Here is a 65,128-nt window from a genome sequence, read left to right on the forward strand (position 1 = left end):
TTGGCCTTTGTTTCCTAGTAAGACATTGGCTTGATTTGACTTGATTTTATTAGATTTTTATCTTATTTTATTGTTTCTTTTATTGCACGGCTATTATTTGACCCATGTTATATGCCTGTTAGATTATTTTATCTGTTTTTATATTTGTAATTGTATGTTTTATGTAAGATGTTGTGTCTTTGTCTCTGGTACTTTTATTTATTATCCTGTACAGCACTTTAAAACATCCACAGAGGACCTAAGTGCTCAACAAATAAAGTTGGATTGGATTGGATAGATGCGTTTTCTCCTTCCTCTTCACTGATTGGCTGCTCAGAGACTAAACACCTGATGACATCACAGAGATATCAACCTCATAACGTCAGTGTAACACACATTAAAATGAACTATAGATGTAAAATAGCTGTATTTATTGTTGTCTTTTTTATATCTAGTATTAGATAGATAGATAGATAGAAAGATAGATAGATAGATAGATAGATAGATAGATAGATAGATAGATAGATAGATAGATAGATAGATAGATAGATAGATAGATAGATAGAAAGATAGATAGATAGATAGATAGATAGATAGATAGATAGATAGATAGATAGATAGATAGCCTACTTTATTTAGGTAGGTAGGAAATTCAGTATACAGCAAGACATAAAATAGTAAAAAGTAGTGCATTGAGAATAGAATAAATAAAAACAATAAATAGCCCATGATAATAAAAATGCAGGATTGCAGTGGAAAGTGGGACATCATTCCCCTCGTTGGTAATATGCATGTGCTGACTGGAGAAATGAACTGTCCTTTTGGGATTAATAAAATACTCTGAAAAAAATATTAAAGTGAATATCTGTTAGAGCTTCAGCTGACATGTCATGAACTGGTTTGTCCTGCAGAGAGCGACCTGCTGCTTTAATAGAATTAGGCCTACACCTTTTATTTTGAAAGTCCGGGACCGGATGTGGTGCGTGTCGGCTCGCTCTGGCTTGACGCGCTCGGTGATCCCTGGGATTCCCGTTAATATCCCGACTTTCCTCCTCCTCCTTCATCCTCCTGCTTCATCCTGCTGCTCGGCCGGTCTGCAGGTGCAGCAGGTGCAGCAGGTGCAGTCGGTGCAGCAGCTGGTCCTGGTCCCGGTCCCGGTCCCGGTCCTGGTTCTGGTTCTGGTTCTGGTTCTAAATTATAAGAGATAATCTCCGGATTGCAGCCGGAAACAGCGAGTAGCAGCAGACGGCGGCGGCGGCGGAGGGATTTCCTCTCCTCTCCTCTGCTGGTCTAGTCTGGTGTTGAGTTCTGTTGTGGATCAGTGGTTGTGTATCTGGATCTAACCCTCATGTCGGTACCGGACGGAGGAGACGCCGTTATTATTGGACCGAACCACTGAACGTTACAACGGACCGTAAACGTCTCACAGGGCTGAGAACGGACATAATATCCATATATGGAGGCTGAGCAGTGACGTCACAGATCGATATCTAGTGATAGGTTCTTCATATGTAATAGCCTATAGCCTATAGATAATTATAGTTTATTGATTATTTCATTGATTCTACACATTATTACATTATTACACAACATTATTATAATGTTATAAATATTTACATTTTGTTTGAATGATAGCCTAAATGTTCTACAGTGAAGTGTTAACGCCACGTGACCTGTGGGAGGAGCCTAAATCTGATTGGTCGTTACAGTCGGTGTCTATTTACTCCAAAGTGTTCACCAACATAAAACTTAATATAAAATAGACATTAACTTGTAATAACAATAAGAGCAAGATGTTAACTTAACGGCTCGGGGACTTTCTTGTAAATTATATTCCTTAAATTAAAGAGTTTCACCGCATTTTATCAGCTTGGTGCTTTTATTTTGAAGGAAAGGCCTGTGTCTTTCGCCTTGGATTTTGTTTCCTGCCAAAACAGCAGTCAGACTGGATCTAAACCTATAAACTTCCCGATCGGATGTATTGATTGGCCGACTGTGAGCAGCTGTGAACTCTGTGACCTCATCCTCCTCGGAGCAGCGGTGCATTATGGGAAGTGTAGTTGGATCGGCATCGGCGGCGGCGGCAGCGGTGGTAGTGATCGGCAGTTCGAGCCCCCGGCGGCGTTAAGACACCGACCGGCTGCGGGCGTGGAGTGGATGGACGGCGGTTTGACGGCAACATGTCGGACAAGACGGCGCCGCGGTGCCAGCTGCGGCTGGAGTGGATCCACGGTTACCGCGGACACCAGTGCCGTAACAACCTGTTCTACACGGCGGGGAAGGAGCTGGTGTACTTCGTGGCCGGGGTGGGGGTGGTCTACAACACCAGAGAACACACACAGAAGTTCTACCTGGGACACAACGATGACATCATCAGGTGAGGACCAGGACCGCCGCCGGTGTCATAGATATATACTGACTAGATGCTGCGTTCCCAGGCAGCTCTACTGAGTGGAATACGTCAACACGGCGGCCATCTTGGTCAGGGGGAAGTCGTGTCAACTTCCTGCACTAGAGGTCTATCAACCATTAAAGCAGATATCAGCTTCACGGCCGTTTCGGCTAATGCTGCGTTCAAGGCAGGCTTTTGAAACCGTAAGTTACAGCTTCAAGTCACAACTACGACTTGGTAGCGTTCCAGGTAACCCGTAGCTCGTGTTTTTACCATCCTGTTGTCTGTGAAAGTTCCCTATAACGGCCACTCGTAACTTCCGACCCGTGAACTCGTACCAGATCGAACTGGTATGACTTCACAGGAAGGAAAAACACAAAGTACGAGTTTCTTTGAACGCACCATGAGTTAGCAGCCCCCGCCCTTGTCAGGCATCAATTGGTCCTCGTGCTACGTCACCACATTCACGCGCATCCCTTGGCTGCACACACAGCCCTTCATGCCGTTCTCTCTCCTCATTGGATAACACTTGTATCCCACAAGGAAAATTTTCTCCTCGGGTTACAGCAGAGCAGAGTGACGGAGAGACTCGTGTTTAGGCTGAAATACTTCATGTAAGTGATTGCTGACGGAAAATAGGACTATTTAGGACTTATATTAACAAAAACATTCCACTGATATCTGCTTTAACATCACCACAACTCACTGAATATTCAACCGATTCAAGATGGCCGCCGTGTTGACGTACGCTGAGAAGCAGAACGCGGCATCTAGTCAGTATCTATGTGCCGATGTCTGTACCAGATGAGTCCGGGGCGGCGACTGGCGATGACGTGGCGCATCGTGATTGGTCGTGATGATTTATAAAAGTTGTAGGTAGACTAAAGTGAGCTATTTATATTTTCTTATGATAACATTAAACATTTACACAACTAACAGTGACGAAAATGATTAAAACACTGTAATTAGTGGGGGCGTTCACCAACGTTTGTTTAGCGTTGCCATGGAGATCTGAGCCAAAGTTGTTGAGCCAGAGACAGAGACAGGTCTGGAACTAAGTTCATTTTCTCCTGATGTGTCCGTCTGAAAGTTGACATTTTGGTGTCAAACTGTTCAGAAGAGATGTGGCTTGTGACAGATGAGTCCAGTATTTACTACGGGGCCAAGTGACTAACTTAGCTAACATCCGCGGTAGCATCCAAGTAACGCATTACGCCACCACGACCAATCACGATGTGCCACGTCATCGCCAGTCGCCGCCCCGGACACATCTGGTACCGACACCGGTCAACCGCCTCCACTGATCAATACACAAGTTTCTGAACGTCATCTATGGTCAAAACCGGTTAGAAGCCAGTTTTGCATTTCCGGTGGAATTGTGCGTTTACGTTTCCATGGTTTTCAGTCGTTGTCATAGTTGTGGTAAACACATGGATCTATTAACGCTGGCTTTTAACACGGATGTCAATCTGTGTGGTATCCACTGTTAAAAGCTGCTGTGATGATTAGGGTTGCAAAATTCCGGGAATTTTCAAAGTTGGAAACTTTCCATGGGAATTAACGGGAATATATGGGAATAAACGGGAATAAATGGGAATAAATCAGAAATTTACAAAATTGAAGGTTGGCCCTTAACAGGGAACTTAAACATAGTTGTGAAAAATACGTATATTGTAGCATAATCTTGGCTAAAACAACCAGATTTAAAGCAAGTAGCCTACACTTGAATACCTATGGAAAGCAAAGTGTTTTCACTACATTTCCCATGAGCCTCCGTGCTCACAGTAAAATTCTTGGACCAGCGCAAGACAGACAAAAGCGAAAACATTTGCCAGTCAGATACCATCGTATCGTACCCGCCGGGCAGCGTCCGCGAAACCGAAACTAGGAAACGCTGGGCGAGCTGAGCACTAAACAATAATGACAAAACTATATATTTAACAAGTGTGGGTAACGTAGATTCATCCACATTAATATCAGACTTTTTTATATATAACTTCCCATGGAAAGTTTCTGGAAATTTACTGGAAATTTTCCACCCCTTTGCAACCCTAGTGATGATCCATGCGTTTTACGGGTTTCCAATGAAATTCTTTTTAAAAAAATCCATGCATTTACCGCGACTACCGAAACCATGGAAACGTAAACATAAAATCCACCGGAACTAAGAGCAAAACCGGCATAACAGGCTACGTTTTTGACGTTGGGAAAAAGGTGGATAGGTGAAGTTGAGCCGTGCCCAGGTGCATCGTGGGAAATGTAGAAGGTGGAGGAGTTTGTTCTTCTGCACAGTCACTGGTTGGTCTGCTGGTTTCCATGTAAACAACAGATCAACCAGTTACAAACTGGTTCTCACAGCTCCAACGTCCTGAAACACGGCGGCCATCTTTACTTCCTGTCCTTTAACCAGGTCTTCCTCTTCCTGTTCACTGTACTGAAGTCATCACACCTGGTAACCACTCCATCCAATAGTGGTGGACATGAAGAAATAAAGATGGCCGCCGTGTTTCAGGACGTAGGAGCTGTGAGAACCGTCCTGTAGTTTGTAACTGGTGGACTGGGGGTCATTTAAAGGGACAACCAGGAGTTTTGGAAAGCAAAGTGTTTACATGCTAGGGATGGGCATTTTCGACGATGCTGTGTGTCAGTAATGCTGACGGTCTGACAGACAGAGCGCATTTATGCCCCGTCTGCGCTCTGTCGCATTACTGACACACAGCATCGTCAGACTAAATATCAGGTGGATAATAAGTAGAGACTGGGCATAAATGCACATAAATGCAGCATTTATGCCGCGGCTGCCTTGGAGGAGAAAACTTTTTTTTTTCTTTTTTTTAAAGTCATTAGCGGTGCTTATTGATTAGTCCACACCACATGTTGGTGCCTTCGCTCCTCTCTGCCTCGCATCGTCTCAGGAAATAACTGGGAAGGTTTCAGAATGTTTGTAAACTGAAAGCAGCAGATTCTCTAACAGACTTGATGACACCTGTCGTCGCCGAGGGAACCACCACAGATTTTGTAAAAGGTTTGAAAGTCCGAGGCTCGATCCAAAAACACTTTTACACAGCAGAAAATCACGTTGCTTGATCCGAAACTGTTTAACACGACAAAAGGTTAACCAAGGCATCATGATGTAGTTTGATCCGACACTAGACTGTTGCTCTAACGTGACGTTTAATCCTACGTTAACCGGGTAATAAATTCATAACCGAGTAGCAGATAGCCTACTCAGGTACTCGAGTACTCGGGTAACCGTGCACATCCCTATTACACACTACATTTCCCATGAGCCTCAGCGCGCACAGTTAAATAAAGAATGTTTTCATTCATCAAGAATGAAAGTCAGAGTTGGGGAAATGCTGGGTGAGTCGACCACTAGATAATAATATCACAATAACTATAAAGACAAAACCATATATTTATCTAAATGGTCCATTAACAAGTGGTAACGTAGATTCATCCACATTAATATGAGACTCTGTTAGAACCAGATACAAACTCCTGGTTGTCCCTTTAAAGGAACATTGTGTAGAATTCCTTCATCCAGCGTTGTGGTTGTATATTTTTCATGCTGCATTCAGGTGAAATTGGGCAGACGGCAGACGGAAGACAGCCGCTGCACGTAACGGCATAAACAAGCCTCTATGTAAACAAGTGGTCCGTCAGCACGAGGCAAAACAATACACGTGACAACATGTTGTCATGGCGATGTGGTATTGTTTTACCGTCTTTCTCTGGACTTCTGTGACTAAAATGACATCTGGTTTGTTAGCGACGGCCGTCTGCCCGACTGCAGGTGAATGCAGCATCAGTGTAACGCTCCATTCCTCCTCACTGCGTTACCGCGGTGACTTTTCACAGACGCCACCTTAAAGGGATAGTTCAACATTCTGGCAAAATTGGCCCATTGCCATAATCCCTATAGTCATAGCAGTAGGTTCGTTACCTTTAATTGTCGGTGCAAGCTGTTTTTAGAACGGCGGAGCAGAGCCGTGAGCTGCTCAGAGCTACGCTACGGAGGCTCATTATGGGATTTCTTGGTTTCCCTCATCAAACTCATCAAATACACAATCCAACAACTCCACAACGCTCTGGTGGACAAGTTGTGAGCTGCACATTCACCACGCTATGAGATAATAACACAACGTTACCACACAGAGTTGTTTTAGAGGTAAATTCATGCAAAACCGCTGATGCACGTTGCCTTCAGGGACAGTTTTTCATCAACAGTCTCTGTATTTCCCTCTAAAACAACTCTGTGTGGTAACGTTGTGTTATTATCTCATAGCGTGGTGAATGTGCAGCTCACAACTTGTCCACCAGAGCGTTGTGGAGTTGTTGGATTGTGTATTTGATGAGTTTGATGAGGGAAACCAATTTGACAAAATGTTGAACTATCCCTTTAAAATAATGGAATTTCCCTGTGAAAACGGGAAGGTTGACAGGTCTGGTCCTGGTCCAGACCACCAGACCAACACACACACACACACACATCCAACAGGAAACATTGTGTGTGTGTTTGTCGTTGAGCCTAAGGACAAACTCATGATGAAGCTGCTGACGCATCCTCTTCCCATGATGCTTTGCTGTGTCACAACGCTGTCATAAAGCCGAGGGGCGTGTGTGTGTGTGTGTGTGTGTGTGTGTGTGTGTGTGTGTGAGAGAGAGACTACCCAGCATGCATCTGTGTCCTTCATTGTCACAGTTCTGCTGAGGTGTTCATCACACACACACACACACACACACACACACACACACACAGTAAAAGCTTCGTCAGCCAATCAGAGCTCAGCATGCTGTGACAGTGAAGTGATGATGAGGTCGTTGTAGTGATGATGTCACTGTGTGATGATGTCACCAGCCTGGCGATGCATCCGGACCGTATCCAGGTGGCGACGGGCCAGGTGGGGAAGGAGCCGTTCATCTGCATCTGGGACACGTACGCCATGCAGACCGTGTCCATCCTGAGGGACACGCACACGCACGGCGTCGCCTGCCTCGCCTTCGACGCCGACGGGCAGGTCAGGACACGCCCCCTATCCTCCCTACAGTCAGGACACGCCCCCTAACCTCCTATCAGGACACGCCCCCTCTCATCAGGACACGCCCCGTAACCTCCCTACAGTCAGGACACGCCCCCTCTCATCAGACCACGCCCCCTAACCTCCTATCAGGACACGCCCCCTCTCATCAGGACACGCCCCGTAACCTCCCTACAGTCAGGACACGCCCCCTCTCATCAGACCACGCCCCCTAACCTCCTATCAGGACACGCCCCCTCTCATCAGGACACGCCCCGTAACCTCCCTACAGTCAGGACACGCCCCCTCTCATCAGACCACGCCCCCTAACCTCCTATCAGGACACGCCCCCTCTAATCAGACCACGCCCCCTAACCTCCCTACAGTCAGGACAAGCCCCCTAACCTCCCTACAGTCAGGACAAGCCCCCTAACCTCCCTACAGTCAGGACACGCCCCCTCTCATCAGGACACGCCCCCTAACCTCCCTACAGTCAGGACACGCCCCCTCTCATCAGGACACGCCCCCTAACCTCCCTACAGTCAGGACACGCCCCCTCTCATCAGGACACGCCCCCTAACCTCCCTACAGTCAGGACACGCCCCCTCTCATCAGGACACGCCCCCTAACCTCCCTACAGTCAGGACCAGTGTTGGGTATAGTTACTTTGGAAAGTAGTTAGTTAGGTTACAACGTTACCATCAATTAAAAGTAATCAGTTACGTTACTGCGTTACCTATGAATAAAAGTAACGCGTTAGAGTACTCATGCGTTGCACATGCTGCAACTTAACTGACAGACACACAGCCTCTTTTAAATGCACCGAGTCCTGACAATGAATAACATCAGTCATCCAACCAAATTAACTCTACAGGATAACAATAACAGGAAAGACAGTCAAATATGCCACGTAGCGGGGTTTTTTTTTTTTTTTGGATTCAGTAGTTGCCGTGAATCCCTCTCAGCGGCTTCACTGCTCGATCTGTTTGAACCTGAACGGGGGACTCACGTGTGGAGAGGAGGGAGGCTGGCGAGACTTGAACTCCCTGCCTTGTGTGTAATAAAAGTTAAAAATGCGATTAAATGTACTGGTATCTTACTGCTGCTACGGCAGCTATGGAGTAGACATCCGGGGCTCGACCGGGGGAGAACTGAGCTGCCGCTCCCCGAGAGGGCAGCAGGCACTGAGAGCCGGCCCGGTCCTTTTCGCTGGCGAATTGAAACACACACACGTAGGTCAGCAGGGCACAGCGCTGCACCTCGGCTGACACATCCGCAGGTTGCACAGTCTCGCCGTACTGTCTGACAAAAAGCAGCTGCAGTCGGGATTTTCCTTTCCTTATCCGGCGAAAAGTAACGGATTACTTTTTTTAAAAAATAACTAAGTTACTGATTGCTCATCGCACGAAACTAACGCGTTACGTTACGCGTTACACGAAAAAAGTAATTAGAGTACTCTAATTAACGCGTTACCCACAACACTGGTCAGGACACACCCCCTAACCTCCCTACAGTCAGGACACGCCCCCTAACCTCCCTACAGTCAGGACACGCCCCCTGACCTCCTATCAGGACACGCCCCCTAACCTCCCTACAGTCAGGACACGCCCCCTGACCTCCTATCAGGACACGCCCCCTAACCTCCCTACAGTCAGGACACGCCCCCTGACCTCCTATCAGGACACGCCCACTAACCTCCCTACAGTCAGGACACGCCCCCTAACCTCCCGTCAGGACACGCCCCCTGATCTCCCGTCAGGACACGCCCCCTAACCTCCCTACAGTCAGGACACGCCCCCTAACCTCCTGTTAGGACACGCCCCCTAACCTCCCTACAGTCAGGACACGCCCCCTAACCTCTAGTCAGGACACGCCCCCTAACCTCCCTACAGTCAGGACACGCCCCCTAACCTCCCTACAGTCAGGACACGCCCCCTAACCTCCCTACAGTCAGGACACGCCCCCTAACCTCTAGTCTGGACACGCCCCCTAACGTCCCTACAGCCAGGACACGCCCCCTAACCTCCCTACAGCCAGGACACGCCCCCTAACCTCTAGTCTGGACACGCCCCCTAACGTCCCTACAGTCAGGACACGCCCCCTAACCTCCCTACAGTCAGGACACGCCCCCTAACCTCTAGTCAGGACACGCCCCCTAACGTCCCTACAGCCAGGACACGCCCCCTAACCTCTAGTCAGGACACGCCCCCTAACCTCCCTACAGTCAGGACACGCCCCCTAACCTCTAGTCAGGACACGCCCCCTAACCTCCCTACAGTCAGGACACGCCCCCTAATCTCTAGTCAGGACACGCCCCCTAACCTCCCTACAGTCAGGACACGCCCCCTAACCTCTAGTCAGGACACGCCCTCTAACCTCCCTACAGTCAGGACACGCCCCCTAACCTCTAGTCAGGACACGCCCCCTAACCTCCCTACAGTCAGGACACGCCCCCTGACCTCCCTACAGTCAGGACACGGCCCCTAACCTCCCTACAGTCAGGACACGCCCCCTAACCTCCTGTTAGGACACGCCCCCTAACCTCCCTACAGTCAGGACACGCCCCCTAACCTCTAGTCAGGACACGCCCCCTAACCTCCCTACAGTCAGGACACGCCCCCTAACCTCTAGTCAGGACACGCCCCCTAACCTCCCTACAGTCAGGACACGCCCCCTAACCTCCCTACAGTCAGGACACGGCCCCTAACCTCCCTACAGTCAGGACACGCCCCCTAACCTCCCTACAGTCAGGACACGCCCCCTTACCTACAGTCACGACACGCCCCCTTACCTACAGTCAGGACACGCCCCCTAACCTCCCTACAGTCAGGACACGCCCCCTTACCTCCCTACAGTCAGGACACGCCCCCTAACCTCTAGTCAGGACACGCCCCCTAACCTCCCTACAGTCAGGACACGCCCCCTAACCTCTAGTCAGGACACGCCCCCTAACCTCCCTACAGTCAGGACACGCCCCCTAACCTCTAGTCAGGACACGCCCCCTAACCTCTAGTCAGGACACGCCCCCTAACCTCCCTACAGTCAGGACACGGCCCCTAACCTCCCTACAGTCAGGACACGCCCCCTAACCTCCCTACAGTCAGGACACGCCCCCTTACCTACAGTCAGGACACGCCCCCTAACCTCCCTACAGTCAGGACACGCCCCCTTACCTCCATACAGTCAGGACACGCCCCCTAACCTCCATACAGTCAGGACACGCCCCCTAACCTCCCTACAGTCAGGACACGCCCCCTAACCTCCATACAGTCAGGACACGCCCCCTAACCTCTAGTCAGGACATGCCCCCTAACCTCCCTACAGTCAGGACACGCCCCGTAACCTGCCTACAGTCAGGACACGCCCCCTAACCTCCCTACAATCAGGACACGCCCCCTAACCTCCCTACAATCAGGACACGCCCCGTAACCTGCCTACAGTCGGGACACGCCCCCTAACCTCCCTACAGTCAGGACACGCCCCCTAACCTCTAGTCAGGACACGCCCCCTAACCTCCCTACAGTCAGGACACGCCCCCTAACCTCCCTACAGTCAGGACACGCCCCCTAACCTCCCCACAGTCAGGACACGCCCCCTGACCTCCCTACAGTCAGGACACGCCCCCTAACCTCCCTACAGTCAGGACACGCCCCCTAACCTCCCCACAGTCAGGACACGCCCCCTAACCTCCCTACAGTCAGGACACGCCCCCTAACCTCCCCACAGTCAGGACACGGCCCCTAACCTCCCTACAGTCAGGACACGCCCCCTAACCTCCCTACAGTCACGACACGCCCCCTTACCTACAGTCAGGACACGCCCCCTAACCTCCCTACAGTCAGGACACGCCCCCTTACCTCCCTACAGTCAGGACACGCCCCCTAACCTCTAGTCAGGACACGCCCCCTAACCTCCCTACAGTCAGGACACGCCCCCTAACCTCTAGTCAGGACACGCCCCCTAACCTCCCTACAGTCAGGACACGCCCCCTAACCTCTAGTCAGGACACGCCCCCTAACCTCCCTACAGTCAGGACACGCCCCCTAACCTCCCTACAGTCAGGACACGCCCCCTTACCTACAGTCAGGACACGCCCCCTAACCTCCCTACAGTCAGGACACGCCCCCTTACCTCCATACAGTCAGGACACGCCCCCTAACCTCCATACAGTCAGGACACGCCCCCTAACCTCCCTACAGTCAGGACACGCCCCCTAACCTCCATACAGTCAGGACACGCCCCCTAACCTCTAGTCAGGACATGCCCCCTAACCTCCCTACAGTCAGGACACGCCCCGTAACCTGCCTACAGTCAGGACACGCCCCCTAACCTCCCTACAGTCAGGACACGCCCCCTAACCTCCCTACAATCAGGACACGCCCCCTAACCTCCCTACAATCAGGACACGCCCCGTAACCTGCCTACAGTCGGGACACGCCCCCTAACCTCCCATCAAGACACGCCCCCTAACCTCCCTACAGTCAGGACACGCCCCCTAACTTCCCTACCGTCAGGTTCCTGCTTCCTGTTTCCTTTCCCCTGTTTTGTATTTCCTGTTTCTTTCTTGTTTCCTTTTTCCTTCTTTTCTTCTTCCTGTTTCTTCCTTCCTTGTTTCCTACTTCCTATTTCCTATTTTCCCGCTTCCTGTTTCTTCCTTCCTTTTTTCCTCTTTCCTTCAATTTGTTTCTTCCTTCTTTATGTCCTTCTCCCTGTTTCCTGTTTCCTTCTTCCTATTTCCTATTTCCTACTTCCTGTTTCCTTTTTCCTTGTTTTCTTCTGTTTCTTGTTTCCTACTTCCTCTTTCCTTCTTCTTGTTTCTTCCTTCCTTGGTTCCTGCTTCCTGTTTCCTTTCCCCTGTTTCCTACTTCCTGTTTCTTTCTTGTTTCCTTCTTCCTACCTTACCGTTTTCTTTGTTCTGTCTGGTTGTGTGTTTATTGTGTGTGTGTGTTTCAGCGGCTGGTGTCCGTGGGTCTGGACGCCAAGAACACCGTGTGTGTGTGGGACTGGAGGAGGGGACGAGTCATCGCCACGGCAACCGGACACTCAGACAGAGTAAGAGTCCTCAGACAGACCATAATACTCAGTATTGATCCGGTTCAGGTCCAGTATTGATCGGTGCTGTGACCTCCTGCAGATCTTCGACGTGGCGTGGGACCCGTTCCAGTCCAGCCGGCTGGTCAGCTGCGGAGTCAAACACATCAAGGTGAGACAGGAAGTCAGGGAGTCGGCCGGGTGACCGTCGTCATGGAGACGCATTAAAGGAGCATTCCGGTCATTTTTGACCCCTAAATCGTTGTCCTGATGGTTTAGTCGCAAAAAACGCGACTAAAATTGATGCAGGCAAACCAGAGTTACCATGGCTACCCGGTGCTAGGGATAGCCACAACACTAACCTATGGGGGCAATTCTTTCAACCACAACAAACAGTCAGAAAACAATCAGATATCTCTGGTACATGACTGGAATCCTTAGAGACACCACTGAACTCATATAGTGTAGAGTAGAAACAGTAGAAACTTTGTGTTTCTGCATGTAGCCACTCACCTCAGATAGCCCAACTCTGAAACATCCCAGAAAGACATTACTATCCCATCACAGAGAGAAACTAACACTTTGTCCTTGTTGTGATGATTTCTTTACTAAAATAAACGGTCAGAGATATTTTGGACATCACCACTGCACTGCTTCACCGTTTATTATAGTAAATAAATCATCAGAACAAAGAAAAAGTGTTAGTTTCTGTGGCGGGGAGAGCAGGCGCTCTGTAATGTCTTTCTGGGATGTTTCAGAGTTGGGCTATCTGAGGTGAGTGGCTACCTGCAAAAACACAAAGTTTAGACTGTTTATACTCAGTATAACTGTACACTATATGAGTTCAGTGGTGTGTCATAAGGATTCCAGTCATGTACCACAGATATTTTAGTCACGTTTTTTGCTCCAACCAACACTGGGTGACCATCAGGACAACGATTTAGGGGTCAAAAATGACCGGAATGCTCCTTTAACAGCAACTGTGTGTGTGTGTGTGTGTGTGTGTGTGTGTAGTTCTGGACGCTGTGTGGGAACGCTCTGACTCCGAAGCGAGGGATCTTTGGGAAGACGGGCGACCTGCAGACCATCCTGTGTGTGGCGACCGCCAAAGACGAGCTGACGTACTCCGGAGCTCTGAACGGGGACGTGTACGTGTGGCGCGGAATCACGCTGGTCCGCACGGTGCAGGCCGCGCACGGGGTGAGACTTCCTGTTTCTACTTCCTGTTTCCTACTTCCTGTTTCTTCCTTCTGATCCGCACGGTGCAGGCCGCGCACGGGGTGAGACTCCTTCCTACTTCCTGGGCCGTAAAGTATACCCCCGCAACCCCCACGACCGCAACATATGGTTCACGTCATGATAACTTCTGTATTTTGGCCATTTAAGCTTCCACAGTCCGTAGTTCTCTTCTTTGTTTGATATTTCAAGAGACTTTAGGTTAAGTAACCATGGACAGCTCCTAGGCAGGATTGTTCTGCTGTGTTGTCGCTGCCGTCATCCGCGGCGGACGGCGTACTTCCTGTTTCCTCCTTCCTTGTTTCCTACTCCCTGTTTCTTCCTTCCTTGTTTCCTACTTCCTGTTTCCCATTTCCTGTTTCAGTTTTCCTTGTTTCCTACTTCCTGTTTCCCTTTCCCTTGTTTCCTACTTCCTTGTTTCCTTCTCCCTGTTTCCTCCTTCCTTGTTTCCTTCTTCCTGTTTATTCCTTCGTTCCTGCTTCCTGTTTCTTCCTTCCTTGTGTCCTATTTCCTGTTTCGTTTTTCCTGTGTCCTGTTACCTACTCTTTCCTTCTTCCTGTTTCTTCTTTCCTTGGTTCCTGCTTCCTGTTTTCTTTCCTTCTTCCTTCCTGTTTTCTTCTTTCTGTTTCTACCTTCCCTGTTTCCTGTTTCCTAATGGGAAATGTGTACACTTCATCTCTTGGCTGAAAACCAACCTTGCACCTGGAGGAGAGGAGGGTTAGAGACACCAGACCTGGAGAGAGTTCCTCTTTAACAAGAGTCTCCATAGATAACTGGAACTAGTCCGAGTGGCGGAGGGATACGAGCAGCAGGACTTTAACCTCTGTGACCTTTGACCCCTGTGACCTTTGACCCCTGTCTTCTCCTCAGGCCGGGATCTTCAGCATGCATGCGTGTGAGGAAGGCTTTGCCACCGGCGGCCGTGACGGCTGCATCCGCCTCTGGGACGTCGACTTCAAACCCATCACCAAGATCGACCTGCGGGAGGCCGAGCAGGGATACAAAGGTTTTTTTTTTTTTTTTTTTCAATGGAAGTTTTAAAAACATTTTTTATTGACGATTAAATTTACAGAAACACTTATATATAGTACAGTGCAAAGCTAAATAAACATAGGCTACAGGTAAGCATTACATATAGCTTCATTGGTACAAAAGATTTAAGTTTGCTTGTAAAAAAAAAAAAAAACGAGAGAAAGAGAGAGAAAAGATAGGAGATTAAAAAAAAGGAAAAAGGGGAGAGAGCTAGGGGAAGGTAGTGAGGTCAAGCTCCTCAACTAATTCATGAAGTTCACAGCATTCTTTTTTTCCCTTACATTTTAAAGAAGAGAAAAGGTGACACAGCTCCTTATGAAAGACATAGATTCGAGGTCTTGTCTTCATAACTTTGTTAGCAGGGATACAAAGGTGTCAGATCCTCTGCTTCTTCCTGTAGGTGTCGGTGTTGTTTTTTTTCAAACATCGATTTTTTTATTTTTTTATTTTCTAAAAAAATATTGTGCAATGTGCATTTGTTTGCCTAAAAATCGAGAAAATCTGCAATATCGTAGAATCGCAATTTAAATCGAATCGGTATCCAAAAAATCATAGAAGAATGGAATTTGGAGAAAAGCATATCGTCCCAGCCCTAGTGGTGTCTGTCCAGTCCGGTCCAGTCCGGTCCAGTCCGGTCCGGTCCGATCCAGTCCGGTCCGGTCACCTCTCTCTGTGTCCCGTTGCAGGTCTGTCCATCCGGAGCGTCTGCTGGAAGGCCGACCGGATCCTGGCGGGAACGCAGGACAGCGAGATCTTCGAGGTCATGGTCCGGGACCGGGACAAACCGGTTCTGCTGATGCAGGGCCACAGCGAGGGAGAGCTGTGGGCGCTCGACCTGCACCCCAAGCAGCCGGTCGCCGTTACCGGGAGCGACGACCGCTCCGTCAGGTGAGTCCGCAACACCCGTCTCCACCGGCAACACCTGTCTGTCTCACCTAGAGCAGTGTAACAGAGAGTAACGACAGCATCGGTCCAATGGCAGCGCCTCCTGGTGGAGGAATATGGGTTTTACAAAAGCGCCCAAGAACTGACATCTCTGCTTTGTTGGTGAATGAGCAGTGTGGTGTTTTCAATAATTTAAGGACATTTATAGATCACCCACGTTAATAGCATCATTGAGGATCCTTTACAGATAAATATTAACACATAGGCCCCCTAGCTCGCTGCAACATGGAGGAGTCTGTCTCTGTCTCACCTGTCTCACCTGTCTCACCTGTCTGTCTCACCTGTCTCACCTGTCCCCCCTCAGACTGTGGAGTCTACCTGACCACACCCTCCTAGCTCGCTGTAACATGGAGGAGTCAGTCCGCAGCGTCTCCTTCAACAACGACGGCTCTCAGCTGGCGCTGGGGATGAAGGACGGGTCCTTCACCGTGCTCAGAGTCAGGTGACCTCACACCTTTACACCTGTTAACACCTGTTAGACCCTGTGATGTCATACAGAGTCAGGTGACCTCATCTCTACACCTGTAATACACCTGGTAACCTCTACCTGTTAGACCCTGTGATGTCATATAGAGTCAGGTGACCTAATCTCTACCTGTTAACACCTGTAACACACATGTTAACACACCTGTGTATTTTGAACATCTCTGGTCCTATCCACCACTTTCCAGAGAATGACGCTGGGTGTCGCCATGACACCGGATTCCACCGGAAAGATTAGCTGGGCTAATTAGCAGTGTCTTAAATAACTCAATAAACGGCCCATGAAAAAATATTTTCTCCAGTGGATATCCTAGTTCCAACATGACTGAGCTAACTGGAGTAGTTTCATGTCGTGTCCGACAACGGGAGGGTTTTAACAGCTGATGTCCTGCTGTTAGCTTAGCTACCGCTGTTAGCTGTCAGCAGCAGCAAAGCTAACAGCTACGATAACCATGACTAATTACAAAAACGTGCACACAGAAATAGTAATGTTTGTTCAATAATTCGTTTTATAGACTTAACAAACATCAGATTTAGTCAAAATGGTTTTGGCAGCCCGGAGCCCCCACATTTGGTACCTACACCGGTGGCTAACGCTACCAGTTAGCCGCTAACGCTACCAGTTAGCCGCTCGCTAGAATGCTATTAAAACCCACTTCCGTTGTGGTGTGACGCAATGGATCATGGGAAAATAAAGTGGTGGATAGTATGATATAGATATCATATCTATACTATCCACCACTTTATTTTCCCATAAAGTGGGAAAGGAGAAAGGAGGGAAAGAAGGAAGGATGGAGGAAGGGAACAGATTGACCCAGAAGGAAAACAGGAGGGCTAGTATAGATCTATACTAGCCCTTCCTTCTTTCCACAATCCTTTTTTCCTTCCTTCCTTCCTTCCTTCCTTCCTTCCTTCCTTCCTTCCTTGACCCAGGAGGACAATGGGAGGGCTAGATATACTGTAGATATAATCTATATATATATCTATACTATAGAAATATAGATATAATCTATATATCTCTATAGTGTAGATGTATGTCTATGTATACGTATGTGTAACCTCGTTGTGACAGTGTGGATGTCCCGGTGGTCTCTAGTATAGATGTATAGATATGTACGTCTGTGTGTTACCTTGTGTAACCTCGGTGTGACTGTCCCGGTGGTCTCGTGCTGCAGGGACATGACGGAGGTGGTCCACATCAAGGACAGGAAGGAGGTGATCCATGAGCTGAAGTTCTCTCCGGACGGGTCCTTCCTGGCCGTGGGCTCCAACGACGGCCTGGTGGACGTCTACGCCGTCGCTCAGCGCTACAAGAAGGTGGGCGAGTGCAGCCGCTCCTCCTCCTTCATCACACACCTGGACTGGTCGGTGGACAGCCGCTTCCTGCAGACCAACGACGGCGCCGGGGAGAGGCTCTTCTACAGGATGCCCGGTAGGTAGCCAACGAGAGAGCGCCTCTTCTACAGGTAACCAATCAGAGAGGCTCTTCTACAGGATGCCCGGTAGGTAACCAATCAGAGAGACCCTCTTCTACAGGTAACCAATCAGAGAGGCTCTTCTACAGGATGCCCGGTAGGTAACCAATCAGAGAGGCTCTTCTACAGGATGCCCGGTAGGTAACCAATCAGAGAGACCCTCTTCTACAGGATGCCCGGTAGGTAACCAATCAGAGAGCGCCTCTTCTACAGGATGCCCGGTAGGTAACCAATCAGAGAGACCCTCTTCTACAGGTAACCAATCAGAGAGGCTCTTCTACAGGATGCCCGGTAGGTAACCAATCAGAGAGACCCTCTTCTACAGGATGCCCGGTAGGTAACCAATCAGAGAGACCCTCTTCTACAGGATGCCCGGTAGGTAACCAATCACAGAGACCCTCTTCTACAGGTAACCAATCAGAGAGTGCCTCTTCTACAGGATGCCAGGTACCTTTGATCACTGGAGGCAAAGCAGCTTGATTCTTATAGACTGTTCCTACAAACACCAGTGGTGTAGCCTAGTCTATAGGTGCGTTTCCATTTCCCCTTGAAATGTGCAAAACCTAAATATCAAAACGAAAAACTGGTAATGGAAACACCTAAATTTCAAAAAAAAAAAACTCTCAAATATCGCTAAAAAGTAAATGTCAATGGTTCTCAAAGTGGGAGGGTTGACAGGGTTCAAGGAGGTCCACAACCTTTTATTGACATTTCACCACTTTTTCCTAGAATTTTTTTGCGAAATTTTACCAGTTTCTTCTCAGTTTTTCTGTTCTACTTTTTTTACTATTTTTCAACAAATTTTACTCCTTTTTGTATTATTGTATCCCCCCTCCCCTTTTTTTGAGAAGTTTTACCCCTTTTTCTAGAATTCTTGAGTAATTTTACCAGTTTCTTCTCAATTTAAAAAAAAAAACTTTCTACTATTTACCATATACTATTTTTACTTTTACCACTTTTTTTTTTATTATTGTTTGACTTTTTATTTTTTTTTAATTTTCCCACTTTTCCTAAGAATTTCTTTGAGAAATTTTACCAGTTTCTTCTAAAAAAATTTGAACTTCTTTTCTTTCTTTTTTTTTTACCACTTTTTCTGATTAAAATGTTTTTATTGCAAAATTTTACCACTTTTTTCTAGAAAAGTTTCAACTTTTTTGGAGAAATTGTACCACTTTTTTTCCAGAAATTTCTCCATAATCTTTCAAATATGTACGCCTAATTTAAACGTACATTGAGATAAGAAAAGATAAAAGGATAAAAGAGTTAAAACAGAAGATGTAAAGTAAAACTAAGAGAGTTTGAGTAAAACAGTGGGATAAAATGACATGTTAACCCTTTCCCCTCCCCGTGTCCTGCAGCAGGGAAGCAGGTTGCTAAGGAGGAGGCCAAGGGGATCCACTGGATGACGTGGACCGGCGTCATGGGAACCGAGGTGAACGGCATCTGGCCGAAATACTCCACCATCACCAACGTCAACTCGGTGGACGCCAACTACAGCAGCGCCGTGCTGGTAACCGGGGACGACCTGGGCCTCGTCAAACTCTTCCGCTTCCCCTGCCTCAAGAAAGGTTGGTATTTTTTTTTTGTTTTTTTTTTGTGTCTTGCCTTACTCCCGAGTCCATGACCAGCAGATAGACACCATCCTTTCCACTGTGCGTAAAGTAACAAGGGAGATAGAGCCGTATCGCCGTAATTAGCTTAGCTCAAACACTGGAAGTGTATAGGTTAGTGGGGGTCATCCCTATGTTCCCTCAGCCCTATGTTCCCTCATTTCTAACTTTTGTTGTCACTGAAAATTAGGCCCTATTCCCACAGCCCTTTGGTCCCACCATTGGTTGGGTTTAGGCAATGAAGAAAAGAGTTGGTTAAGTTTAGTAAAAAGACCAGGTAGAGGCTAGACAGGCCAGATAGGTAGAGAGAGTCCAGAGGGAACATAGGGCTGTGGGGACATAGGGCTGAGGGAACATTGGCACGTGTTAGCCTGCCTCCACCTAAAGTCGCTAATTAGCTTAGCTCAAACACTGGAAGTGTATAGGTAGTGTTAGCCTGCCTCCACCTAAAGTCATCAGAGAAACTCTTCAGCAACTCTAAACGGAAACCGGCACTTCCACACTTCCAGTGTTTGAGCTAAGCTAATTAGCGACTTTAGGTGGAGGCAGGCTAACACTACCTATACACTTCCAGCGTTTGAGCTAAGCTAATTACGGGCGATACGGCTCTATCGCCATGGTTACTGCACGCACAGTGGAAAGGATGGTGTCTATCTGCTGGTCATGGACTCAGGAGTGAGGCAAGACACGAAAAAAAAAAAAAAATGTTGGCGTATCCCTTTAACTCTGTCTCATCTTCCTTTAAACAGGAGCCAAGTTCAAGAAGTACATCGGCCACTCGGCCCACGTGACCAACGTGCGCTGGTCCAACGACCTGCAGTGGGTGGTCAGCACGGGCGGCGCCGACCACGCCGTCTTCCAGTGGCGCTTCCTGCCCGAGGGCGTCATGAACGGCGTCTTGGAGCCGCTCCTCCAAGGTCAGACCAGCACCGATATTTATCCATAACTGTCAGTTGTCTTCTTCTTTAATCTACCTTAAAGGGATAGTTCAACATGTTGTCAAATCAGCCCATTGCCATAATCCCTATACATAGACTTGTGACTTCATTCTCGTAATGTTATGACTTTATTCTCGTAGGAAATGTACAACTTTATTCTCGAAGTCTGTGTTTGTTTGTTTTTTTCTCAATGTGGCCCTAATACTAAATAACGTATAAAGGGATAAATCATGGAGTAATAAAGGTTCTAAAGATGCTGGATTTTCCCGATTATTCAAATTTTTTTTTTGCAGTTTTAGATGTAATTAGTGAGATATGAGGTTTCCATGATCAACTCCCCAAGAAAACCAGTTGATTTAACATCAGTCATTGAGACGTTATTCTCAGTGTGTTTCTTGTAGTTGTGACTAAACAGAATGAAATATGTTTTCTTAAAGGGATAGTTCAACATTTAGTCAAATCGGCCCATTACCATAATCCCTATAGTCATAGCAGTAGGTTCGTTACCTTTAATTGTCGGTGCAAGCTGTTTTTAGAACGGCGGAGCAGAGCCGTGAGCTGCTCAGAGCTACGCTACGGAGGCTCATTATGGGATTTCTTGGTTTCCCTCATCAAACTCATCAAATACACAATCCAACAACTCCACAACGCTCTGGTGGACAAGTTGTGAGCTGCACATTCACCACGCTATGAGATAATAACACAACGTTACCACACAGAGTTGTTTTAGAGGGAAATACAGAGACTGATGATGAAAAACTGTCCCTGAAGGCAACGTGCATCAGCGGTTTAGCATGAATTTCCCTAAATATCTATCTATCTAATGGCGGCTAACATGCTATTGATGTTGATACCGTTGTGTCTCAGAGGGCTACGCCGACTCCAACAGCGGGGAATCGGACTCGGACGTGTCGGACGTTCCGGAGCTGGACTCGGATATCGAACAGGAAGCTCAGACCAACTACGAACGCCAGGTCTGCACACAATAGAATAGAAATACTTTATTTAATCCCCGAGGGGAAATTAAAAATGTCACAGAGCAGCAGCGAGACAGTACAGACAACAACACTGAGTAAAAATACATGAAGACATAAAAACACATACTAGTGTATTAAAACACAGAATAAATAAATAAATATATGAATAAGAGATGCGTGTAGAAGGTTAATAAGTTAAGAAGTTAAAGAAGTGCTGGGTCCAGGATGCTGAAGGTGACTGCATTACATAATGAATCAGATTGAGGAGTTGTACAGCTGTGTTGCAGTGGGAATGAATGAATGTTGAATCTCCCGTCCTGAGTGTAAACGGTGTGAGTACAGGTGTACAGGTGAGACTCTGAGGCTGGAAGATACTTGCAGATGTAACAATACTCAAGTGTTTTATGTCTAAATATTAGAACCTCCGCTGTAAGCACACTGAGGCCAGTTTGTCCTACAACACTGTAGAAAGAAATAATTTAGGCCAAATGCTGGAAATTTGAGGTCTGCTTTTTGAAAAATGTCAAATCCCTTGTGAAAACACTCCTTCAGTCATGAGAATGAACTGTTCTGGTGCTTGAAATAGGATATGAATACAGTAATAGATACGTGTAGAAAACAAGTCTAACATGACATTTTGTAAGATTGTTTTTTGAGCACAAATGTTGTCATTCTGCCGTTCTGTTTTCACCAAATGTCTCCAATGTGAGATAAAAGAAGCTGAATATTGACTTCACATTACATATAAAGCTCATAGCTGCACGTGCAGACCTCAGGATGTTTAAATGACTTGATGAACCCCGGTACCTTTCTGATCATGTGGCCCCCCACCTAACGGCTGTGGCCCTAAACAACCGCATAGAGTGTTCCAGCGGCCGGCCCTGGACTCACCTGTGTGTGTGTGTGTGTGTGTGTGTGTGTGTGTGTGTGTGTGTGTGTGTGTGTGTGTGTGTGTGTGTGTGTGTGTGTGTGTCTACAGGTGTACAAGGAGGATCTGCCTCAGCTCAGGAAGAAGCTGACCGGTTCTCTGAAGAGGCAGAAAGCTCCGGAGGAAGGACTTCGCCTGCAGTTTGTTCACGGGTACAAACTCTACTACACCCTCACTGAAACCCTGTCTGTGTCTGAACCCCCTCTACTCTCTATATAGAGACCAGGCCATGTTGTTGTAAAGTTAATGTTAAAGGGATAGTATCATTTTTTTAAAAAGTGTGGTTGTATGATCTCCAAATAGCCCCTAAGTACTTTAATTGCAGTAGAACAGTGGTTCCCAAACTTTTTTGTCTTGCGTACCCCCAGAGCCTTTTTGCCATACCACAAGTACCTCCTCTCTCTTACGTGTTGATCATTCTCCAAAAGTGGTCATATATAACGTAACACAACTGATGATGAAACGAAAAATCATTTCAATTTCTCTCTTCAATTTGTACAAAGACATTTTACACACATTCTCCTGCATTTTAGTTGTTTCTGGCTGTTCTGGTGTTTGTTGTGGTCAAATGTGTCTTCACAGAGTTGTAGGATTGTCACATTTCAAACTCAATGCCCAGGAAAATATTGAATATAACATCATATTCAATACAGCAGCAGTGCCTCCCAGCTTATTATTGCTCCATTATTTTATTTTTTATTATAATCAAAAGGACTTATAACAGATGTTTTTTTTTTTTTTGAGTTGTGCAATTCCAGCGTGTTGCTATTGTTTCATTACATTCATTAGAATGCATCTCCTCTCCTCTGACGGGTGGGGCTCCCTCCTCCCTCCTCTCTCACAACACACACACGTGCACGCAGACAGCGGAGAAAAAGAGAGGAGACGACAGAGGAGTGTTGCCGTTAATATCGCCGTTTTAAACTCTTAGGGCTAAATTCACCCTACGTGCATCTAGTTCTGTGTAACTCTGTTACTCACTCAGGTCCAAACGCTCTGGACGCCGCCTGCTCTGCTCTGCTCTGCCTGTCACGCGCGTCGGGCGCTGTGGGGGGGCGCTGTTAATATCGATACTTTTAGAAACCAGTCATGTATCCAGATGCGCCGTTTTGCATCAATACTTTTGACAACTATACAAAGCTGTGCTACAGGTTGTTGTCTTCTGGGGGGAACTATGTGGCGCACGTACCATTTCAGTAATGGGTTTATGAAATGACTCGGAATATCTACTTATCATCTTGGTAATAAATTAATTAATGTTTCTACGTACCCCCTGCAATGTGCTCACGTACCCCTAGGGGTACGCGTACCACACTTTGGGAACCACTGCAGTAGAAGACTCTCTGCACTCCTCCCGTTAGCAACGCCAGCCCATAATAGTCCTGCCCAGAGATTTACAACATACAGTGTTGTGAACAGACCCAAAGAAACGGCCTATTTTCACGGCCTAAAAGAGGTTTTACCTGAAAACAAATACACAGTTCCATTGTTCACTATAATATAAATGTTTCCAGCCCTTCAAAGTGTTTTCCTGTTCCCTGCAGCTACCGCGGCTTCGACTGCAGGAACAACCTGTTCTACAGCCAGACGGGCGAGGTGGTTTACCACGTGGCCGCCGTCGCCATCGTCTACAACCGGCTGCAGCACAGCCAGAGGTTTTACCTCGGCCACGATGACGACATCCTCAGCCTCACCGTGCATCCGCTCAAAGACTACGTGGCCTCGGCACAGGTACGCCCGGCTTTTAAGATTATAGAGACATTTCTGGAAAAAAAATAAACTAAAAAGTTAAAAAGTCAAAGAAACTCTAGGTAAAAAAAAGGTAAATGTAAAAATAGTATATAGTAAAACGTTTTTTTTTTAATTGAGAAGAAACTGGTAAAATTAGTCAAGAATTCTAGAAAAAGTGGTCAAATCTTTTAAAATATTATAGAAAAATGTGGTAAAATTTCTCAAAAAAAGGGGTGGGCAAACAATAATACAAAAAGTTGTGTATGCTGGGTATACCTGAGTATCACATAGACTACACCGCCGGCGCCCGGCCAATCGGAGCGCAGCAGGGATGTGATTGGCTGTGTGTGTGTCCAGGTGGGAAGAGACCCGGCGGTCCACGTCTGGGACATCCAGACCCTGAAGTGTCTGTCGCTGCTGAAGGGACATCACAGCAGAGGAGTGTGCGCTCTGGAGTTCACAGGTAGGCTACACTCACCACACACCGCGCCGTTCGGCTTCCCCACGTTGTTGTTGTTTAAAGGGCCATTACACCCAAAACCCTCATTATACCAGTGTCATCATTCCTTTTTCTTATATCACTATTCCTTATCCCTATGTCACCATTCATTATCCCTAACTCATCATTTATTATCCCTAACTCATCATTTATTATCCCCATCTCACTATTCCTTATCCCTATCTCACCATCCCTTATCCCTGTAACCATTCATTATCCTTGTCACCATTCCTTATCCCTATGTCACTGTTTATTATCCCCATGTCACTAGTCATTATCCCTATGTCACCATTCAATATCCCTATGTCATTTAAGCAATATCACACGAGAGGGAGTGCTGTTGTACTGTATATCAGCACGGCTGTGATTCGGTCAGATAATCACACCGTGCTGATATACAGCTACAACAGCACGACCTCGAGTGTGATATTGCTTTTATACAACAGTGCTACCAGCGCATTTTAGAACAGTAATAAACTACAAGAGATTATGATTTGTTTGTTTATTTAATCATTTATTTGGCTCCGCCAACAGAAATAGTTCTGCAACTGGAAGGGAGGCAAGGCTGTTGCCAGGCAACACTAAACATTAAACTAGCTTGCTACGAGCTACAAGCTTCTCCACCGAGCTGCTTCCAGTGCTGGTTCTGGTTCTGAGCCCGTGTCTGATCAGCACCGCAGCAACAGGACCAGCATGAAGACATACAGAGACGTTATCGATACCGTATTACATTTGTTCATCATCTATGTAATCAATATAAACACAGTTGAAGCTAAGTAGCTGAGCTACGTGGCTAACAACAGCTAACGCTAATATCAAAACACATCACCGTCAAAACGTAGTTGCCCCCGCGGCGATTTTTTTCCAGCCGGGTTTAGTAGAGATTTATCTCCAATTAGACGGACCAGGTCAGGTCCAGGTTTTAATGTTCAGGTCCGTTTATAACTGTAGCAGCAGCAGCAGCAGCAGCAGCAGCAGCAGCAGAGAGATGGGGCAGCTCCTGTATGGGGAGCGTAGCTCTGACTTAGCTCCTGTGCAGCTGAACAGCGGAGTGATAACGTCTGTAAAAAGTCGCAGTGCTGTTATACTGTATATCAGCACTATGGAACGTCTCTTGTCCAATCAAATTGCTCGGTTGGGACCGGTCGGAACTAACTGTTGTATAACATTCCTTATCCCTGTAACCATTCAGTATCCCTATATTACCATTCATTATCCAAGTGTCATCATTCCTTATCCCTATGTCACCGCTTGTCAGGACCAAATCATCACTTCCATGTATTATTCCTGAAACACCATTCCTCATCCCTAAACACCATTCCTCATCCCTATCTCACCATTCATTATCCCTATGTCATTATTCCTTATCCCTGTGTCATCATTTATTATCCCCATCTCACTATTCATTATCCTTATGCCATCATTCATTATCCCTGTCACCGTTTATTAGTCCTATCTCACCATTCATTATCCCTATATGATTCCTGAAACACCATTTGCTATTCCTAAGTCCTGTCAGTGTAGACCGGAGTGTGTGTTGAGCTGCTGAGTTGTGTAACATGTCCGTGTCTTGTCTCCTCAGTCGGAGCGTTGTCTCTCATGTATCTCTGTGTCTCTGTGTCTCCGTGTCTCAGCCGATGGGAAGAGTTTGGTTTCGGTGGGAATCGATGATTTTCACTCCATTGTAATCTGGGACTGGAAGAAAGGAGAGAGACTGGCCAAGGCCAGGTACACACAGCTGAGTACAACCTGACCATGTACACACCTGACCCACAGGTGTGGCGGTGCGTATGTGCAGGTATACAGACAGAGATACACCTGGCAGACTGCACTCAGGGCACAGTAACCCCCTGTGTTACTGGTCCCTGACTGCAGTCTTGAAGGCACAGCCTCCCCACAGAAACATGCTGGCTCTGCACCCAACCACCTGACAGACAAGACTCAGGGAACCAATGACTCCACATCGCCACAGGAAGTGAAGCGTTACATCATAGCAGCTCAGCGTTGTTATAGTTAAAGAGATAGTCCAACATTTTGTCAAACTGGCCCATTGCCATAATCCCTATAGTCATAACAGTAGGTTCGTTACCTTTAATTGTAGGTGCAAGCTGTTTTTAGAACGGCGGAGCAGAGCCGTGAGCTGCTCAGAGCTACGCTACGGAGGCTCATTATGGGATTTCTTGGTTTCCCTCATCAAACTCATCAAATACACAATCCAACAACTCCACAACGCTCTGGTGGACAAGTTGTGACCTGCACATTTACCACGCTATGCTATGAAGCTCACGGCTCTGCTCCGCCATTCTAAAAATAGCTTGCACCGACAATTAAAGGTAACAAACCTACTGCTATGACTATAGCGATTATGGCAATGGGCCAATTTGACTAAATGTTGAACTATCCCTTTAACTAATCATCATTCTTTTAAACATTATGATTAACACCACACAATCTTGAACAACTATATTCGATACTTTCACTTTCTGTAATATAAATCAAGTTAAAATAAAATGCAGCACATAGAAATATCTGAGTTGACACATCTTGATCGACCGTTGCGACGTGATCGCGCGGTCGCCAGAAGTTTGTGATGTCATGAGCCAAAAAAAAGTTTGGAGCCAGTGGGTTAAGTTCTTCACTTTGATCTGAGCTACATGTCTGTGAAGTCTCATGATTGTACAGTTGTGATGTCATCAAGTTGACACCTGTGGTATATTGATGTGTTGATGAAAGCAGTGTCCATGAAGCAGAGCACCGACTCACACTTTCCTTCAGTTCCAAAAAAGGGCACGCATACAAAGAAGAACATAATATATGATGTTAAAGGACAAATTCAACTCAGGCTGTGTGTTCCTAACATTTTAGGTCTAACAGAAGGAATCTGAAGGTTTTCAGTTTAATGTTTCCTGTTGTGCGGTAGTTGTGTCTGTCCCCGCATCGCCACGGCAGCGATGAATGGGAGCGGATTGAAGTTCTGCTGCTTAGGCTGTTTCCATCCCTCAAAGCCACAGACAGCGTCAGATTGAGACTCAAACATGCAGCCAGAAGTTTATTTACTTCAACAAGCCGACATGTTTGTAAAACTAGATCTAATTCAAAGTCTGGCGGAGTCGAGACCCAAGTTGACGCTTGGTGTGTTCAGGTGCAGTGGGAAGCTCCCGTTTGTGTCATAAACACAGGAATATCAACTCTTGACTTGCTTCAAGTAAATAAAAAACTTCTCGGCACATGTTTTAGCAGCCATCTGATGCTGTCTGTGGAAAAAAATGTACACTTGAAGCAAGTCCAGAGTTGATATTCCTGTGTTTATGACACAAACGGGAGCTTCCCACTGCACCTGAACACACCGAGCGTCAACTTGGGTCTCGACTCCGCCAGACTTTGAATTAGATCTAGTTTTACAAACATGTCGGCTTGTTGAAGTAAATAAACTTCTGGGTGCATGTTTGAGTCACCATCTGACGCTGTCTGTGGCTTTGAGGGATGGAAACAGCCTAAGCAGCAGAACTTGAATCCGCTCCCATTCATCGTTGCCGTGGCGATGCGGGGACAGACACAACTACCGTAAAACAGGAGACATTAAACTGGAAACCTTCAGATTCCTTCTGTTAGACCTAAAATGTTAGGAACATACAGCCCCCAGTTGAATTTGCCCGGAATTGTCCTTTAAAGCAAAACGTTCAGGTGGATAATACGGTCGGTCAGACTCGGCCTCCTCTCGGCAGACGGGGAGGGAGGTGTAGTGACGCTCTCTGTCCTCTAGGGGGCACAAGGAGAAGATCTTCGTGGTGAGGAGTAACCCCTTCAGGATGGACAAGCTCGTCACCGTGGGGATGAAGCACATCAAGTTCTGGCAGCACTCAGGTGAAGCCCGACGCCGCACGCCATCAACAGTATCTGAATGCAGACTGGAGAGCTGCACAGTCAAACCCCTTAACGCGCCACCTAGTGGTTGACATGTACAACTGCAACTGCACAGTTTTTTGACAGGGCAAAATCCAAATAAAACACCAAGATCGAATTGTTTATGAAGCTTGGAACACTTTTAAACTTTTTTTAATAACCTGTAATGAAATAAAATGCTTTTAAATGTTCTATTGAACGGGTTTACTATTGGTTTTGTTGCTAATGGATACAGATATAAAATATGGACAATATGGATGACAGTAGGAAACGTGAGTGTCGAACGTCCAAATTTGACGAACCGGGAAGTGGAGCTTCGAGAAGCTTCCGCTACAAAACAAGCTTGAAATATAGACTTATTTAATTTTTTTCGGGACAATTTTGCATTTCGGGGCTTCAATACAAGAGGGACATTACATACGAGCAGCATGGAGGTATTTGGATGTTTTTTGGTGTGTCTTTTTGTTATGAAGACAGTTGGTATCCATTTGCAACCGTTATGTGGACATGCACTGCTACACCGAGACCCCCTGTAACTCAGAGAAGCCACGGAGGACTCTGAAACTTCTCCCAGCCCTTAGTCCACATGAGAGGACTATCCCTTTAAACGAACAATGAGATTCACGTTCGATCCTCACGTTCCTACTGCCATCCATGTTGTCCATATTTCGTACATTATCTGTATCCATTAGCAACAAGACAGGGGGCGCTGTAGCAACAAACCAAGGGGTCTGACTGTGCAGGTCTCCAGGTCTCCTCCCTCCATCTGCTGTATCTCATCCGCTGTGTTTCCCGTGTGCATCCTCCAGGGGGCGGCCTGACCTTCAAACGGGGGATATTTGGGAATCTGGGCAGACAGGAGACGATGATGTCGGCGTGCTACGGCCGCTCAGAGGACCTGGTCTTCTCCGGCGCCACCAACGGGGACGTCTACATCTGGAGAGACACCACGCTCATCAAGACCATCAAGGCCCACGACGGGCCGGTGTTCGCCATGTGCTCTCTGGACAAGGTGTCTATCTGTCCATCCATCCCTCTGTCCATCTATCTGTCTGTCTGTCTGTCCATCTATCTGTCTGTCTGTCTGTCTGTCTGTCTGTCTGTCTGTCTGTCTGTCCCGTGTTCGCCATGTGTTCTCTGGACAAGGTGGCTCCACACCTCCATTCATCTGTCTATCCATCTATCTGTCTGTCCATCTGTCCACACCTCCATCCATCATCCATCCTTCTATCCATCCATCCATCCATTGGAGTCTTTGGACCATGTTGGGATGTTTAACATCTGGAACATTTCAGCATGTTTAACATCTGGAACATCTCAGCCAGTATGTTGGGATGTTTAACATCTGGAACATCTCAGCCAGTATGTTGGGATGTTTAACATCTGGAACATCTCAGCCAGTATGTTGGGATGTTTAACATCTGGAACATCTCAGCATGTTGGGATCATAGACTGTAAAAAGAATGGACGTAGCACCGTGACGTCACCCATTGGTTTGGGGGAGTCTGTTTTGTGCCGCTACTACGGGGGTTTGAACCGCGCCATGTTGGATTCTACTTGCCATATTTGGAGCGGTGCGGCCGTTGGCCGGCCGAGAACCCGCCCACTGGCCTCGTAGCAGCGGTCTCCGGACCTGTCACTCAACGGTTCTGCGCCCTAATTGGCCAGAACTTTAACCCTAATAATAGTAAAACGGTAGAGTTTAAAAAAAATTCACCCCCCTCAGAGTGTGTGCGGGGGTAGAAACTATCGGTTGAGACCAAAAAATTAAAATGTACCAGGCTGTAAATATGTTTTTTTAAGCTGTAAAATCGGCTATTTTAACATGGGGCTCAATTGGAGTTGCTCCCTTCTGGAGCCAGCCCCCAGCGACAGCCGAGGGGATTGCAGCTTTTTGAACGCGGAAGTGAGCTTCACTTCTCAGACCCACAACTGCCCCCTTGGTTGGGATGTTTAACATCTGGAACATCTCAGTATGTTGGGATGTTTAACATCTGGAACATTTCAGTATGTTGGGATGTTTAACACCTGGAACATCTCAGCATGTTGGGATGTTTAACATCTGGAACATCTCAGCATGTTGGGATGTTTAACATCTGGAACATCTCAGCATGTTGGGATGTTTAACATCTGGAACATCTCAGCATGTTGGGATGTTTAACATCTGGAACATCTCAGTATGTTGGGATGTTTAACATCTGGAACATCTCAGCATGTTGGGATGTTTAACATCTGGAGCATCTCAGTATGTTGGGATGTTTAACATCAGGAACATCTCAGCATGTTGGGATGTTTAACATCTGGAACATCTCAGTATGTTGGGATGTTTAACATCTGGAACATCTCAGCATGTTGGGATGTTTAACATCTGGAACATCTCAGCATGTTGGGATGTTTAACATCTGGAACATCTCAGTATGTTGGGATGTTTAACATCAGGAACATCTCAGCATGTTGGGATGTTTAACATCTGGAACATCTCAGTATGTTGGGATGTTTAACATCTGGAACATCTCAGTATGTTGGGATGTTTAACATCTGGAACATCTCAGCATGTTTAACATCTGGAACATCTCAGCATGTTGGGATGTTTAACACCTGGAGCATTTCAGTATGTTGGGATGTTTACCAGAGCTGCTACCAGGCAACCAGCTGTAGCAGCTAACTGAGGATCTTGATCAAATCAAATGTTGGTTGTGGTTGTGGACTGAGTTGTGTGACCTTGAGTCGTCCTGAAGGTCAGAGCTGACGGTTGTCTTGTTGTCTCCTCCTGTCCAGGGCTTTGTGACGGGGGGGAAGGACGGCATCGTGGAGCTGTGGGACGACATGTTTGAGAGATGTTTGAAGACGTACGCCATCAAAAGAGCTGCTCTGTCTCCATCGTCTAAAGGTCTGGTTCATGTCTCTGTCCTTGTGTCTGTCTCTGTGTGCTGTCCTCTCTGGTATGCACGTCTCTGCCTGAAGGTGGCAGTACTGCGACAGAGGTAGAGAGAGGTAGATGTTAGCAGAAGCAGTCAGTCTGCAGCCGAACTTCAGCAGTGCCAATTCAAGAGTTAAGAGAACAACATATATGTAGTTAAATGTGTTATTGTAACCGCTATTGGTTTAAGATGGCAGCTGTTTTATATTTTTTGCCGCTGTAACAATGCTAGTTTGTTAGCCTTTTGTTAACGTTTTGCATTGTATATTAGCATTGAGCTAACGGAGATTGAGCTAGCGGACTTTATTCCTAGCTGTTTAATGGGAATGCTAATGGCTACTGTAAGTGTGATTGTTGTTTCAAACGGTGTTGTTTGAACATATTTGTTGTTTAAAGATATATTATATTATTTTTCTCTTTCTTGTATTTCAGTTTTACAATTAACTTCATTGGGAGTGATAAATAAATCCTTAAAAAGAAAGAAGACTTTGCCTCTCGTTGAAGAACTGTTTAGCTATCTGCCAAACTAGCATGGCACGTTCAGGGAGGGCAGAATACTCTGTGTCTCTGTGTCTGTGTCTCTGTGTCTCTGTGGAGTCTCACCGGTCTGTGGCTCTGGCCCCAGGTCTCCTGCTGGAGGACAACCCGTCCATCAGAGCCATCACGCTGGGACACGGACACATCCTGCTGGGAACCAAGAACGGAGAAGTTCTGGAGATCGACAAGAGCGGTCCCATGACGCTGCTGGTCCAGGTGAGACGGACCGAGACGGACCGAGATGCTCCTATCTCTGAGACAGTTCGGTTCTGACAAAGACAGCGTTGTCTTCATGACGAGACGTTGACTCTGTCTCTGTCTGCGTGTTGTGTTCAGGGTCACATGGAGGGAGAGGTGTGGGGTTTGGCGGCTCATCCTCTACTTCCTGTCTGTGCCACCGTCAGCGATGACAAGACGCTGAGGATCTGGGAGCTGTCGGCCAATCACCGCATGGTCGCCGTCCGCAAGCTCAAAAAAGGTGAGACAAGGACCTGCAGGTCACTCTCACCTGTTGATGTCTGACCTGTGTGTGTTTGACCTTTGACCTGTGTCTGGTCAGGTGGCCGCTGCTGTGCCTTCTCTCCGGACGGGAAGGCCCTGGCGGTGGGTCTGAACGACGGCAGCTTCCTGGTGGTGAACGCCGACACGCTGGAGGACATGGTGACCTTCCACCACCGCCGGGAGCTCATCTCTGACATCCGCTTCTCCCAGGGTACCTGAACGCACCACACACGGGCACACGGGGTGAAGACGATTGATTGGTCGGTCGTTACAGTGATGACACGTGTTGTTGTGTTTCAGACTCTGGGAAGTACCTGGCCGTGGCCTCCCACGACTCCTTCGTGGACATCTACAACGTCCTGACCAGCAAGAGAGTGGGAATCTGTAAAGGAGCTGGAAGCTTCATCACACACATCGACTGGGACTCCAGAGGTAAACGCACACACACACACACACACACACACACACACACACACACACACACACACACACACACACACACACACACACACACACACACACACACACCAGGAGGTAGCACAATATATATGTATAATTTAAAACACCATAGACAGGCTAACATAAATTAGCATCGCTATCCAGAGTCTGTGGTCAGTTTATAACGCTTGTTAGGAAATTTGCTCCGACGTTTGTTGTGAGTCTGTGGAAGCCGCGACCGGACAACTCTGGCAGCTGGACACATTTATTGAGGCTGCTGCACTACTTCATTTATTTGGTAGCTACACCGGTCACTACTTGCATTTATTTGGTAGCTACACCGGTCACTACTTCATTTATTTGGTAGCTACACCGGTCACTACTTCATTTATTTGGTAGCTACACCGGTCACTACTTCATTTATTTGGTAGCTACACCGGTTGCTCTGGGCCGCTGTGGTAACGGCCATCCGTGACCACAATGCATGATGGGATATCTTGCTCCGGTTAGTGACCATCGGATGTTCACTACATGTGGCGGTGAATTGTGGGATAGATTCAGTCACTATATAGTGAACATTAATAATCACTAAACATTCAGACACCACTACAACAACTGGTCACTAGATAGAGAGTAGGGGGGATTTCGGACACAGCCTGAGTGTTTCAGATAAATCAATCAAAAAAATCAATCAAAACTTTATTTATAGAGCACTTTTCCTGCAAAGATGCACATGCTAAAATGCTATTGCTTGAGGAGACAGCTGAGGACAGATGTCTCTACCCCCCCTCCCCCCACCAGGTAAACTGCTGCAGGTGAACACGGGAGCCAAGGAGCAGCTGTTCTTCGAGGCGCCACGAGGCCGGAAGCAGAACATCAGCGTGGCCGAGGTTTGTTCTCCGTCCTTCAGCTTCCTCACACCCTCTACCCAGGAGGCAAAGCAAAAAAACAGACAGGGAGCGTTGTAAAAGGTTTGACAGCAGAAATGATATCTAGGAACTTCAAGGATTAAAACCTGGGTGGACAACCTGGTCAACTAGCTACTGGAAAGCTACAGGCTGTCTCCAAACAATGCAACACCTATTGTGTAAAACTCCATGTTAACTGACATGATCAGAAAACATTCTATTTCTGGTGAACAGAGAGATAGAGAAGACCGTTGGCCACAGCAAGTGGGGCTTTGAGATAGAAAGGCTATCTTGGACTCAAATGGAAGCTTATGAATTAAGAAAATTTTCTACATGTTAGGCATAGATATTCTCCATAAAGTGCTGGAAAATAATAATTTTCATGAGAATTTGTCAGGCGAACAGTACTTTTTGTCTTTTTTGGGATGTTGAGGGTGATATCTTAAAATCGAGTTGCAACAAACCCCAGAATCTTTTTTTCCTGCCTCCCCCTATGTGTCAAGATACTCTCTGCCAAATGTTATAGTTGTATGACTATTTATGCCATTGTAGTACCTAAATATTTGCATTTACATCATTTCTCTAGCAGAATGAGCCCAGAAAGGGGTTTTGTCCCCTGTAGCTTTCCAGCAGCTAGTTGACCGGGTTGTCCACCCAGGTTTTAATCCTTGAAGTTCCTACAGATCATTTCTGCTGTCAAACCTTTTACAACGCTCCCTGTCTGTTTTCCAAAAAACTGGGATTTTGCCCCCTGGGTACTCGCTTTCTGTTTCTGTTTGTGTCTCTGAGCGTTTGGACTCTTGTTGTTTCAGTTTGAGAAGCTGGACTGGGCCGGCTGGACCTCGGTGCTGGGTCCGTCCTGCGAGGGGATCTGGCCCACGCTCAGCTTCGTCAACACCGCCTCCCTCACCAAGGACCGCAAGCTGCTCGCCACCGGAGACGACTTCGGCTTCCTCAAGCTCTTCAGCTTCCCGTCCCGGGTGAGACGCCGACCTGACACCCACCTGTCCACCACTTTTTTTTCCCATGATCCACTGCGTCGCACCACAACGGAAGTGGGTTTTAGTAGCATTCTAGCGAGTGGCTAACTGGTAGCGTTAGCAGCTAATTGGTAGCGTTAGCCACCGGTGTAGGTACCAAATGTGGGGGCTCCGGGCTGCCAAAACCGTTTTGACTAAATCTGATGTTTGTTAAAGGAGCATTATCGCAAATACAGCAGTAATAGCATAAAATAAGCTGAAATATGCAAAAGATGGGTCGGGGGGAGCCATAACTAAATTTACAAAAAAAATCGCCAACAGTATAGTGTCCGTGGGGCAAATGCAGCATTTGTCTTTGTTATGATCCAAGCCGGCCCGGCGCTTGCTGCGTTAAAATGCACTCGGAACTCGCAAATCCGACCTCCGAACCGGACAAATATGCAACAGTAAGTAATGTAGCAGTGTCAGGCTGCTCACAGTCACTGCATCGCTGGTAGAACACTTTGTCTCCACGTCCCTGTGTCTTTCTTCAGCTGTCCTCTCAGCGTTTTAAGGAGGAGGACGTTTCAGTTGTTGTTGTCGTTGTTGTGGTTGTGCGCGACGTAGAGCTGCTGCTTCCACTAGTGAGTTTTCTTTTTCCCGCGATTGCACGTTCATTCGGCGGTGAGGGAGGAGGAGGGGGGAGGGGGAAGGAGGGGGGCGGGGGGGGACTAAATGAGGCTGCTCCCTCTCTCTGACAGCTGCCCACTTGTTTATATCTGATAAGCTCCGCCTGGCTCCATCTAGTGGCCGAATTTTGCGATAATACTCCTTTAAGTCTATAAAACGAATTATTGAACAAACATTACTATTTCTGTGTGCACGTTTTTGTAATTAGTCATGGTTATCGTAGTTGTTAGCTTTGCTGCTGACAGCTAACAGCAGCAGAAGCTAACATCAGGACGTCAGCTGTTAAAACCCTCCCGTTGTCAGACACCACATGAAACTACTCCAGTTAGCTCAGTCATGTTGGAACTAGGATATCCGCTGGAAATGGGCCGTTTATTGAGTTATTGTTTATTGGCACTGCTAACGGCTAACAGCTAACGGTTAGCCCAGCTAATCTAAAATGTTTGTTCAACAATTCGTTTTATAGACTTCATAAACATCAGAGTAGTCATGTGACATAAAGCTAAAACCTCGTCCGTATTGTTCTCATTCAAAATAACGTGATAATTATAAATAAAGTAATCACGGCCGATGTCTATCAACCAGTCTATGCTATCAACAATACAGTAACGGTGGAATGGAGTGTCATGGCGACACCCAGCGGCATTCTCCGGAAAGTGGTGGATAAATCCACACACACGTTCACAGACGAGGTGGTGACGGTTGGCCACGCCCATTTAGAGAGACAGGAAGTGAAACCATTTCTATCATTGGAGCCTCTCATGGAGTATCTTTCCATATAGACCGAATCTCCTTGTTGTTTACATTCTACTTTCAGGTAGAAAACCAGCACGTAATGTGAATGAGATCAATAGTAACGAACGAGAGTTTAGCTATATATCATATTTTTCACGTCCTATCACCGTTTAGACAAATCTGAAATGATTGAAGAAACATCACTATTTCTGTGTGTGTGTTTTGTGTTCAGTTTGGCGGAATCATAGTAGCTAAGCTAACGGCGGTAGCTAAGCTAACAGCGGTAGCTAAGCTAACATCAGGACGTCAGCTGGTAAAACCCTCCCGTTGTGGGACACAACATGAAACTACTCCAGTTAGCTCAGTCATGTTGGAACTCAGATATCCGCTGGAGAAAATATTTTTTCATGGACCGTTTATTGAGTCACTGAGTTATTAAAGTTAAACAGGTAGCTAACCGTTAGCCCTGCTAATCTATGATAACCATGACTAATTACAAGAACGTGCACACAGAAATAGTAATGTTTGTCCAATCATTGGTTTTATAAACTTTACAAACATCAGATTAGTCTAAACGGCGATATAGTGATATGAATGATAAATATAGTGAAACTCTCATTCATCACTATTGTTCTCATGCTGGTTTTCTACCAGGAAGTAGTTGTAAACAACAAGGAGATTCGTCCTATACTGAATATCTTTGCTCTGACCTCTGACCTCTGACCTCAGGGCCAGTTTGCCAAGTTTAAGAAGTACGTGGGCCACAGCACCAACGTGAGCAACGTGCGCTGGTCCAACGACGACGGCGTGCTGCTGTCGGTGGGAGGGGCCGACACGGCGCTGATGATCTGGACCAGAGAAGCTCCGGGACACAAAGAGAACAAGGCTGTGGACAGCGAGGAGTCGGACGACGACACCGAGGAGGATGGAGGTCTGTTGTCATGGTGACCAGAGGTCTAGGTGATGGATGGATGGATGGATGGATGATGGATGGATGGATGGATGGATGGATGGATGGATGGATGGACGGACGGACGGACGGACAGATGGATAGAAAGTCTTTTTCATCCCTGAGTTACTCCTTTACCAACAAAATGATGAACATAGACAGCAGATTGTAATTGGGTCGTATAGTTGTGTTTTATTTCTGACTGATAGGCCACTCAGCCGCTCTACAACAAGGAGTTAATCTGGCTGTAGCTCCAGCAGAGTGAACAGGCTGTTGTATCTCTGTGAGTTCTATGTGAAGGCTCCATTTAAAGGTTTCATCTGTGTGTTTCCAGGCTACGACAGCGACGTGGCCAGAGAGAAGGTGGTGGACTACGTCACCAAGATCTACTCAGCCAACATCAGGAACATGTCAGGAACCAAACCTCACCTGCAGCACAAAGAGCTTCCTGTGGAGGAGAGGTACCATTTGTTTTTGTAAATCCTGTAGCTTGCTCTCAGTAAAAAGATAGTTGAGATAAAGGAAACAGTAGCATGTGGTTGTGAACTCCTCTGGTCCTCAGGCCTCCGGTGAGCCGAGCTGCTCCGCTGCCCGACAAGCTGCTGAGGAACAACGTCACCAAGAAGAAGAAGGTGGTGGAGGTCAGTCCCAGCTCCATCGCCGTCCGTCAGCGTCCGTCAGCGTCCATTTTGTAGTGTTGTTCAAATTCTCCGTGATTAATTTCATCCACTCTGTAGTGGACGACAAAACACCCACAATGCACCGCAAAATTGAGTGAACAAGCGATGTACACTCCCGTATCCCACAATGCAATGCGGTCGTGTTTTGCCAGAGAAGAAGAGGAAGCAAATTAGCATGTTAGCTAGGATTTATTTAGGCAATTTACCAAAAAAAACTCCTCAGACGTATTTGCCTTCGCTCCGTTTGCCTGAGCAGCAGGAGTTGGGCAGCAGCATCCCAACATGAACAGGCAGCATTAAATCAATCTGATAAAGAAACTGTAGTAGAATATGGAGTAAAAGCTAAGCTAATAGCCACAGCTAACGAGCTAAGCTAATAGCCACAGCTAACGAGCTAAGCTAATAGCCACAGCTCACGAGCTAAGCTAATAGCCACAGCTAACGAGCTAAGCTAATAGCCACAGCTAACGAGCTAAGCTAATAGCCACAGCTAACGAGCTACGCTAATAGCCACAGCTAACGAGCTAAGCTAATAGCCACAGCTCACGTTTTTATGTGTCCGGTTTGTTTACATGATTCTAAAGCTGGAGCATCAGCTGACGCAACCACGTCCAGAAAATGACCGTGTAGCGTCTGAATTCTCCTCCCGTCGTTCCCTACATCGTCTACATGATGTAGTGGAGAGGGAGTGAGTGAGTGAGTGGATGATTTCGAACACAGCCTGTCTCTGTCTCTGTGTGTTTCAGGAGCTGCTGTTGGACCACGTCTTCGGCTACAGAGGCTTCGACTGTCGCAACAACCTGCATTACCTCAACGACGGCGCCGACATCATCTTCCACACCGCCGCTGCCGTGGTGATCCAGAACCTGTCGGCCGGTCGGTGGCCAAAGTGTTATAATCTCTAGACAAACACCTTTAGACCAAACCTAGCAGGCCTACCTAATCACAACACAGGATGCATGAAACTGACACTGAATTTAAACAAATCTGCATCCAGTGGAAATTGCCCTTTACTTTGCTACACCTCTGCCTGGCCATGTGCATTTGTTTACAACAAAGCCGTCCAAAAAAAAAAAACAGATGGACCAGGGGATATATACCATTTCTTATTACAAGCACAAAAAACTTGCTTTCACTGGCAGATTTTTCTACTTATTTCAAGTGAAAATCTGCTTGAAAGAAGTAAAAAGTGTCTAAAAACAAGTTAATTTTTAGGTGATGAGTCTTATTTTAAGTGGAAAGAGATTAGTTTAGACTAGAAATTAGACATTTTGACAAGAAATAAGACAAATATTCTTGGAAAGATTTTGAGTTTTTGCAGTGCACTGATGTTGCAAGGTTGGTTTTCAGCCTCCAGGTGGAGACAGAGAGCCTCCGTTCTCACTCGTAACAAGTTACAAGTCATGTAGTTAAAGGGGAACTAAACCCCTCAGTTTTGGATGACGTGCTCTAAGCTTGAAATTCAAAAAATGCCTTGATTATGGGCGGGACTCAGGAGCACTCTCCGATCCCCCCTCCCCCCTGCGCCCCATTCACACCCGCGAAATCACACAAAAGAGAAAAAAAAGTAATAAACACACATCGACACTTCTGCTAGCGCTAACGAGCTACTAACGAGCTACTAACAGCACTAGTAGCGCGGACACTACTAGGAGCCCTAACACAGTGCATCTACAGCTGATCCGCCGGCTCGTTAGCTCGTTAACGGCTCGTTAGCGCCAGCGCCGGCCGCACTAACGATTCCCGTTCAGGCAGCTGTTAGCAGCCGTTAGCCGCAGCAGAGCAGCTAAACTGCCTAGCAACCGTTAGAGGCAGGCAGCTGATTGGTCGGGGAGCTGGTGGCCGGTGACGAAAGCTGCCTCCAAAACGTCATCTGCCTCCATCTCAGCCAATAGAAAAATTCGATTGTAATAGCCGTGTTTCAACCCATAGAGGGCAGTCACACTGCATTTTTACTACAAAATACACCAAGTTGAAATATTTTGACTAAAATGTCAAAAGTTGGACCAGAATCAACTGACAACACTACCTTATACCCAAATATATTTGTTTTCAGCAGAAAAAAGTGGTTTGGGGGCTTAGTTCCTCTTTAACAAACGCGTGTGTTTTGTCCTGACAGGAACTCAGAGCTTCTACCTGGAGCACACCGACGACATCCTCTGTCTTACGGTCAACCAGCACCCCAAGTACCAGAACATCATCGCCACGGGACAGATCGGTGAGTCGCCTCGTCCTCATCTTCATCAGCTACAAACACAGAGACTCCTCAGACAAAACCACATGATTCACATGTGCAAAGTTTTTCACACCACATGTGAACAATCACATATGAAGTTCATGTGGTTTTTCTGTAAGACGCCCACTGGACAAAATATTGAAGCAAACACCAGAAATACACAAATATTTGTTCTGAGACTGAAGAATGTTACTTTTTTTGTCAATGTACGTTCAATATAGGGCCAATGGCGTCAATTTTTTGGGAATATTGTAGAGAAATCTATGGAAAAAGTGGTACAATTTCTCCAAAAAATGTTTAAACATTAAAAAATATAAAAGCGGTAAAAAATCTCCCCCCCAAAAAAAGTAAAAAATAATTTTAAAAAATTCTAGAAAAAAGTTTTAAGATTTCTATAACAAAATAAACTAGAAAAAGCATTTCCAAGAATGGAAATGGTGTGAATGCTGAAAGCAGCTGAACACTGTTGCAGAATTAGCAAATAGTGCAAGCAGTGATCACCATACAAATGTTTGACTGAGGTAGGAATCGAACCCACAACCTCATGGTCAGTAGACTTTGACTTTGCCTCTAGGCCACAGTGTACACACAGTTACAGAGACTGTTGTCTGTTGATGAGCTGCACTCTGTCTCACTCTGAAGTTAACGAGCCCAAAGTTGCACCTGTTGGAAACACACTGTGTCAACACCAAGAAAGCTTGAGAGTCAAGCTTGAATGACTTAGAATGAAAATTTCTGTGAATTTCAGGCTGAGAGCAGCAGTTTCAACATGAAGCAAGTTATCAGAAGTCAACAGAGGACGACTGGGAAAATAATTCACTATAATTGTTGTTGAGGCAAGATTTGAACCAGGAATCAAACCCACAACCTCATGATCACTAAACCTTTACTCTGCCGCTTCGCCACAGAGAGCACAGACATAAACATGTTGCCATTGTAATGTGATGATGTGCTGCAAATGGTGGCAGTAGCAATTAATGCCTCTCTTAACGAACACCTGTAACCAATTGAGGGTGGGGGAGGGGAGCAGAATTCAACATCACATAACAAGATTGCTCAGCCTGGATTCGAACTAGTGACCTTGGGGTTGGCAAGCGGCCAGCTTACCAACTGGACTACAGACAGAGTTGTGGAGAAGAGAGGTTGAAGAAGATTTGAAGAGTTTCAAGACTGTTCCAATGCATTCTCTATGGGGAAAGAGAAATAGTTGAATATTGCAAAAAGTATGAATAGTTGAAAAGAGAAAAGTAATAGCACACCTGTCCCGAAAAGGCTGAACATTTTGATGTGAGAATTGTTGAAATAGCACAAAGTATGAAGGACTAGTTAAGTGCCAAAAGTATAAAGAAAATGGCCGAACAGAAGAACAATAGTGTGAATGCTTTCAGCATTCACACTAATAAATAAATAAAATAAAATAAAATATAAAGTAAAAATTTCTAGAAAAAAGTGGTAAAAATTTATCTTTTTTTTATTTTAGAAGAAACTGGTAAAAAAAAAAAAAAGGTAAACGTTTTTTAAAAATTCTAGAAAAAGTGGTAGAATTTCTGAAAAAAAAGGTAAAAAAATTTATAAATAATATAGAAGTGGTAAAAAAAAAAAATCTAAAAAAAAGAAGTAAAAAAAATCTTTTAAAAAGTTTTCTATAACAAAATAAAGAAAATAAAGAAATAAAATAAAAAGTTACAATTTTCTAGAAAAAAGGGGTAAAATTTCTCTTTTTTAAATTTTAGAATAAACTGGTAAAAAAATATAATTAATTTTTTAAAAATTCTAGAAAAAGTGGTTCAATTAAAAAAAAAAGTAAAAAATTAATAAATAATAAAAGTGGTCAAAAAAATCATAAAAAAGTTAAAAAAATTCTAGAAAAAATTGTAAAATTTCTAAAAAAAAAAAAGAAAAAAAGAAAAAAAAGGAAAACATGACTAAATAATAAAAGTGGTATAAAAAAATTCTAGAAAAAGTGGTAAAATTTAAAAAAAAAAAGTAAAAAAATTAATAAATAATAAAAGTGGTAAAAAACAATTCTAGAAAAAGTGGTACATTTCTAAAAAAGAAAAAAGGGGGGTGGTAGTGGTAAAAAACAAAGTGCAGTGTGTGTGGGCGTGGCCTGATGAGCCGCTGCAGACGTTGAACTCACCTTGTTGTTCTCATGCACGATGCTGCTCTGTCCCATCGCACCTCTGTTCTTCTCCACTGCTTCCTCATTGTCACCGCCACCTCATCACCAGGCGACATCACTGAGCTGCCAGGTAAGAGACTCTGCTCACCTTTCTGCTTCTCACTCAGTCACTCAGTCACTCAGTCACTCACTCACTCATTCACTGACTCATCCACCGTGTGTTTAACGTGTCGGTGTTGTTGCTGCTCTGGGTGTAGAGGCCGAGGTGTCTGGTGAGTATCAGCAGCAGTTTCCCGCTCAGGTCTGAGTCTCTTTGTAGCTCCGCCCCCCGACTGACTCCGCCCCCTCAGAGACCGTGTTCACACTGATGTGGATCCTCGCTCAGTCACACTCACGAACCGCCAAACAAACAGCGCCGACGTTAGACATACTACACCGAGTCGGTAACCAAGGAAACGTCACTTCTTGTCAGAGCCGTGGGGGAAAACAAACCGATTCCCCCATAGACATACGTGTGAAAACGCAGCATTTTAAACCTTTGTCTAACGCTTGTCCGCTGTCTTAGTTTGAATCACTTGCATCTGCTGACAAAGAGCTAGATATTAAAAAACTCATCACAATCCGGGTCGATTGTTGTCCGTGCATTTAAGCGATATATCACGACAGGCCATGGTATATGCTCATTATACCACGACAATATGAAAGAGGAATACGCATCAATTTCATGTAGTTTTATTCAACCAGAAATACATATTATCCAATAAAATAGCCTCACTGTGAAAAAAATAGTCCCACCTCTCCGGACGTTAGCTCCAAGTAGCTCTGTCACTGCTCAGTCCCCTCTACCATTGTTAACCCTCTGGAGGTGAAACTTCACCTTCAACATGTCAATTACACTACTTTACTACATTTTTTAACATCGTAAAAACATCGACTGTCTGTTGCTACGGACTGCAACAGTCCGTTGTCATGGATACATGACAACAACTTCCAGTCAGTCACATCCGTCTGTCTATGGAGGAAGTGTGTGTCTGACGTTTAGGTGGCGTTCCCTTGGTCGACGCCGGCGGCTCTAGACACTCGGAGACGATGCCTAAGAGTTGTTGTAGCATTTTGCACCGCAAATAAACTGAAAAACCACAACCTGAACTTTTATATCTTTACCCAACCGTGTAACGGCTCTGACCGGAAGTGACGTTTCCTTGGTTACCGACTCGGTGTAGGCGAGATGTGACTAACTGTGAAAGACCCAATATTTTAAAATGTACGGACAACAATCGACCCGGAACGTGATGAGTTTTTTAATATCTAGCTCTTTGTCATCAGATACAAGTGATTCAAACTAAGACATGACAGCGGACAAGCGTTAGACAAAGGTTTAAAATGCTGCGTTTCCACATGTATGTCTACGGGGGAATCGCTTTGTTTTCCCCCACGGCTCTGACCGGAAGTGACGTTTCCTTGGTTACCGACTCGGTGTATGAACGTTGTGGATGCTGCTGCTTCTGAACCGGTCTGAGTTCCTCCTCGTCAGTGTGAACACGGCGGCTCAGAGCAGCATGTTACACCAGCCATGTGGTCTGTGTGTGTGTGTGTGTTGTTCTGGAAGCTTGGACCTGTCGTATCTGTGCTGACCAATCAGAGCATGTGTGTGAGTCGGCATGACGACTGTTGTATTAACCCCTTAATGGCCGAGATCACAGGGAACACGTGAGAGAAACGAATCACAGTGATAAAAGACAAGGAAGTTGTTCCTGAAGAACATGAGAGAAGAAGGTCTGGTCTGGTCCGGTCTGGTCTGGTCCGGTCCAGTCTGATCTGGTCCAGTTCAGTCCGGTCTGGTCTGGTCCAGTCTGGTCCGGTCCGGTCCGGTCCGGTCCGGTCCGATCTGGTCCGGTCCAGTCAAGTCTGGTATGGTCTGGTCTGGTCCAGTATGGTCTGGTCTGGTCTGGTCCATTCCAGTCCAGTCCGATCCAGTCCAGTCTGATCCAGTCTGGTCTTGTCCGATCCAGTCCGATCCAGTCCGGTGGAGGAGGGAGGTGTCTAGTCCAAAGTTATCCCTAACAACAGAAACATACCCGGTGTGATCGCGGCCTGAGGTGTTAATACTGTGAATGTGTGAGTACAGAGTTTAGAAAAGAACAATCACTCACTTGTTCTACTCCATTCACCCCCTCACCCTCACCCTCACCCCACCACCACCTCCACCCGTTTGGTTTCTTTGCTTCCATTCCACCTTTAGTTCACAGGTTCTGTTGCTCCTCAGTTGGTCGGTTCCTTCCCCCTGGTATTTGGTTCCTAAACCCTCTGCTGTTTAGTTCCTTAGCTCCTGGTTCTCCTCGGTTCCCTCTCGACCTCCTAGGTTCTTGATTCCTTCTGATTCCCCAGGTTCCTGTTCCTGTTCCTTCCATCCTCAGTTTGTTTGTCTCTTATTGACACTCTGGGTTTTGGCTCCTTGTTCCCGCTGTTCCGCTTGTATCATTAGTTCCACAGTTGCAAGGATGCTCAGGGCCTCGGTTGTTCAACACCTCAGGTCCTCTGTGTCCTAACTCCTTGGTTTCTGGGCTGCGTTAGGACATCAGGTCCCAGGCACCACAGTTCCCAGTGTCCTTACGACCTTTGGTACTTGATGCCTTGGATCCTTGATGCTGCACCGCCCGGCACCCCTGGGGTTGACACAGTCTGCTGTGGAATCAGTCACTCTAATGACGTATGTCCTTGGTCCTATGGTTCCTTTGCTTGTTGAAACCTTGGGTCTTTGTTACGATGATCCTTAGCTTCCACAGTTGCAAGGATGACCTTTGGTACTTGAGGCCTTGGATCCTTGATGCTGCACCGCCCGGCACCCCTGGGGTTGACACTCAGTACGTTTACATGACACTTGAAAAAAAACGCATTATTGACTTAATCCAACTATAACTGGACAACTGAAATCAGAGTTGGAGAACTCCGATTAAGACACCCAGATAATGCGATTGGAATTCGGTTTTCTCCGTCATGTATACACCTTAGTCGGACTGAAGCTGGACAATGCATGTGCGCTGCTCCACAACAGTAGAGACGGCACCAAGTGGAGCAGAGAAGCCGCCCGAAACCGGCAAAGTAAAGAAAAAAACTCAACATCAGCGCCGATTCAATGCATTTCACACAGCGCCACCAGCAAGAGAGTGTTTTATTTAAAAAAGAGAGAGAGCGAGAGAGAGAGAGAGGAAGAAAGGAAGCCCGTATCCTATTCTCAGATGTGCGTCTGGTCGGGAACTGTTGAGAATTTATTATTAAGCTTACTAAGTTATTAGTAAGTATTAGTATTAACCCGCTGAAACAACGAGTGACGACGCATGAGGGGGCGGACCCCGTCAGTTATTCGTTTTTTTCCGGTCAGTTGCATGTAAACTGGGACACGGACAGAAGTCCGATTAGACGCCAAAATCGAATTTTGAGCATAGCTCGATTAAGCTCTGCATGTAAACGTACTGACAGTCTGCTGTGGAATCAGTCATTCTAATGACTTAGGTCCTTGGTCCTATGGTTCCTTTGCTTGTTGAAACCTTAGGTCTTTGTTACCATGATCCTTAGCTTCCACAGTTGCAAGGATGCTCAGGGCCTTAGTTGTTCAACACCTCAGGTCCTCCGTGTCCTAACTCCTTGGTTCCTGGGCCGCGTTAGGACATCAGGTCCCAGGCACCACAGTTCCCAGTGTCCTTATGACCTTTGGTACTTGATGCCTTGGATCCTTGATGCTGTACGGCCCGGCACCCCCGGGGTTGACACAGTCTGCTGTGGAATCAGTCATTCTAGTCCTTGGTCTTCTCGTTCCTTTGCTTGTTGAAACCTTGGGTCTTTGTTACCGTGATCCTTAGCTTCCTTGGTTCCCGTGCTACCTTAAACCTGACCTTTGTTGTTCTTCAGCTGTTTAGTTTCTATGACTCTGGCCCCTCCCACAGGTCTCGCCCCGTCCATCCACGTGTGGGACGCCATGACAAAGCAGACACTGTCCATCCTCCGCTGTTCGCATGCAAAGGGCGTTGGCTACGTCAACTTCAGCGCTACAGGGAAGTTGCTGCTGTCCGTGGGAGTGGAGCCTGAACACACCATCACGGTGTGGAGGTGGCAGGAAGGTACCAATGACTGAAATGAGGAGAGTGTTTACGAATGTTTACTTAAAGGATAATGCTAACCTCTGACCTCTCTGCCAGGCACCAAGGTGACCAGTAAGGGGGGCCACGCTGAGCGAATCTTTGTGGTGGAGTTCAGACCAGACTCTGACACCCAGTTTGTGTCGGTGGGAATCAAACACATCAAGTTCTGGACTCTGGTTGGAGGTTCCCTCGTGTACAAGAAAGGTGTGATCGGCTCGGTGGAGGACGGCCGGATGCAGACCATGCTGTCCGTGGCCTTTGGTGCTGTAAGATAAAGACCGATCTCGAAGCTCTCCTCGTTAAAATGTGTCCACGTTCCTTGGACTCTGCAGTGACTTGGTTCTCTGTCTCGTCTCCAGAACAACCTGACGTTCACCGGTGCTATAAACGGAGATGTGTACGTGTGGAGGGAGCACTTCCTGGTGCGGGTGGTGGCGAAGGCGCACAGCGGCCCGGTCTTCACCATGTACACCACCCTGAGGGACGGACTCATCGTCACGGGGGGGAAGGAGCGACCGTGAGTAGAGTACCCACAATTCACCAGGCTTCATCTTCATTTGAGCCTCCACCTTGGTAGTTAGTCCATGGGCCAGACCAGATTTCAGTACCACTCAAGGTGGCAAAGGTTACTAATAATTTATGCAAACATCCATGTCTGTAGATGATATTTTGGTATGATAACCCTTCCTGAGTCACAGCTAAATTACAGTTATCACCTGTTGAAGTTAACTTCCCCCTCGGAAAAAATTCATTTTAGACGCTAGTACATATCTTGGTTTAGACTGAAGTTCAGGATATTTGTCAGTGCTTTAAAATATGTGTATGATATCATTTTAAAGGGGGCATTCTAAGCTTTCATTCAAGCCCTCTTGTGAATATTTGTGACACGCGATGACGCGATGACGCAAATTTACACAAAATGGTCACATGTCAAAACACGAGCGATAGCGCGACGGATTCTCATTTGTCGCGCGAAAAAATCGTGTTCATCGCGTTTGGTGTGAACACAGCTTTAGAGTAGTTTTTTAGGGGGTTTCCCACTGGAGTTGAATTTCAACAATTTATTATATGATATTACACACCTTCCTAACCACAGTGGTGAAGAAATGTCTTGGTAGTGATTTACTTTCCAGATGTTCATATGTTTCCAATGGAGAGTAATGTGGAAAAATGCAAAGACCCCTAAAGGTCACCAAAGGTCAGCCACCACAGTGGTTCCACGTCTGAAATCAAACCTTGGAGTATGTAGATGAAATCAATCATAAAATGCACAATACCTTCCATATATGAGCTGATCTGTCCCACTATGGGACCAAAGGTCAAGGGTGTAGTAGTAGGGGTAACTGTTGGGGACATGTCTGCATGAATGTTGATTGATTAAATTGATTAAAAAATGAGACGTAGAACAGAAGTGCATTAAAAAAAGAGAGAAAAATCCATGTTGTGTGTTGCTCAGGACTAAAGAAGGCGGAGCCGTGAAGCTGTGGGACCAGGAGATGAAGCGATGCCGAGCGTTTCAGCTGGAGACGGGTCAACCGGTGGAGAACGTCCGCTCCGTCTGCAGAGGGAAGGTCTGGGACATGACATCATTGGTTTAGTTTAGTTTAGTTTATTAGTTTAATAAGGGACAGTGTGCAATTACATTAATCATTTGCAGGAAAAAATGAAAAGATGGTTGCACCAGATTTAGCTCCCAGCTAATTTCCACCTGTAGTCCCTACACATGACATAAAAGTAATAAAATACACAGAATTACACAGACCACAAGCTACTATACGAAGGTGAGGCATAAAAAGACACAATTAGACAATAGACAACACTTACCACAATACCGAAACATGTATGAGGTAGGCAAAGTGCAAAGTGCTCAAGTAGCATGATTATTCAAAGTATTGATAATAATAAATAAATATGGTAATAGTGAAAATAAAACATGAGAGTTGCAACAGTGGCAGATGTAATACCAACGATGGTAATTCTCAGTTACAAAAAATTTAAAAACTACCAGCTATGGTGATGTGACAGATGTATCTGTGGATATCAGATGAAAACAGAGACAAGAAGTGCTAACGACAAAGATGGCACCACACATCAGGCACCAATCACTGAACACCACAGACCAACACAACAGAGATGTTTCCACTGCTGAGACTTTAGGAATGTGTGTGAACCGGTTTTTACCGTGACCTTGTCTGATCTTTGATCTTTGACTGGAACTGAAGTGTCTCTCCTCATGGTCCAGGGTAAAATCCTGGTGGGAACCAAAGACGGAGAGATCATAGAAGTGGGAGAGAAGAACGCCGCCTCCAACACCATGATCAACGGACACACTCAGGGGGGGATCTGGGGTTTGGCCACTCATCCCTTCAAAGACGTCTTCATCTCCGCCAGCGACGACGGGACCATCCGCATCTGGGACCTGGCTGATAAGGTGAGGAGGCTCAGGACCGGTTCACCGTTTAGAGTTTAGGATGTAGATTGATTCTTGTGCCTTCAACCCAAGGCCGTAACCATGGAGTCAACATTGGGGGGGAACAAATCTCTCTCTACGTACTTTTCGGACTATAAGCCGCTACTTTTTTCCCTGTCCCGGTGTCCCAGCTCTCGTCTCTGCTCCGTACCCGTAATCTTTTGTTCATGACGGTTAAGATGACACAAACACACACGCCGTAACATCGTATATGTTATGTAACGTTATCCACCGCTCCATTCATTGATTTTTCGCCGGCTTCGTTCGTTGTAAACAAATGCACATAGGCAAGAGGAGCGTAACCAAAACAACGGAAAAGCGAGTGGACTTGCACTTCCTACTGTCTTTCTGTGTAAATATCTCATGTTACAACATGAAAACCTGAGGCTTATATTCAAGTGCGGCCGATATGTAGGCTGTATTTTCTTTTAAAATTTAGCTGGTGCGGCTTATACTCAGGTGCTCTATAGTCCGGAAAGTACGGTTAATTCGCTAACACATGGGATACTTTTTAATTTTTAATTTTTTTATTAGCTAGCTATATATTGGGGGGGACATTTTGAGCATAATGCCTTGCTTCAACCGTCTGCTCTGTGTGTTTCTCTGGTAGAAACTCCTGAACAAGGTGAGTCTGGGTCACCCGGCCAAGTGCACCTCCTACAGTCCCAACGGAGAGATGGTTTCCATCGGCATGGAGAACGGAGAGTTCATCGTCCTGCTGGTCAACTCGCTGACAGTCTGGGGCAAGAAGAGGGACCGCAGCGTGGCCATCCAGGACATAAGGTACCACGTCCACCGCTGACATCTGCCACTTTTTACAGGGTATCCGGGTATTGAAACAAGTAGAAAAATCTGCCAGTGAAAGCAAGTTTTTCTTTGCAAACACAAAAAACTTCACTGGCAGATTTTTCTACTTATTTCAAGTGAAAATTAGTTTGAAACAAATGAAAATGATCTAAAAACAAGTTCATTTTTAGGTGATGAGTCTTATTTTAAGTGGAAAGAGATTAGTTTAGACTAGAAATGAGACATTTTGACAAGAAATAAGACAAATATTCTTGGAAAGATTTTGAGTTTTTGCAGTGTAATAATCCCCGTCCTCTCCTCGTGGTTTCCTCCAGGTTCAGTCCAGACAACCGGTTCTTGGCGGTGGGTTCGGTTGAAAGCGCGGTGGATTTCTACGACCTCTCTCTGGGACCGTCCCTCAACCGGATCGGCTACTGCAAGGACATCCCCGGCTTCGTCATCCAGCTCGACTTCTCTGCCGACAGCAAACACATCCAGGTCCACAACAGCTCCATGCACTTCATAGATACTATATGTATATACTGACTAGGTGCTGTGTTCCCAGGCAGCTCTATTGAGTGGAATGCGTCAACGCGGCGGCCATCTTGGTCAGGGGGAAGCCGTGTCTACTTCCTGCACTAGAGGTCTATCAACCATTAACATCACCACAACTCACTGAATATTCAACCGATTTTCAAGCCGTTTGGTTTATTATAAATGTCAGACATACATTTATGATACAACAACAAAAATTTTTAATGTATTAAACATACACTTCCATACTCAGACACACACCCACATGCATAAATAGACTGAAATGTGTTCTACAGGGTCTGACTGGTCTGACTGCTGGTCAGACATTTATATGTCTATGGTCAGAAACCCCTGACCAAGATGGCCGCCATGTTGACGTACGCTGAGAAGCAGAAGGCGCCATCTAGTCAGTATATATATCTGTGCATGCACTTCTGCTCAGTTTGGTGCTGTGACCTCTGACCTCCTCCTCTGTCCCTGTCCAGGTGTCCACCAGCAGCTACACCCGGCAGATCCACGAGGTTCCCTCAGGGAAAGTCCTGACGGAGCAGCTGCTCATAGAGAGGATCACCTGGGCCAGCTGGACCAGGTGAGAGGAGCCAGGAACTACTTCTACTAACTGTACAACCAGGCCCGGCTCCAGCCATTTTGGTGCCTAGGCAAGATTACTCCCATGCGCCCCCCCAACAATGATCATAATGATCATAATGATAACATAGCAGTGTATCTGTATGTCCCCTCCGACCCTGAGATACACAACTTGCACAACAATCAGTAAAATTTCATTGAGTAAATTCTGGGTGAAGACATGAAAAAATTAGTCTCTCTACAGTTATGAGAACAACCTGTGTTAATAACCCGCGGGTCGGGTCGGTTCAGGTTGTAATTTTCAGGCCCGTTGAGAACTCTAATGCTCATTATCCCACGGCTAAGAGGCGTTGTTCGGCCCGACGCGAAGCGTCCTTTAGGCCCTTCAGGCCCTGTGAGGCCTAAAGGAACAGGAACCTCCAGGGTGTAGTCTAGTCCTTCCTCTGATCCTGATCCTGATCCTGATCCTGATCCTGATCCGTGTGGTGTGTTTTCCAGTTTCCTAGGTGACGAGGTCCTCGGCGTGTGGCCCCGGAACGCCGAGAAGGCCGACGTGAACTGTGCCTGTGTCTCTCACGCCGGCGTCAACATGGCAACGGGGGACGACTTCGGCCTCATCAAACTCTTCGACTTCCCCTGCACCGACAAGTTTGTAAGTGATGACGCTGCAGTGACATCATGGCTGCAGTGACATCATGGCTGCAGTGACATCATGGCTGCAGTGACATCATGGCTGCAGTGACATCATCACCTCTCTAAAGGCCTTTGCACACTGAGTCCGTTTTTGTCGTCCGAAATTGCCGCACGTCAAAAAAACAAAATTGACCTCATGTTGTGTCGATCATGTTTACACACCGAGTCCCAAACTTTCGTCCGTCATAAAAAAATTCGGATCAGGTTCGATTTAATGCGTTTTTCGCATCCGTGAAAAGCCTTTTGACCAATCACATCAGAGTTTAGAGGCTGGAGAGGGAGAGGGAGGGGGGGAGGGAGGGGGGTCACCGCTGAGTGGGTGTGTGTGTGTGTGTGTGTGTGTGTGTGTGTGTGTGTGTGTGTGTGTGTGTGTGTGTGTGTGTGTGTGTGTGTGTGCGTGCGCCAGCCGCTGTTCACTGCTGAGTGTGTGTGTCTGTGTGTGTGTCTGTGTGTGTCTGTGTGTGTGTGTGTGTGCACCAGCCGCTGTTCAGGATCATGGAAATTGTTCGTCTTCTGTTTAATATGTGAGCTAATAATCAACATCTATCAAACTGGACCGACATCCTATAATAAACAGTTGAAGTGATCATGATAGTTCCGCTGCTCATGAACAAGCAGCAGATCCTCTACTGGCTTTTAATGTTTCTCTTCCATTTCTCAACAAGTGAGAGAACCACAAAGTGCATCAATGCGTGACGTTTTTTGTCTCCCTCTCCGAAATTTGGAACACAAAATAAAAACGCATGCGAATAAAACGCAACGGACTCAGTGTGCAAGGAGCCTGCGCGTAACGTTTTTTGTCGGATGACGGATACGAAAAACGCATGCGAAAAAAACGGAGTCAGTGTGCAAAGACCTTAACCCCCCCCCCCCCCCTCCCCCCCCTCCTCGTCTCTTCCAGGCGAAACACAAGCGCTACTTCGGCCACTCTGCACACGTCACCAACATCCGCTTCTCCTGCGACGACAAGTTCGTCATCAGCGCCGGAGGCAGCGACTGCAGGTGAGAGACCACACCAGCTGGTTTAAAGGTGCAGTCTGGATAAAAACCATCCCTTTTTTTCTGTCCAGGATCACGTAATCCGTCTTAGTTTCATCCCAGTTGTTCAAAGCTCGAGTTTACATGGAAATAGTAATTCCAAATTGAGGTTTACATGGAAAACACATTAAATCGCCTTTATTTAACCTCTTCCACTCCCACCCTATTTTGAAGCAAAAACGCATAAAATTCTCCAATGATTTTAGCTGTAGCTTCTGAACACTTTGACTATATCCATAAATGAGGGCTTGCCAGGAAGGGGACACTGTAGAGTTTCTTGTGAAAGTGTCAGAAACACTTCAGGTATTACTGGAACAGAGCAGTGGTCTAGTTAGTGTGCAAAAAATTTAGATTTTTTGTCCGCCTAAAAATTAATAAATTATTAAAAAAAAAAAAAAACAGCCTTTGTGACTTTATCCATAAAGGTAAATGAAAGTATGAGTCTGTAAGCACACTATCAATGAACACCTGGTTCAAATTTGAAGAAGATAGCACCAAGTATGACCATTCTGCAGTGTTTTTTTCATGATAAGATCCAGGCGGACATGAGAGTCAAAATGGGGAAATTCAATTTAATTTTCAGTTGTAGAATATTCAAAGGTTAACTTTATTTACTAATCACTGTTATGGTTTAAACATTAGGTGGCAAATATAAATCAATAAATGTTTATATACACACTACATTATAAATATTGTTTATTTAACCAGTTTGAATTTAATTTAAATCCCATGTTGTTCCTGAATCCACCAGACTGCTGGATCAGAATAATCCTGATGTTCTGGATCAAAGTTTTCCCGATCCGACTGAAAAGTTCTGAACAACACAAACTGAGGGTTTGATCCAGATGAAAACCAGGACTGGATCACAGAATCCGGTTTTGGTTTTGAAACAACACATTTTCTTTTTTTTATCACTTAGATTTTTATTGAGTTTTCACATATAGGCAAAAAACAACACAACAAACAAGGTACAAGTTAGAGTAACAATAATAACACTAACACATAAAAATACATTATAAAATAGCGAGTTAGGTTTTTCCAGCAGAACTCCCTCCATATTAAAGAATTTGTTGATGTACATTGTGTCTCACCTGTATGATACCACTCCTCCTCTCGTATTTGGATTTTTAGTTCTGCTTCCCATTTTGCTTTTATATAAAGTGTTGAGTCCTTCCTACTCTCACCCAAAGCTCGATAGAAAGCAGAGATGGGCCGAGACCTCTTCTGTTTGTATGAATCCATAATAATTCCAATCACCTTATTTATAGTTTCATTTGACCTTATCTCTTTTGTGAAATAATCTCTCAACTGCAGATATCTGTAAAGGTCTTTGTTTTCGAGGCTGTACTTTGTGAAACAATAACATTTTCAAGATTTGATCCGATCCATTATCCAAAATCCAAATCGGATTAAAAACCTTTTGAACAACTGGGCCGATCGGGAACAACGGATTCCTGACTCTGGTTCTTCCTCTGGTTCTGGTTCTTCCCATTAAAACTGTTTCTTCCTCTTTTCTTTTCTTTTCTCCAGTTTATTTGTGTGGAAGTGTCAGTGAGTCGACCCGAGTTCCTCCTCTTCCTCCTCCTCCTCCTCTTCCTCCTCCTCCTCCTCTTCTTCCTCTCCTCCCTCTGTGATGCTGCACTCTCCCGACGCTCCACCCGGACCGTCGTGGGAACAGGAAGTGAACTTCCGAGGCCACCGACCGACCGACACTTCTTTTCTTTTCTTCTTTCTACCTTCAGATGCTTTTATTGTGAAAGTGTGTTGAGCTTCCTGTGTGTGTGGTGGCGTGTTGCCGAGACAACGGGACTCTTTGACCTTTGTTGACCTTTGACCTTTGACCTTTGACCCCGCGGCTTCGTCCGTAGCTGTTTGACGTTTCTGTTTGTGCCTTTTTATCACAAACTCTTATCTGACCAAACGTTTGATACAACTTTATTTACAAAAGTGGTGCTACAGACTCACAGCTACTGTCTATATAGGATGATGAAGATGAGGATGATGATGAGGATGAGGATGGTGGTGATGAAGATGATGAAGATCTTTGTTTGATCCCAGTTCATAAAAACAAAGACTTAAAAAAAAAAAGATTCTACCTCAAAACAAAAAACAAAAAATGAAATAATGTTCAATAATATTTAAGGTAGAAAATCGATATTTAATAGAAGTGAGTTTTATTCAGTGACCAGTGTGTGTGTCTGTGTGTGTGTCTGTGTGTAAGTGTGTGTGTGAATAAATTGTGAAACAACTGAAGCTGCATCTTTGTGTCTGGAGTTAAAGGGAATATGAATTATTATTGACTATTATTGATATTCTCAGAGTCCAAACTGTTTAGTTTAGTTTAGTTTTTTCTAAGTGGGCGTGGCCTCTGTAGATGATGAAGCTCTGAGCTCTGATTGGCTGGATGAGCTGAGCTGAGTGAGGCCCCCTGGTGGCCGACATATCAAACTGAGTCAAGTTTAAAAATGTTTTACAGTGAAATGATGAAATTATTAAACGTGTTTAAAACTTCAACCTGTTGTTGTGTCTCACTGCTCCTGATCAATAAACTATATTAGTTTCAAATCAACACTCACCTGTTGTGTGTTTGTGTGTGTTTGTGTTTGTGTGAACTGTAGTTTGCACATTTCAATATTTTCTTCATGTTTCAGTTTCAGGTCTGATCAATAATCACATTTCAAACCAAACTCGTACATTTACCAGAATAAAGTTGTGCATTTCCTACGAGAAAAAAGTAATAACATTTATTTTAAAATGTGTGTGTCTGTGAGAGTGAGGGTCTGACATTTTTAAATAAATGTTTATTACTGATCACTAATCTATCTATCTATCTATCTATCTATCTATCTATCTATCTATCTATCTATCTATCTATCTATCTATCTATCTATCTATCTATCTATCTATCTATCTATCATCTATCTATCTATCTATCTATCTATCTATCGTTCTATCTATCTATCTATCTATCGTTCTATCTATCATCTATCTATCTATCTATCTATCTATCTATCTATCTATCTATCTATCTATCTATCTATCTATCTATCTATCAGTCAGTGGGTTTGAGGTCAAATAAACTGTGACTGTGTCTTTATTTAGCAGACTGTCTAATGTTGTGCTAGGGAGTTTCCTCTCTTCCTTTTTAGTTCCTCTTTTATTAATGAGTATTTAATGAAGTCAAAACATGATGTGTAAAGTGAACATGGTGAAAAATGAACCTATGCAATCTGACAAACTGTTCAGCAGCAGCAGATGAGCTCTTTCATAACTAGGTTTCTTCATTAACATTCATATTTTCAACATGATTAAGTTTCCAAGGAGCAATTTGCAAAAACAAGTCAAAAACAACTTTGTGTGGCAGCATTTTATTCAGTCATAAACAACAAAACATGAATGTTTCCACTTCACTGTCACCTACACATCAAGTTATTCTTTACATCACAAGACAACATGAGTGGAGAGGTACTACAGCTCCCTCCGGTGGCCAATCAGCACCAACCACCTCACATGTTGCACACAGCAAACAGCAAACTGAGCAGTATCACTGGTCCCTTCCATCAAGCTGCTAATATACACATGAGAAGCACAGTGTGGTACAACAGCATCTCTAACAAAGTAGAAGAAAAGCTCATTCAGAGTCAGTGATGATCAACAGTTTACTGCCCTCTGAGGTCAATGCTGCTGTCAGCACTCACACTCACTGCACATACATCATCTAATATCTCATATTTTACATCTATCAACAAGTTGATATTATCTAACATGCGACTGATATTGACTCAACTTCACTGTTCAAACAGATAAAGCTGTGTTTCCACAGACCCACTGGTTCTTCTCACTACATCTCACTGATCTCCATTCTTGGTTTTTGAATAAAATTACACAGTGACCTTCCACAGCAGGTTCTGTCCATAAGCTGAGAGAGAAACATGATGGACAGATGAAGGCTGAGAGATTTTAATATTTAAATTGTTCAGAAATGTGTCTCTTACTCAAGGTTCAGATCACTTCCATCGACCCACTTCCACTTTCCATCTTCAACTCTCAGACCAATCCAGAATCCACTGGATGTAAAACTGGCTTCATTGGCATTTCTCTGAGGACAATGGAGACACAGACGTCAGAGATATTTAAATACACCAAGAACACTGTGATACAGACTCTGTGTTCCAGACCTACAGAAAATACTTTTAATTCTTCTAAGATGTTTTTAATATTGTCATTTACCTTCTCTGCTTCATCAGCTATAACGAGCAGATCTGAACCCTTTCCTCTGCAGTCTTCTAGAGCTTCTGTCCAGGTTTTCTGCCCTTCAGGTACAGGGTTAATAAATACATAGCAGCTGGACTCCTTATGTAACCAGCCAACCTGACAAGGTTGACACTGTCTTCCTGTAACAACAGAGACAAACTAGTTAACAACATTATTGTATAGTGACTGTATTATATTTGGTCAGTCATTAAAGGGATACGCCAACATTTTTTTTCTTGCCTCACTCCCGAGTCCATGACCAGCAGTAACAAGGGAGATAGAGCCGTATCGCCATAATTAGCTTAGCTAGTGTTAGCCTGCCTCCACCTAAAGTCGCTAATTAGCTTAGCTCAAACGCTGGAAGTGTATAGGTAGTGTTAGCCTGCCTCCTACCTAAAGTCGCTAATTAGCTTAGCTCAAACGCTGGAAGTGTATAGGCTAGTTAGTGTTAGCCTGCGTCCACCTAAAGTCGCTAATTAGCTTAGCTCAAACGCTGGAAGTGTATAGGTAGTGTTAGCCTGCCTCCACCTAAAGTCGCTAATTAGCTTAGCTCAAACGCTGGAAGTGTATAGGTAGTGTTAGCCTGCCTCCACCTAAAGTCGCTAATTAGCTTAGCTCAAACACTGGAAGTGTATGGGTAGTGTTAGCCTGCCTCCACCTAAAGTCGCTAATTAGCTTAGCTCAAACACTGGAAGTGTATAGGTAGTGTTAGCCTGCCTCCACCTAAAGTCGCTAATTAGCTTAGCTCAAACACTGGAAGTGTATAGGTAGTGTTAGCCTGCCTCCACCTAAAGTCGCTAATTAGCTTAGCTCAAACACTGGAAGTGTATGGGTAGTGTTAGCCTGCCTCCACCTAAAGTCGCTAATTAGCTTAGCTCAAACACTGGAAGTGTATAGGTAGTGTTAGCCTGCCTCCACCTAAAGTCATCAGAGAAACTCTTCAGCAACTCTAAACGGAAACCGGCGGCCGATCTTCGTCTCAGAGCTACAAAACTCTCCGGTAAGGCATCTTGAGCGGTCAAATGCCGCTAACGGGACCAGATCGGTCAAAACGGAGGGTTCAAGCAATGACGCTTTAGTTTGGTTCAAGCTAGCTACATCGAGGGTAGGTTAGCTTCCTATTTCAAAGTAAAAGCACAAATTCTATCGTCATGGTTTTCTGTATGTAAAGGCCAACGGGTGTTTTATTTTGTGAAAGTAACCGGAAGTGCGTTGGTCACAACGGCTAGCTTGAGTAGCGCCAAATTCGTCCGGACAAAATTGTAAACAGCTGGTATTTAGACAAATTAAGGACACACTGCTGATCTAAACGGCTACTTTCTCACCTAAACATGTTTGAAATGTGGATAAAGTGATATATTTACAGAGTTTAGAGCTAAAATGAAATCAGCTTCTGACTGCTGATTTCAGCTCGGGTAGGAGGCAGGCTAACACTACCCATACACTTCCAGTGTTTGAGCTAAGCTAATTAGCAACTTTAGGTGGAGGCAGGCTAACACTACCCATACACTTCCAGCGTTTGAGCTAAGCTAATTATGGACGATACGGCTCTATCTCCCTTGTTACTGCACGCACAGTCGAAAGGATGGTGTCTATCTGCTGGTCATGGACTCGGGAGTGAGGCAAGACACGAAAAAAAAAATTTGGTGTATCCCTTTAAAGGGATCTGAACATTGGGGAGACCGGGGTTGGTTGGCTACAGGGGTTGGTTGGCACACCCCTGTTTTCTGGCCTCTTGTTGGTCACAGACTCACAAATGTGACATCAAAATGATCATCTTTTTGAGCTGCACTTATCTAGTTTGTTAAAACATCTGAAAATGACTCACTTTTTTGCTGAGGGCAAAATATCAGTTTTTTAGTACCAAAAGTAAAAAATTGCCCCCCGCACTTAAAGTGTTATAATTGCTTTGGATAAAGATATTGGAAATGTGTTACTTCCAATTTGTAGAGATAGGAGTCAGCTTCAATTTGATATGAAACTTGAAAGTCTTTGATGAGTGATGTTAACTGGGCAACATCATTCACAAAAGTGGGTTTGTTTTGGTCGGGGTTGGTTGGCACACTCATGTCGGGGTTGGTTGGCACACACAAACCAACCCCAACATGCAGTATATTGAATGTGATTAAACATAATTTCATACAATTCAGTGCACCGAGTGCAAGAAATGGGCACATGACTTATGCAGTGAAATGGGCCACAAAGCCGACATATGCCAATACTGTAACACCAGTGATTCTATATAGGCCTTAATGTAAATAATCTGCATCCACCCCACACAGCAAATCTAAAACACAGTGAGATGGAAATAAATAAAAATACAAAGAGGTGATATGCTATATTTAAGAATAAATTCTATGTTCATTGAATATTTTCTCTTTAAAAAAAAATAAAAAGCTCAAATAATTTACTGTTTGATGTTCTGTGTAGTGTTATCTTGTTCGTGGCCTTAATTGCCCTGTTTTAGTGTTACACATGCAAATATATGCATGCATATACATGCTATCTTCTTAAATTTGAATATATTAGAATTCAATTTACAATTTATTATCATATTGGTTGCTTCATCCATTCATTTTTACATTGTGCCAACCAACCCCATGAAGTGTGCCAACCAACCCCGTGTCGGGGCTGGTTGGCACAAGTGCGCAGTATGATTTTATTCATAAATAAATAGATTTTAGAATATGTGGACACTGAAATGTGTTTAGTTAAAGCCGACACCTTAACCTTTCATTTAATGCTGGTGCTTTGAATATTCTCACATAAATGATGCCAGAGTGCTATGGCAAAGAGTGAAAAGTGTGCCAACCAACCCCGGTCTCCCCTACTGTTACTGTTATATTTTCTGGAACAGTAGGCGTTGATGGTCCACTGAGCTCGAGTGACGTTGGACTGAATCCACTCTGTCTCCTTGTCCTGTATTTGTTGTGTTAAGTCGTTGCTCTTTGTCTCCAGCTGCTTGTTTTCTGCTTTCAGCCCCTGGTTTTCTGTAGTCAGGTTCTGGATCTTTACAGTCAGCCCCTGGATCATTACAGTCAGGTTCTGCTTCTCTGTACTCAGCTGATGGTTTTCTGTAGTCAGGTTCTGGATCTTTACAGTCAGGTTCTGCTTCTCTTCAGCCAGGTTCTGCTTCTCTATAGCCAGGTTCTGCTTCTCTTCAGCCAGGTTCTGCTTCTCTTCAGCCAGGTTCTGCTTCTCTTCAGCCAGGTTCTGCTTCTCTTCAGCCAGGTTCTGCTTCTCTATAGTCAGGTTCTGCTTCTCTGTAGTCCGGTTTTGGATCTTTACAGTCAGCCCCTGATTCTCTGTAGTCAGCTGATGGTTCTCTATAGTCAGGTTCTGCTTCTCTTCAGTCAGCTGATGGTTCTCTGTAGTCAGGTTTTGGATCTTTACAGTCAGGTCCTGGTTCTCTGTAGTCAGGTTATGATTATCTACAGTCAGGTTCAGGGTCTTTACAGTCAGCCCCTGCTTCTCTATAGTCAGGTCTGTGACCCTGAGCTCTGAGAGATAAAAGGCTTCGGTTACATTCCCAAACCTATTTGTGAGATCACTCAGATTTTGTCTCAGATTGTGATTTTCCTCCAGTAGAGCTGTTTGGTTTTCCTTGAACTGCCCCAGCAGCTTTTTATTCTCTACGATCAGCTGCTGGTTGTCTTCAGTCAGCTTGGTGTTGTTTCCAGAGATGACAGAAGTAACTAGAGAGTCAGAAACACAGACAGGAAGTAGAGGAGAGCTGATGACAGAGAATCATTGTATCACAGCGTTAACAGAGACGTGGACATGTTTGCTCACAGCTGAGTTTCTACTCACAGTAGACATCAAGGGCCAAGATCACAGAGAGGATGACCCAGCTCACTGCTATTGTTGGAACAGACTGCGTTAAGGAGCGAGGCTTCTCATCTGACACAACAAGAGTCAAAGGTTCAGTTAGAGTTAGAGGATTTTAAACATCCCCCTTTTGAAATGCTGAATAGAGACTGTAAACCTTCACATTTTCAAATTTAAGCATTATCATGTTTATTAATCATTTTGATAACAGTTAAAAAACACACACAAAAGTGTCTGTTATGTTAATTATTGTGAAGTAAACTACGTCAGTAACAAACCTAAGATGGCGGGCAGGTTGTTGTCAGAGCTCCATGCTGCATTAACACAGTCGACTTCCTCACATTCCTCTGAAACAGTTCAGATCAAACACCGGTGGTTAAACATCTGCAGTAAATCAGCTCTTATTGTCAGTGTTATACTCCAACAGAGTGGTCAAAGTCTGATGAGCTGAAAATTAATCTAAAACTGTTCAGATGCATTTGCAGTCATTCAATCAATCAAATTTTATTTATATAGCACCTTTCAAAGCAAATAGATGCCATTCAAAGTGCTTTACATTTTGATTGAACAATATAGGAGGTAAAACAAGAAAAGCAAGGAGACGAATGCACGAAGATTAAAAACAACAAGAAAAAATAAAATAAAGCAATAGAAAACAGATAAATAAAATAACAACTTTAACAACGATAACATTTTATAAAATAGAATAGAATAAAATGCAGGATAGAAATAGGAGAAAGATAACAATAAGAAAGAGTATAAAACTGTAAAATAGAATAGAATCACTATGAGACTATAGCATAAATAGTCCAGGCAAAATAGCGTTTTCCAACAGACTAATTGTAACAGAATGTTTTTCACCATCCATCATTTCTATGAGGTGTCCAGAACAACATACTAAAAGTCCTAAGAAATCCTAGTCGGGGAAATATGTTTAATTCTCATCAATCCAACATTGATTTACTGTATAAAGTCTATGGTGCCAATAAGGCCAGAAAACAATACACCCTAATGGGGCTATTTTGGACCATAAGTCAATTAGTGTTGAGCTCATTTGCATATTTAAAATTAATTTTCCAAGAAACTTGAATACAGAAAATGTTACTTTTCATGTATACTTTCATTGTGGTAGGAGTAAAAAAAACAAAAAAAAACAAGCCTATTCAGGTGTATTTTGGGCATATTCCATTAGTGTATGGCTCATTTGCATATTCAAATTGAAAAAAACTTGTAATACAAAAAATGTTACATTTCATAGATACTTTCATTGTGTAAAGTTTCATTGTGATTGGAGTAAAGGAAAAAAACAGCCCCATTGAGGTGTATTGTATTGGCACCATATACTTTATAGTCCAGGCAAAATAGCGTTTTCCAACAGACTAATAGTAACAGAATGTTTTTCACCATACATCATTTCTATGAGGTGTCCAGAACAACATACTAAAAGTCCTATACAAATAAAATTGCCTTGCCTTGCCTTGCCTTGCCTAAGAAATCCTAGTTGGGGAAATATGTTTAATTCTCATCAATCCAACATTGATTTACTGTATAAAGTCTATGGTGCTGACAACAGTACACCCCAATGGGGCTATTTTTTCCCTTTACTCCTATCACAATGAAACTTTACACAATGAAAGTATCTATGAAATGTAACATTTTTTGTATTACAAGTTTCTTTGAAAATTAATTTGAATATGCAAATGAGCAATACACTAATGGAATATGCCCAAAATACACCCGAATAGGCTTTTTTTCTTCCTAAACTTAAAAAGCCAGATTAAAAAGATGGGTTTTTAGCCTACGTTTAAAAGTGTTTTTTTTTCTTAGACTACGTATGTATTATCATGTTTTATTTAGCCTACTTTGTTTTGATGCTAAATGCAGCATTACTCTGAGTATTAGTCAGGGTCTTACCTCTCTGGGCTCTACTTTGGTAGACTAGGTGCAGGCGAGGCGCATCTGCCCTGCGCCTCGCCTTCGCTTCGCCAACGGGGAGTGGCCAGGAGCAGATTGTGATTTTGCTTCGAGACGCAGCGGAGCGCATCCCGCCTACTTCCCTCCCACCGGCGCAAATGGCATAGAGGGAGGAGAGAAGGCGTGGAGTGGGTTTGACACAGCCGAGTCAGATCTTCACCAATCAAATGAGCTCCTCTCCTCGCCTTTAAATCCGCCGCGCGCGCAAGGCGGACGTTTGATTTCACCGTGGAAGAGAAGATTTGAATCAGCACCTACAGATTACAGCATAGACAGTACATCTATTATCGATTGTCCCGTCACACTGATGACAGATCAAAGGCTGCACAGATGAAAGATGAGGATGGATTACTGCTGTGTTGACACTACACGACTATCTGCTATATTTATGTATTTACTTATTGATTTATTGAGCCGCATCGTCACGCGACCATAACAAATAAAACTGAAAACAAATAAACCACAAGCAGCCTGGCATCATAGTGAGCAGATATTCACAACTCCATCTCAGGTAAATTCTAAAGAAAAAAGAAAAAGAGAGACGCTCCGTGATCTCCGTTACGCACAGCTGTTTGTTGTGATCTGTGCACACCTGTTTAAATATAGGTTACTAAATATGAGTGTCTTTATTAATGGAAAAGGGGTGTGTGTGTTTTTTTTTTTTTTTTTTACTGGGCAACAGCTCTCAATCTGTCAGAGCAAGTGAGACGGGAGGAAACTGATGTTCTGGTCCGGTCCAAGCTGGCAGTGTCCGGTCGCGCGAACAGACCTCACGGGCTGATGATGCAAAAGTAGTCTGGGAGGGAGGAGGGAGGAGGAGGGAGCAGGTCTATCTATCTATCTAACCTATATTTAAACACGTGTGCACAGATCACAGCATAAACAAACAGCGCTGTGCGTAACGGAGGCATTTCAGTTTTATTTGTTATGGTCGCGTGACGATGCGGCGCTGGCCCCTAATAAATCAATAAGTAAATAAATAAATAAATAGCTGATAATCTGCAACGGCACAGTGTGTAGTGTCAACACCTGCTCTTGGGACATCCACGGCTGTCTCAGTCCCTCCCTGGTTTCATCTGTGTTAATTCAGTCAGGCTGAGTTTCCATTACGCAAGCCTTTGATGGTCATCAGTGTGACGGGACAATCTATATAGATATAGGTGTATGTGCTGATTCAGATACAATAAATAGGGGTTATTGTGATGATTATTATTATTATTATTGTTGTTAATTGCATTTAAATGTGCCTGGAAGTGTGGAAATCTGCCTGTGAGGTCTTGGTGACGTGGGCGCACTGCGCGCTGGGCAGTCAAAATACCAGTCCGCTGGCTGCGCTTCGCCTTGCGCTGAGACTAGACCAGGTTGGAGCTGGCGAGCTTTCGGCGCACTCTCCGCGCGGTCTATCGGCAACAAATTGTCACTGCGCCACGGCGAATCTGTCGACACCTCCCCCTGCTGCGCCACCACTCCCATCTCAGCGCACAGCAGTCTGCCAATTTACCGAATCCACTGCGCACCTTGTTGCACTGGAGGAAAATACCACTGCGCCAGCTGCGTCAGGGCTCGCTTCGCTGCGCCCCCGTGAGTTGCGCCACTAAAATAGGGCCCAACGTCTCTGTGTTTTGTTTTGTTTTGTTTTGTTTTGTTTTGTTTTGTTTTGTATGTCAGGTAGTGATGTCACGATTACAAATTTTCTTGGTACGATCAGGGCCGTTGTATAGGGGAGAAAGGTGATGATAACTCTAGGGGCCCAGCGCCCAGTGGGGCCCATAAAAAACCCCAGTAGTCTAATCTTTGTATGACTGATTTATTCTGCGTAAGACCCTGACTAATACTCATAGTACACTGTAAAAACTCAACATCTTTCCAAGAATATTTGTCTTATTTCTTGTCCAAATGTCTCATTTCTAGTCAAAACTAATCTCTTTCCACTTAAAATAAGACTCATTACCTAAAAATTAACTTGTTTTTAGATAATTTTCACTTGTTTCAAACAGATTCTCACTTGAAATAAGTAGAAAAATCTGCCAGTGAAAGTAAGTTTTTTGTGTTTGTAATAAGGAAGAAAAACTTGTTGCACTATCAGATTTTTTCTACTTATTTCAAGTGAAAATCTGCTTGAAAGGAGTAAAAAAAAAGTGTCTAAAAACAAGCTGCTTTTTAATATGATGTGTCTTATTTTATGTAGAATGAGATTTGTTTTGACTAAAAATGACATTTTGACTAGAAATAAGACAAATATTCTTGCTAAGATACTTGAGTTTTTGCAGTGTAATGCTGCATTAGCATCAAAACAAAGAAGGCTAAATAAAAAACGATAATACATACGTAGTCTAAGAGAAAAAACTGGAAAAGTTAGAGGGAGGGGCCCACTTTAGTATTCTTTAAGGGGGCCCAGAATTCCTAGCAACGGCCCTGGGTATGATTATTGTCAGAGAAATAATCACGGTATTACAATCATCACGATTATTCTGCATTAATTAATTTCACAACACTATGAATGTGTCAAATCAAATATAGTCAAAATATAATTACATTACTCATGGTTTACACAAAATATTTAAAGTATCTATTAATATATGACCAATTATTATTAACCCCCCAGGGGAAGTGTTTGAAATATTCAGGTCATGAATTGTCATCTATACCAAATTTACGTTTATTTTAATAATTTTTTATTTTATTTTTAGATCATTTTCACTTGTTTCAAGCCTATTTTCACTTGAAATAAGTAGAAAAATCTGCCAGTGAAAGCAAGTTTTTTGTGCTCGTAATAAGAAAGAAAAAGTTGCTCCACTGTCAGATTTTTCTACTTAATCCAAGTGAAAATCTGCTTGAAAGAAGTAAAAAGTGTCTAAAAACAAGCAATTTTTTATGTGACGAGTCTTATTTTGAGTATAATTTGATTTGTTTGGACTAGAAATGACATTTTGACTAGAAATAAGACAAATATTCTTGGTAAGATAAGA

General features: G+C 44.9%; 1 protein-coding gene across 1 annotated transcript; it reads left to right on the top strand.

Moving 5' to 3' along the window:
* Positions 1-2,159: 2,159 nt before the first annotated feature.
* LOC310984605 (echinoderm microtubule-associated protein-like 6) lies at positions 2,160-53,658 on the top strand (the record flags this gene model as incomplete). The annotated part of the gene is made up of 41 exons (XM_083969857.1): positions 2,160-2,356; positions 7,233-7,392; positions 12,346-12,444; positions 12,527-12,595; positions 13,438-13,623; positions 14,530-14,665; positions 15,378-15,579; positions 15,941-16,078; positions 17,295-17,551; positions 18,953-19,162; positions 19,954-20,121; positions 21,010-21,116; positions 22,099-22,199; positions 23,592-23,778; positions 24,136-24,241; positions 25,912-26,005; positions 28,041-28,141; positions 28,990-29,192; positions 30,959-31,070; positions 31,726-31,853; positions 31,974-32,115; positions 32,197-32,349; positions 32,439-32,570; positions 33,378-33,466; positions 34,297-34,464; positions 36,598-36,799; positions 37,152-37,278; positions 37,380-37,458; positions 38,244-38,373; positions 39,617-39,715; positions 45,800-45,973; positions 46,052-46,260; positions 46,354-46,511; positions 47,451-47,565; positions 48,237-48,425; positions 49,075-49,247; positions 49,586-49,748; positions 50,270-50,373; positions 50,871-51,024; positions 51,967-52,067; positions 53,634-53,658. 41 exons carry the CDS (start codon positions 2,160-2,162, stop codon positions 53,656-53,658), a joined length of 5,847 nt encoding a protein of 1,948 aa, XP_083825983.1.
* Between the last annotated feature and the right edge of the window lie 11,470 nt (positions 53,659-65,128).

Source organism: Trachurus trachurus, assembly GCF_905171665.1.
Source record: "Trachurus trachurus genome assembly, chromosome: 1".
In the NCBI taxonomy this organism is placed as follows: domain Eukaryota; kingdom Metazoa; phylum Chordata; class Actinopteri; order Carangiformes; family Carangidae; genus Trachurus; species Trachurus trachurus.